This window comes from Telopea speciosissima, chromosome 8 (assembly GCF_018873765.1).
Source record: "Telopea speciosissima isolate NSW1024214 ecotype Mountain lineage chromosome 8, Tspe_v1, whole genome shotgun sequence".
In the NCBI taxonomy this organism is placed as follows: domain Eukaryota; kingdom Viridiplantae; phylum Streptophyta; class Magnoliopsida; order Proteales; family Proteaceae; genus Telopea; species Telopea speciosissima.
Window position 1 is genome coordinate 24,002,344 of NC_057923.1, and position 72,089 is coordinate 24,074,432.

At 42.3% G+C, this 72,089-nt stretch overlaps 1 protein-coding gene across 1 annotated transcript; it reads right to left on the reverse strand.

Annotated features, from left to right (window-relative positions):
• Positions 1–20,818: 20,818 nt before the first annotated feature.
• On the reverse strand, positions 20,819–36,466 carry LOC122672629 (N-terminal acetyltransferase A complex auxiliary subunit NAA15-like). Its single transcript, XM_043870087.1, has 4 exons — positions 36,335–36,466; positions 29,733–29,811; positions 21,228–21,310; positions 20,819–21,121 (listed from the first exon to the last, which is right to left on the reverse strand). The coding sequence occupies exons 1-4, from the start codon at positions 36,383–36,385 to the stop codon at positions 20,843–20,845; spliced, it is 492 nt and encodes a 163-aa protein (XP_043726022.1). The 5' UTR covers positions 36,386–36,466; the 3' UTR covers positions 20,819–20,842.
• Between the last annotated feature and the right edge of the window lie 35,623 nt (positions 36,467–72,089).

The following is a 72,089-nucleotide window of genomic DNA, read 5'->3' on the forward strand; positions in this document are numbered from 1 at the left end:
CCTTCCTTACACCTTCCTTTCCTCTGGCCTTCTCTGAACCAGTCTCACCTCTCCTCCTTGGGGGGATGTTGTCGGCCTGCGGCTTGCTGAGAAAGGGGGAGGGAAGCCTTGGTGGGGCCAGTGAAGGCCCCAGGGAGCTTCTCAGCTTCAGTCTTCAGGCTTTGCTGATGCAGATTGGTCAGAGGCTCAACTACTAGCCGGCACGTGAAAATTAGCACCAGATAGCGAGCGGGCCGGACAGCACCTTTGTTTTCAAAATCCCAAGCTCAGCCCAAGCTCGATATTGTTGGGGTTGGGTTTCGTCTTGTTTTTAATGATAAAATATATTTTTTATTAGGCCCGACGTTCTCTATGGGGGAGCATGGCACTGCACATACATGCGTAGTGGGCAATGAGAGCCCGCAAGTTGGTATATTTAGGATGGGCTTTTCGCCTTTCATGAGGGTGGGATAGTCATTTCGATCTCTTTGTATCTAGGTGTGGGCAGTACACTCCCCCTCTAGAGAACTTTTCTCCTTTTATTATAATAAAAATAGTTTTTATCCTATGTATATATTTAATTTATGGGAGAATGTTTTATGCGCGGGACGCAGGGGCCACACCCACGCACAACAGGAGCCGAAATGATCGTCATGCCCCCCATGTATGGCAGAAATTATGCCCAATTTTGCACCACTGAATGCACTCTCATTGGCTGGCGCACGCAGCATGGCCCCTATGTCCCACCCAGAAAACAGCGCTCCTTAATTTATTAAGGGTGAGTCTGTTTGTAACTAGACTATACATGCCCTTTAACATAATGGATTTTGATTTTAATTGAAGGACAATTGATGTAATTTCACATAAAAAAATATCAAGTGGCTACATTATCTATGATTTATTTCGTTAAAGGATAAAAATGGAATTTCACAACCAACCCTTAATAGTGATAGGGCATTATCATTCAAACAAAAGTGCCCCAAATGTGTGAACATCGGAGGTTTTGGATACAACTATGATGCTCTGCCCCCTTTTCTGGCTTAAATCCCTCTTCCCACGACTTGTTCTTCAAACCTAGCCTCCCCTTCCTTCCTTATCTCAAAGTAGGAAAACCATTCTCTCTGATGTGTCACTAAAATTCCATTCCACAAACGGATAACACATGGCATGTTAGAGTCGGTTTATAAAGGAACAAGGCTTGGAATTGATTCTTGGAAGCCTTTGGAACCGGGGGTGGCTAGCCCGCTATTCCATAGGATGTAAAGCCCATGTCTAACATAGGCACCAGGACGGCGTAGGCAGTATCTAATCGTCCTAGGGAAATGGGAAATGGGGAACCGGCCTCTATCGTCCATATCCCCTTTACATCCCGTCTCAATGTATCAAGTCATGCTACACTTCGACAACATTTATTGAAGGTGTGTTTAAGGTGATCTAATATCCATCGAAAGGGTTGATTATCTTCTAACAAGCCCTTCCGCATTTAAGTCATGTTTGCGTAAGCCAACCAATCTTGGGTCGCGTAAGGGTTCGATGTCCCATCATGTCATATCACGACATATCCTCTTGATCGTCTATAAAGGTCAAATGAAGACACTTGGTAAGGCAGATGAAACTCGAACCCTCATCTTAGAACCAGTTTTGGACGTAATTCAACTACGTTGAAGAACTTTGATTTGGTTCTAAGTTTCTTCTGATCATGTCACTCCCTTTTAACCGGTTGCCTTGAGAACTAACTTAGGCATTGGAGGATTACACCAGGGCCATCCCTAGTTCACCTCTGGTGTTCTCTCTCTTTTGTACTGGTTGGAGCATCTGACGGCCTGTGCCACTCGTTCAGTTTTTTGCTGCATCAATTTGGAGCCCACCATGGGTCCTCTGTCCTCATAACCACCACCTTCAAACCCTTGAGAGACCACTGTGAGAGAAGAAACATGGTTCAAAGTAGGGGCAACAAGCCACCTCTAGACAAATAATCAACAGCCAAACCAGGGGAGAACCCAACCATGTTCCTCAAACTCTCCTGATATCCAAGCAAATATTCATGCCACAGAAACTTTTCCTACCAATGATGCTCATGATACTTCGGTAACCCAAGTAGAGTTTAATCATCTTGACCAGCGACTTCACCATGTGGTCGGAACTCTGCAGGATTTGGCTCAAGCCATTGCTCAACAAAGGAATCCACATCTCCATGTTGAACACAACAAAACTGCTTCGACACCATAAACGCAGGTTCGTGGAAGCCAAGCGAATGCTGCACTAACCCTCTTAGAAGATACAGATGAGAGCGGAGTTGGTCTCGACAATTATTCAGGATTGGAGAAAGACCTTCCTCCCCATACCCAGGAGGGACGATTGAGAAAAGCAGCAAGCAAACAAAGAAGGCAGCGAACTTAGTAAGAGTGCTTCACTAATAAGACGGCTTTCACTGACGCGATTATTGTTGTTCCTCAACCAACACATTTCACTATGCCTGTTATTAAGCCATACACTGGCTTGTTAGATCCACAGGAGTTTTTGCACAGGTTTGAAGCTATGATGGTCTTGATAGGTGTGGGAGACATCATTTTAGCACAAGCGTTCAATACAATCTTGGAAGGCTTGGATTTAGTTTGGTTTACTCACCTTCCCAAGAAAACCATAAACAACTTTTGCGAGTTAGGTGAAGCTTTTACCCATTATTTTATGAGCAGCAAGACTCGCTGTCGATCTTCAGTTAGCTTAATGATGATCCGATAATGATCTGGCAAATCGCTTAGGGATTACCTTAGACACTTCACTCAGGAAAGCGTGTTGGTAAGAGACTTGGATTCCCACATCTCCGTCACTGCTCTTCTTGTAGGGATCCAAGATATCTAACTAGCTAAGTCAGTAGTAATGATAAAATCAAAACCTTACAACGTTGTTGTCTCGTTTTGAGCAATTCACCAACTTGGCGGAAATTTTGGAAGCCAGAAAAGGTCATGAAGGAGCTACCCTAGAGAAAAGAAAGCCTCGAGAAGAACAAAAACTAAAAATCAATCGACAAGGTAAAAGGCCGCACCAAGACTAGATCTATGGTCAGCCTATAAGCCCCCTCAAGCCTAAAGCCAAGTACACTCCCCTGACCCATTCTCGTACGAATATTTTAATACAAAAAAAATTAGGACCAGGGCATCTTAAAATGGCCTCCAAGGATGCCACCTATCAAGATGAGCAGATACCATCCTAAATACTATCATTTCCATCACGAATAGTCATATAACGTACAAGTGTAAGATGTTAAAAAAGGAGATCGAGGAGCTCATTCAGAGGGGATATTTGCAACAGTACATAAAACAAGATGAGGGCCAACCTAAAACCTATTTTGAATGACAGAATCAGTCAAGAACAGATCAAAGGGGTTTAGAACCTAAGAAGAGAAATCAAAGACTCCCGAATCCTCCATCCACAGGTGTTGCCATTCCCGAAGCCTCTAACAAAGGTCCCTTGGCTGGTACCATCACAGTCATTAGCGGTGTTCCAGCTGCAAGGGGCATCTCCAACTCAAGGAATATGCCAGAGAAGTACTTAGTATAGACTGAATCGATCAAAAGTTAAAACCCAATCGAGTCATTTTTTTCTCAGATCAAGATCTGAAAGACATTCACTTACCACATGATGATGTGGTTGTGATTACCGCAACGATTGTTAATTTCAGAGTTCAGCGCATCTTGATTGATAACGGAAGTTCTGACAATATCATTTTCTATGAGGCTTACCAAAAGATGAAGCTTGATGATTATCGGCTACTACCAACCAACGGACCCATATACGGCTTTTTGGGAGCATCTATGTTGTGTAAGGGGTCTATAATATTGCATGTGATAATTGGGATCAAGCCTCAATAATCTATAGTCCAGGCGATGTTCATGGTTGTCTCTATTGCTACATCCTACAATAGAATTGTCAGACAGACCATTTTCAACACTCTGAAGGTGGTGATCTCCACGCATCACCTCAGAATGAAGTTTCCAACCCAAAAATGATGTCGAAATTTGTGTTAGAGACCAGAAGATGGCTTGAAATTGTTACATCCACAACATAAAAGGAAAAGTGGTGGCTAATCAGTCTCCGTCCATCTTCATTGAAGACCCAAGAGACGACACCAAAGAACAAAGAGGAGAACCAACAGAAGAACTAATCTCTATGGAAATCAAACAAGGGAACCCGTCTTGGGTGATCCAAATTGGAGCAAATCTGCAGAGCGACCAACAAAAGGAACTCATATAGTTCCTCAACTATAATGCTAAAGTGTTTACATGGTCAGCAACTGACTTTCCAAGAATGGCTCAAGAAGTTATTAAACACAGGCTCAGTGTTAACCCCTCCCTAAGCCAATCAAGCAAAAGAAAAGGGCATTTGCACCCGACAAGTAGAAGCACATTAAAGAAGAAGTCGATAAGCTGAAGAGTAAGGGCTTCATTAGGATAATCTACTATCTTGAGCGGCTATCCAATGTGGTCATGGTCCCAAAGGTCAATGGAAAATGGCACATTTGTGTCAACTATTCTGACTTGAATAAGCATGCTCTAAGGGCTATAATTGTCACACCCCTATCCCGACAAGGGATAGAATACAATATCAGGGTATGATTGGGGTGACACGCGTCATCCCACCTCACCGCCAGGATCTCGATGCAATGGCCAACTCACGTCATAAACCAATATTAAAATACAATAATATCGAGTACGAAAGACAAAGGAATATTACATTCCAAGACAGTCGAGTTTGCAAAGCGTAAATGAAATGATTATAAGATGTTCATTGGCTAATGATAATAAGTAACATAGTTACAAAATTCCTATGACCATCAAGTAGCTACCAAAAAGGTAAAACATAAAAGTTTATACAAAGCACAATGCTCTAAAATAATAATAAAACGGAACGATCCCAAGTAACAGACAACCCGTAGGCACAATCATCATGGGCAACCATCGCCATGATCCTCGCCACGGTCTCGGCTCCACAAGAATCATCCGCATCCAAATCTAAAAAGAATGTGTACACGGGGTTAGCTCCACCGAGCTAGTGAGAGAGAAAAGGGGATGCACAACCACACAATCACAAATAGTCCATGGTGCATGCTATTATTAATTCATTTACCACCTAACACACAATGCTAAGTCAATGGGTATATGCTACGCAATAACTCGGGAAGACATTGTGGATCCTTCCATTCTCACCACAATGCAACCTCAATTATTACTATGGAGCCCGCGCCGGTCGTAGTCATCACCACCTAGAGGCAGACCCGATAACCATTACTACCCCGGCCCGGCCTCTCTAACTCTCCACAGCAGTGCTCGCTACCCAACACCTAAACCCCTCGTTGGTAAGGGTCGTAGCATAGGAATCGAGCCTAACCACGGATATACTACATGAATCCTATCGTGTTGAGAGGTACATTCGGGTGTGTCAACGTCCCATTCCATCTAACCCCGGTACCAAAGACAACACGGCGATACAGTAAGAATGAGATGCAATATACAATTCCACGTAATCCGGGGTTCCGGTGCGATTTAGACCGTAACCCAACATAAATCCATATCATCCAAATCATCATCATCGAATAAGAATAAATGCAAATATGCAATCATGCTTGAATGATAATGTCACAATATAATTCATAAATGCATGAATAAGCAATAGTAAACAAGCTCAAACAATCACCCAAACCCACTCACCAATTACTTCAAATAGAATTTGTATAAGCGCAACGATTCCGCTCAAAATCACTCCATTGCACATATGTTGGCGCCTATAGAAGTGAATAAGAGTGTGAGAGAGTGTAGGGAGGCCTCATAGAGAAACCCCACAGTTTACATAAGTTATAAGCCTTAAAACGCATCGGAGGCAATGTCGGACTCGCAGGCTTGCCTCCGACCTTGCCTCCGACCTTCTTGCAGCTCGGCCACATCGGAGGCAAACATCGGACTCACGCAATCTTGCCTCCGACCTTGCCTCCGACCTTCCCCGCAGCTCAGGACACATCGGAGGCAAACATCGGACTCACGCAGCCTTGCCTCCGACCTTCCCCGCAGCTCGGACACATCGGAGGTAAACATCGGACTCACGCAGCCTTGCCTCCGATGCAACCCAAGTGTGATTTCAAGGTCTTTAAAAGCCCAGGGTTGTCCCATTTGGTTCTCTAAGCCTCAAGGGACAAGGGAGGAGTGTCTTGGAGTCTATTTGGGTCTTAGAAACACCCAACATTCAAAGATTTAAGGGGTTTAAAGGATCAAAAGCTCAAAAATCCAGATTTGGGGTTTTCTTTGGTGGTTGAAGCTTTAGAATCAAATAGATTCACAAGAGGTCAAAATAGAGGTCTTTATAGGATTGTAATGAAAATAGGAAAGCATCCTACAAGGGGAAACTACACATGACTCGAGCTAACCCTTTGGGTTTCAAAAAGAAATCCCCATCTTGGGGCGCAACCAAAGAACCACCCAAGCTCAAACGAGCAAGGGGAAAGAGAGAAAAAGGGGGAAAAGGGGCACTTGGCTTACCCGGTCCGAGATACCCAAGATGTGCCCTCTTTAAAGCTCCAAACCCAAAGCAGCCATTTCCTTCTTCTTCTTCCCTTCCTTCTCCTTCTTCTCCTCCTTGCCGCCTCCTCTCTTCAAAGCTCTCCTCCTTTTCACGATTAGGTTAGGAAAGAAAAGAAAAAGAAAGACTAAGGAATAGTCTTACCCCTCTCTCTCATATAGAAAATCACTTTTAATGGCCTGTTTGGATAAGGCCTCATAAGTGTAACCTAGGGTCTATTTGGGTAGGGTCAAACATGGCAGACACCCATAGCACCTTAGCCATAGGGTCTCACCCACAAGAGTCCTTGTCGCAGCATTGGATGCGGGTCGGAGGCAGCAAGAACCTTGCATCCGATGCGAGTAGGAAGGTGGTTCCCACCATAAGAGGTCGGGGCCTTTGGACCACACTTCGAGGGCTTTGAGAGGGCAGTAAGCACACAATAAAATTTGGTCAACTACTTACCCCTGACACGTCAAGGGGCAACCTCCATGGTCCCGACTAGTTTCCACAGGCAACCTCGTACTATGGTCAATATAGCTGGGTTTGACCACCAGTGAGAACAACTCACCGGCATACGTGGTAGTGATAACTACACGTCACGGGGAAGAATTAATAATTAATTATACTCCCGGGGTGCGGGTATAACAATTATCCTTTGCCTTGTGTTAACATACTCATTGACGCTACAACTGATCATAAGATGTTAAGTTTTGTGGATGCTTATTCTAGCTATAATCAGGTCATGATGCACAAACCCGACGTCCCCAAAACTGCGTTTTATACGGATGAGGGCAATATTGTTACCAGGTAATGCCCTTTGACCTCAAAACGGGGGCAACCTATCAAAGGCTAGTATATAACCTGTCTAGGTCATAAATTGGCCGCATTATGGAGGTGTATGTAGATGGCATGCTTGTTAAAAGCATAAAAGCTGCAGACCATGTCACTCACCTCAAAGAATGCTTTGGAGTATTGAAACAGAATCAGATAAAGCTCAACCCGGTTAAATGCACCTTTGGTGTAGCCTCAGAAAAATTCCTCGTCTATATGGTAAGTAAATGGGGGTATCGAGACAAATCTATAAAAATTTCAAGCCATCCAAGATATGATGGCTCCCCAATGCATCAAAGAAGTCTAGGAGTTGAACGATCGAGTAGCTACCCTGGGAAGATTTATCTCCAGCTTAGGAATCAATGTCTTCCTTTCTTTAAATGCTTGAAAGAGAGTAAATGGCTTTCATGGACATCAGAGTGCCAGGCCAATTTGAAAAATTGAAAGTTTATCTTTTCTCTCCTCCTCTTCTCGTCTGTCCTGAAGCAGGGGATACATTACAACTCTATTTGGTTGTCTCAATGGTACCCATTAGTGTGGTGCTTATCAAAGAAACGGAAAAAAATTTAGAAACCCATATACTATACCAGCAAGATCCTCCTCAACACGCTGACAAGATACAAGAAGATCGAGAAGGTGGCTTACGCTCAGGCTGTATTTCCAAGCTTACACCACATTGGTCTTAACTGACCAGCCGTAAAAGAAGATTTTACAAAGACCCGAAACCTCAAGGAGAATGATTAGGTGGTCAATTGAACTCATCGACTTTGACATATAGGTCAAGCTGCGTACAACCATAAAAGCCCAAGCGCTCACAAATTTTTTTGGTAGATGCACTCTATGGGATGATGAAGTCCTAGAAGAAGAAGACAAGGGAGGAAACCTAAAGGTATGGACTTTGTTTATAGATGGATCCTCCTACACCTCAGGAAGTGGATGGACTGATACTATCAAGCGTGGAGTGTTTCTAAAGATCCCCAAACATTAGGTAGTATCCCTGGTCTGGGAATCATCCATCAGTCACCCAATGATATCAAACCTTAGTTGCGAACAGGAGCCTGTCAGTCCCCGAATGCGTCATGGGTCTCCCAGCAAGCCCCAACACCCTTTCTTGGCGTTCGGTCCCGGAATCATCCATTGGTCACCTGAACTCGATCCGCCTCCAACAATAATCACATCGTACTGCAAAAATGGCATCTCAGAAAATCTCATCAAGCCTACCATAGTGGGTTGTCCAACACCTATCCCCCTGTTCGCAAGGGGTCATAGTACTGGGTTGTTCCATCCTAACCAGTATACATCTATATGACATGTATCACATGCATATATATATATATATATATATATATATAGGGGCTGAGATCATGGTACCGGAATCATCCATCGGCCACACCATCCTCCCGTGTTCCCTAACATAGACTTACCCATACTAAGAGTACGACAATTGCGACAATGGAATCATCTATTGGCCACACCACAACCAGTTTTCAAGCTTATTATAGAATGCAATGTATCTAGCTACCACATTGCAATCATGGGTCTAGTATTTACCCTTGGCTCCCGGATCCCATTTCTCATACATAATGTATTTTCAATCAAAGCATAATTAAATTAAGCATACATACATCTAAGTTAGACTATCATTCATGTTAGGCAAGAAATGATAGAGATATGACAACAATAATATTCAAGCATGTATAGTAACTATCATGGTTGGTACTATCTAAACATATATAGTGATAGTAAGGCAGTCATCATACAAGAATGCATGAGGTGTAACACACAAGACTTGGAATATGTAGAAACACTCCTTAAATTAAGCCAATCTAACCCACTCACCGAGTCTCTTAGACTTGGCGGATCAATCCCGTAATTCGTGGCCTGATCGTACCCATACATCCTCACCAAGTGCTTGTGTTTGCCCTAAATAACAGGTTGTACAAGTGTAAATTAGTTATAAACATCCCATGAAAAACATCCCCAAATTGCCCCTCACTTAACTGCCGGTTTGCACCAAGCAATTGATGATGAGTGAGCGCTCACTGGGCATGCGGATGATGCAGCCAAGCCCTCAATAGCATGAGCAGCAGATCAAGCGACTGATGGTGATCTGCCCCATGGAATCAATCACTCATGCCCACTTTTGTTATTTTTCAACTTGGACTTGAGTGAAGGCCATCCCATCATCAAGGCATTTCGAGCCTCACCTTCCACACACTCAATTGAGTATATTGCACTCAAGGAACACCTCCAATTAATGGGGAGGAATTAAGCCATGGTTCTAATGCTTGGAAATGCAAATTTGGTAAAAAAAAACCCTCAATGGTTGTTGGGGGTTTTGTATACCTTGAGATGGAGAAGGTGGATTGGAGTCTAGAACTCCAAATAGATAATCAATTAGGTTAACCACAAATATATACTAGGTTTCTCAATTAAAATTACAAATAAAATTCCCAACCATGCTAATTAAAGAAAGAATTGAGAGAAAGGGGAAGAAATAGGTAAACCTTAGTGAACTAGGGCAAGGGTGAGGGGTCTAGCTATACCTTTCTTCTTCTCCTCTTTTTCACAAATTTGGTATGGAGAGAGAGAGAGAGAAAGAAGTGTGGTTTTAGAAGCCCAAGTCTATTTATAGACAAGTGCTACTAAGGCTTGTTTGGTTGATTAATGAAACCCCCAGCCCAAAACTGCATTTTTCCCATGTTTGGGCTATGTAGACCCATCACCATGACCCCCACAAGGTGTGTGAAGATATGGGTGTGTCCCACACCATCTATGGATACCTTAGGTCAAGTGTACCTCAAAGCCAAGTGGGTCTCACCTCAAAATAAAACATAATTTGAAGTACAGCAAGACATGCGGCTGATCACTGGATCTCTCACATGGTTAGCCAGTGGCTTGATTTTTAAGCCCTAATGGGTCTTGGGTCTCACCCTAGGTTATGTCCTCTCTACTGGATACATGGGAAAAGTCAAGGTAGGTCAAGGCCATCATGTTGCCACCCCCATAAGGTTGGAACCACAGGATTTGGGTCACTCATCACTTGGTCCAAGTTAGGTCTAGTTAGGGTATGGGTGTAATAATGGGCCCTATCTTATTACAAGCTAACAAGTAGTGTTTGCTCTCTGTTTTTGCCATCTCATTATATTTTTGTTGGATGTGACAAAATAATGTCATTTTTCGCCAGTAACATTTAAACTCAACTCTGTTAGTTAGAGCCAGTACTAAATGGGTTATTTAAGCTCATTCCCATGCATTTTGTTCACCCAATTTCCCAGATTCAGTCTGATGTTGTGTGTGGCTAGATACTTACCATAGAATATCAGAAGAGACGTCATGTCTAGTCATCTGTAATGGAAATCATATGATGTCAGCCAAAGCTACAGGATGGGCTTCAATTTTATAATTTCAGTCTTAGTTTTTTATAGCCTATATGAACAATAGTTTTATAGGGAATTCACACGAGTTAGAACTACGAGGAGTATATCAGTGCTCAGTTTTTCTTAGGGGGGGGGGGAAGTAGCTAAGAAGAGAGGCCACCTAATTGCTTGGAGGAATACTTGTCTTCGAAGTGGTGGATTGGGCCTAATGAGTTCAGAGATTCATAATATTGCACTTTTGATCAGATTGTCCTGGAGATTATTAACATGTGACAACAACCTTTGGTCTCTGGTTTTGAAGGCTAAGTATTTTAAGACTAAATCCTTGTTAGGTTGTATAGTCTAACACAATGAAGGATCGTGGGTGTAAAATAACACAGTTTGTGTTTTGCCTATTCTAAGGAAGATAGTATATATTTATATTGGAAATGGGTAGACGACTAATATTTGGACAGATCCGTGGATCCCTTCAATAGATGTTTTTGTTTACCTTATGTGAGTCATATTTAGACTTGACGGTCAAGGTGAGTGGTTTTGTAACTAATGGTTCATGGAATCTTTCTCTTCTATGTGGTGTTATTTAAAATTTGTGATGGTCATTTGCAAAGTTAATGTGCCTTTGAATGAGGTTAATTTTGATGGACATACGTTTTGTCAAAATTTGGAACTCTCAAAACTAAGTTGGCGGCTACCTTTCTTATAAGATTGCCCTCAATAGGACCTAGGATGGGGTCTCATTTTCAAACAACAAAATGGTAGAAGTTCTTTTGGAAATTGAAGGTCCATACGAAACTTAAGCTATTTTTTAATCGCATTTATATCGCAATAGGTGTAAACATAAAGATAGAGATGAGAAACATTCAAAAACTTTCACTAATATGATCATGTCAAATATGCGACCAATGCATCAAACTCTAGTAAGACCCATGTCTAATACAAGATCTATAAAGAGTTTAGGCGCTAATGCCTTGGTCAATGGATCTGCAATCATTAGACTTATCTTTATATGTGATACAAACACTTCTTGTTTCTGAATGGCTTCCTTTACAAAATTGTACTTCACTAGAATATGCTTAGCTCTGCTAGAATGTTTGTCATTCTTGGAGTAATACACAACAACGACATTATCACAATAAAGTCTCAGTGGTTTCATGATGGAGTCAATTACCTGAAGTTCTAAGATAAAATTCCGTAACCAAATTGCCATCGATGTGGCTTTAAAGCATGCCACGAACTCAGCTTCCATGGTGGAAGTAGAGACGCAAGTCTATTTCTTAGACTTCCAAGAAATTGCCCCCACCAACTAGTATAACCGGATGTAGACTTCCTATTGTCGAGGCAAGCAGATAAATCAATCCGAATAACGGATCACTTCTTAGCAGTTACCCAATGATCAGTTGTTCTGTACATAAACATGTGATCTTTTGTGCCCTATAGATAATGCATCACCTTCTTAGCAGCTACCCAGTGATCCATACTAGGATTACTGACGTATCTACCTAACATCCCAACTGCATAGCTAATATCTGGACGAGTACAAGTCATAACATACATCAGACTTTCTACATCTGAATAATAGTAGGGGTATCAATAATACCCGGATGGTCCAAACCCGTCCTGAGCTCGGCCTGGATCCAACTCTTATTTGTCAGCCCGAAGGGTGGATTAGAATATGACAAAAGAGGAAGCAGTCAATAGAACCAGATCACCATAGTCCCTCAGTCTTCTTCGAATAGAATTGAAAGTTGCCCAAGTGGCTTGAAAAAGAGGGGAAGGGGCAGGGCCCGTGTGCTAATTCCCATCGTCCTAATCAAAGAGACTAAGACCATCCAATCTACTCTGACATTATATCGAATGTGGTCACCGTACCTATCTAGGAGAACCCCATGCATATGCCAAGGATCGAGCTAGAGGTAAGTAGCTACTCCATCATCAATACTTGAAACAATAACCCCTCTAATTAGGCATTTGAGCCTCACCATTTGCTTCCATGTCGGTGAAGTGCTTTGGGAGCACTACAATGTCCAGAAAGAATCTCTTCTAAGGTATTGGTCGTAGATCTACTCGCTCCAATTACTTAAAACTCTTGCTGCCACCTTCCAAATGAACTTAAGAACTCCCAACCTGCACACTTCCTTCACGCACCTGATGCCAAGACCATCCTTCGATTTTGGCTTGCACACTGAATCCCAGCTCATTATGTGACAAAACTTGCTATTATATTTACCTTTCCACAGGATCACACTCATTAAGGACTCAATCTGATGAGCAATGGAGGATGGAAGCCCGAACACCCCAAACCAATATATATAAGTAGCTTGCATCATCGATCAGCTCAACACTGTTCTTCCTGCATAAGAAAGGAGCCTGGCTTTCCATAACTAAAGCTTCTTCCTAAGAGAGTCGAGCATAGGGAAACAGTGGTGGGCTCTCAACCTAGAGGGAGCGAGAGAAATTCCCAAGTAGTTGAAGGGGAGTTTGCCTAAGGATACTCCCGTAATTTGACATAAACTAATCTTCACCTCCTCTTTTACTCCTGTCAAGAACAACGAAGACTTCCTTCTATTAATCACAAGCCCAGATAATGACTAGAAGTGTCAAACCACCGTCATAATGAGAGAGAGAGAGAGAGAGAGAGAGAGAGAGGGGATGCGTTAGCCTTTAGAAAGATGACAAGATCATCCACAAAAGCTAGATGGGAGAGCTTGGTTACTTTGCACTTTGGGAAGGTCTCAATCATATTTTTGTCAACCAGAAACTGGAGCCTGTGGGACAAGGGCTCTATAACAAGAGTGAATAAGAAGGGAGACATGCGGCACCCTTAACAGATACCAATGGAGCTCGAGAAGAATCCCTTGGGGCTGCCATTGATTAGGACGAAAAACTTGGCCATAGAAATGCATTTGAGCACCCAAGTAACAAATACCGAGGGGAATCTCATCTGCAGCAAGGACTCTCTAATAAACTCCCACCATACTGTATCTTAGGCCTTATGGACATCCAATTTGAGAATGGCCTCAAGGGTGGGATCTCCTCTCAAAGCCTCTGACAACCTCTGAGCATAACAAAATGTTATTAGTGATGCATCTGCGTTCGATAAACACAACTGGTTGGGACTTACAAAGGTAGGCACTACCTCTTGGCCACAAACTTGTATAGAAAGTTACATGAGGTGATCGGTCTAAAATTTGAAACTAAGCATGCACACTACCTTGGGTATGAGCCGAATGAAAGTTTGGTTCACCTTTGAAATTTGATTAGGATTGACAAAGAGACTACGAATGGTGCCAACCAGATCCTCCCTTATGATATCACAAGTAGCTAGGAAAAAACCCATACTACCCATCAAGACCAACCACCTTGATAGCCTTGTGAGCTTTGATAGCAGATTGAATCTCCTCTTTCGAAGGAGGGGAGGCAAGTAGGGAAGTCAACTCATCATCATGGAATTTGTTGAGGAGATCTGATGGAAAAGGGGGGAGGGGGGCTGACTGGGAGGTAGACAAGTCCAAACCCCTCTTTGAAGTAGGCCACCACTTCACTGATAATAACATCCTTGTCTTCAATGACTTGACCACACCGCCGCTTGAGATGAGGTGAGAATGAGCATTACAATGGTACTATCAATGTTTTGGAACCTAATCCAACTGTAAAAGATCAGAACAACTTGAAGTTGTAGTTTATGAAACAAAGGGGGTGGGGCAGATTGTGCAAAGTGGGGTGTGATGGGAACAAATGTGGGAAGGGGCTGTGGAGGGGGATTGGAGGGGAGATGTTCTCTGCCCGGGAGCGCAGGCTGTGCCCAACCGCATGGGGCAGGATGTGGCAATCATTTTGACCATTCAGGGGGACGGGACGGTCATTTCATCCACCCCTATGTGTTTAGGCGCATCCTACGCCACTAGTATAAAGAACATTTCCCCTTTTATGTATGCCACCGATAAATAGGGATGTAAACGGATCGAATTCGGTCGGATAGTGGCATTATCATATTCGTATCCGATTATATTCGGACGGATTCGGATAATTTTCGGATAGTATTTTACAGGTTCTTCTAAATGGATATGAATACGGATCGAATACGATTTCTTGACTATCCGTTGACATATTTACTATTTTTATGATGAGGGTTAGGGTTGCGACCTGAGAGTTCAGTAACTATCATTTCTTCTACTCTTCTTAGTCTTTTATTCTCTTACGTTTTTTACTTTTGATTTTTTAATAGATATGTAATTCCATGTATCACATTGTATAAAACAATATATATAAACCAATAGCAAATATAGAAAAAAAATCACATTATCTTAACTTATACATTTATAAAAATAAGATAATAAAATCCAATAAGGTAACTTAAAACGATAGACAAACACAGAGTTATATTTTAGATATTTTATTACCGTCGGACTGCTAAACGAATCGGATAATAATCAGGTGGATAGAGGGATTATCATATTCGTATCCGATTAGTTTCGGACGGAATCGGATTCTCCTAAACGGATACGAACATGGACCGAATACGAATTTACTAATATCCATTTACATCCCTATCGATAAACAAAAGATGTATTTATGACTAAGGGTGTCAAAACAAAACCGAAACCATTTACCGAAACCGAATCGAACCATTTAAACCGGAACCGGCAGACCTTTTAAATAAATGGTCTGGTTATGGTTTAAAAAATGCCACCGTTTAGCTAAACGGTTCGATCCGGTTTTAACCTATTAATCCAACAGTTTCAGGCCGTTTAATCCAATTACAACCGATTATAACCGTTTAAACCAAACATCAAAATATTCAAAACCTAGCAATAGCAACTACTAAGTACTAACCACTAAGTCACTAACTCACTAAGTCATGTTACTTCAATAAATGATTTCCCTTTTTTCAAAAAATAAACTAATAACTTCATAATTAATAACTAATTACTAATAACTAATTTGTATTAGTAAATAGAAGGTAAACCGTTTTCTACCCGGAAAAAAAAAAAGAAAAAATGGGTAAACAGTGATTGAAGGTACAACATTTTCATGGGATCCATCGTCCATTAAAGGTATTTACTAATTAAAAGAGATGCACTACAGGCTACAACCCATTTTCTATTAAAAATGCAGGAGGTTTGGTTTGAAAACTATTAAACTATTTAGTAAATCAGGGATGTTATTCATAACCGGCTAACCCAAATCGTGTATAACCATTTAATCGAAATCGTTTAAAAACCGTATAATCAAAACCGTTTACTAAACGGTTACGGTTTTGGATATGCAATCGTTTAGCTAAACGGTCTGGTTATGGTTTCTACCCTCAAGCAGTCAAAACCGAATTGAACCGAACCGTTTAACCAAAATCGGGCTGTTTAACACCCATATTTTTTACTCTGAAATTCTCAACCAGCCAAGCCCACTATTTGGAAAAAGCCCAACCCATCCTAAGTAAAATGAGTTGGGCCTCAGTGGCCAAGGTCAATCAAGCCCAAGTTACCCAACCACCTTCCTTTAAAAAGACAAACCGCGGGAATGTGGTTACACATGTCAGATTGACAGATCAAGGAAATATTTTTTTCTTTTGTTTATTTCCCTCTAAATCTTTAGTCTCAACCATGTGCTTATCTCTTAATATAAAAAGAAGAATTTATCTCTTAATATAAAAAGAAGAATTTTCCATTAAAAAAAAAAAAAGAAGAAGAATCTTTTTAGAAGTTTTGAAAGTCAATAAAGGAAGGTAAACAAAATGGGGCGGTGATCCTTCACATGTTGCGAGGTGATCCTTCATCGTGTGGGGAAGGAAAACTTCTTAAAAAGATGGAAAGTACAAAAAAAGACTTCCTAGATCTATTAGATAAGAATCGAAATTAGAAGATAAATAGATTTCAAATATGTTTTATATTCATTAATTTTCATTTTGAAAAGATTTACTTAATCTCTAAAGTTGGTTCATACTCATGTCACGTAAAAATAATATAAAAGCAAACTTTCAAAATTGGCTCATAAATCTATTTTAAATCACGATGGGGAAAAGTGGAAAATAGAAAAGAAAGGACGCTCAACTTTCTTTACTTGTTTTTTTGGAAAATTTACACATACCATCCTTGAGGTTTAACGAAAGGATATTTTCATCCCCCAGTTTTGAAAAATTCTATGTACCCCCTGAGATTTGCAAATGATAACGAATAAACCCATTCCGTTAGTTTATGACTAACACTGATAAAATCAAAAGATAAAATGACAAAAATGCCCCTTCAAGAAAAAAAAACCCTACAACTCATCTTCCCCAAATCGATTGGGGAAGATGAATTGCAGGTATCCTTGTAGGGAATAAAAACTTAGATTTTTGTTACTCATCTCTCAAGTCTCATCACTGATCATCAATATCCAATCCCATCATCATCTTCTTCTTCCTTGATCTCTCTTCCTCTCTGTTTCTGTGTCCACCCAAAGTCCCTCACCCAACCCAATGCAGAGAATAGGGTTTAAAACGTGACTTCTTGTTGGAGGGAGGGATGGAAGATCAGCAGTGGGAATCTCTTCTACCTCTGGTAACGGGAGACCAGCGCAGGAATCCAGGATACCAGCGGCGGAAATTTAGAAGATCAGTGGAGAACCAGGGATACGAATTTGACTTCGACAAGGACGCCAACTCCAGATGTATCGTTGGGGTACAGTGATTCGATTCGATGATTGAAATCAGGTATGCCGACTCTCTTGGCAGAACCCTAGAAAGGGTGAATCAAAGTCACCACGGGGGAGGGAAAGGGGGTTGAGCATGAGGTGTTGTTGCGGGAATCGGAGGGAAGGGCTTGCTGTAGGAATAAAAAAACGCGGTTGCCTGTGGTATTTGCAGGGATGGGTTGGGGTTCTGTTGATGTCGTAGGGTTGGGGCGACACACTGGTTTGGCGAAGAAAGGAAGGGCGGTGGAGGGTTGTCTCTAGGATTTGATGTCACGCAGGAAGGGAGCACTGATTAGGTGGAAAAGCGAGATGAAGGAGCAGTGAAGAGTTGTTGCAGCGCTAGAGATGGGAGGGCTTTACTTCGGGAATCAAAGGAAGAGGTTGGGGTTTCAGATGTTGCAGTAGGTTGGGAAGTGATAGCACATGGAGAGAGGCGAACAGAATTAGGGAAGATGATTCTCTGCAACTAAAATATTCTCTTGTTTCTAGCTGGACAGGGCAAGGCGGTGGTCGTGAGAGAGAGAGAGATACGAGGTGTGTTTTTTTTTTGGCTGTTTAGGATCTCAGCTCTCGACAGAGTAGTCTCAGCAGGGAGGAAAGAAGGGGAACTTCGGCTCTGATATCAAAATTGGTGGGCGGCCGGTTAGGGAAGAGGAGAATCTGAGATGGGAGTCTCAGAGCTGCAAGGGTAGGAGAGGCGGGACACACAAGCACACAATCACTCTCATTGCAGGTTTTTTCTTTTTTTTGGGAAGATGAGTTAAGGATTTATTTTTTTGTTTTTTTCCTTAAAGGGACATTTTTGTCACTTTATCTTTTGATTTTAACAGTGTTAGTCATAAACTAACGGAATGAGTTTATTTGTTACCATTTGCAAACCTCAGGGGGTACACAGAATTTTCCAAAACTAAGGGGTGAAAATATCCTTTCGTCAGACCTCAGGGATGGTATGTGTAAATTTCCCTTTTTTTTTTGATCGATTTTCCTTTCACCTATAGTGAATGAAATCCCATTCACTGCAGGCGGGAGAGGACAGAAATAGATATTGGGAGGGTATTTTGGAACATACAAAAACCCTAAGAGGGATTCGATCTTATTCTATCTTGCTGATTTTTTTAGGGGAGTCTTATACATACCAAAGAAACACTCGACCCTAATATCAGCAACATTCTTGGAGTTTTTTGAAAAAATTCAGGTTTCTTCGTTATGGTAGATTTCTCCAACTATCAACCTATATTTTTCTAGTTCCTCTGTGCCTGGTTGCATCAATTTCTGCTGGATCTACTGAGTTATTTGTCTTCTAATTGCTGGTTCCATTGAGCTTTTATTCAACCCTTGCTGGTTCTGTTGATTGGCTTCTGTAAACATGACTGGTTAAGATATTACTGTTGCCTTCATGAGGACTACTGTTGCCCTGGTTTTGAGACTAAGTCTGTCTGCCATTGGAGATCGAAGTTCTCTCACCTTGTTGAAGAGTCGAATCTACTACTCTGGAGATCAGTTTCTATTTGGGATTACAACAGTTTGTTCCATGGTCACTGGTCGCGACTTCAAATCTATTTAGTTGTGTGAAGCTTTTCTTCAGGTTTATATCCAGCTTACTCTGGGAGTTTGATCCAAGCATAATTCTCTAATTCAGGTTTGATCCAAGTTTTATAGAAGGTTATTACATCGATTTTGCCCAGATATTTTCATCAATTCTATCCAGCATCTGGGAGATTATAGATTGGAGTTTTTTAGCACACTGGTTCTTCCTTGATTAGAAGATCGATCAAGTCTTGAAGATTAGAGCCTTTCCATTGTTCCAAATCACATCTGTATTTTATTATTTAAATCAGATCTGATCATTGGAGTTTGCTATTCGATTCTGCTCTGTAGGAGTTTCCATCTCAGCAATTTGTTTGATCGATTGAAGAAGGTTGACGATTGATATGTTGCATTGCTTTTCTCCGTGACTTGCTTTTTCCCGTTGCTTCTTCAATTACCCATATCCCATTGGTATTAACCCATAACAACTTTGGAAATGTCTGGTAAATCATAGTTTTGCCATTCTTTCCTTTTTAATTACCCATAGCACCTTTGGAAAATTCTGGAAAAATAAAATTTTGCCATTATCCATTACATCATCTCTGTCATTTGTCCACGTGTACTACCACACATGAGGGGGAGACTGTGTACAATTCCATTGCAAACATTGCAAAACTTGCAAACATTGCCGAAAATGCAGAAACTTGCAGACATTGCAGAACTAGCAGGAACACTTGTGCAAAACATTGAAGATCAGCTTTTTCCACCATTGCTATTGGGTATCTCAAGTTATTGGGTTGACATTGCAGAAAGGGGGAGATTGAAGTATTGAAGAGTATTGAAGATATTTGGTTGTTGCCTATTTGAGGATTTACAGTTTGGTTGATTCAGGTTTTTCCGTTGCTTACTACCCTAGTTATTAATCTTCAAGATTTTATGTCACTGTGACGATCCGAGATTCATCACTGGACAGCTATTGAAGATCGATGAAAGCTGCCTTTTTTGGAAGATTGTGTCTGCCCTTTTTCTGCCCTTTTTAAGATCGGTGATTCTCTCTATTTTGAAGATCGATCCTACCCAGGCTTTGCAGAACAATCCTGTCCCAGTTTGCTGATCAAGTCTGTCCAGGTTTTGAAGATCAATTATCTTCAGTTCTTGAAGATTTATTATGTCCAAGATTATTTGGGAGCTTCATCCATCTGCCAGTATGTCAAGCTGGACTCTGCTGCAACTCCGTTGCTTCCTATTTTGTTTAAGTTGGGCATTAGTGCTTTATATGCGCCAACTTGAGGGGAAGCATTAGACTGTCGGAGTGCATTTATTTTTTTCTTATTAGTTCAAGCTGGAGTTTCCTTTTGATATATGTATACTCCAACTTGAGGGGGAGTGTTGGAATATGTACACCTCCTTTTGGGGTAGTTTAATTATTATTTCATTAGGTATAGTCTTGTCTCTTATAGAGTCGGCTAGTGTAGGGGTATTTATGTCCCCTTTGTAATTTTCCCTTTATTATAAATAAAGGGCTTGTCTGATCAATCAGATCATTCAAGTCATTCACTCACATCGTGTTTTGCTAACAAGAAGATTGCGCGCCCCTTCCCTCCTATTTTTCCCATTATGGTTTAAAAGTTTAAAACAGATTTTTGGGGCAACTTTGGAAGTTTACTTTTATTTTATTCTTGTGTGGCATGAGTATTAACTAACTTTGGGGATTGAGTAAATCTTTTCAAAATGGAAAATAGTGGATGCAAAACGAATTTGAAACCTACTTATTTTGTAATTTCCGTTCTTATCTAGTAGATCTAAAAAATTGTGCCTTTATAATAACATCCTCTTAATCAAAAGACCTCATATCTTTTTTGAGCTTCATAGCTCTCTTTTATGGAATTATTTGCTTTACCACTCTAATTACCTCTGTGATTTAGATAATTGCTTACAGTTTGTAAGTACAGCAAACAAGGACAAGAATTTTGTAGTTTGTAGATTGTACGAGACCACTTCAAGAAATAAAGTCCTGTATATAGAGTTTCAACCTGTAATAGAGAGAGATCTCTAAGTATTTCAACGTTGTCTGGATCAATCTTTAGAGCATTTCGGTAGCATTTGATGGCCTCTCGGTACTCCCTATCTGATCGATATAGGAGGCCATAAACGTGCCAGCAAACATGACTTTTAAGGTCGCTCTGCAGTAAATAAGAAAATAGAAGATATTATATAAGGATATGGCATTATCAATGTTGACAAAAGGCATATGTTTCATCTACAAAAATACTGAAAGATTATCCCAACCTTTAGTCCACGCCTGACAAGTTCAAATGCCTCAGCTTTGCGGTCCATGCAGTTCAATGTTAACCCCTTCATAGACAATGTTTCTAGTAATGGAACAGTAAAAGTATACCAGATCATTAAAAATCAAAAGATTTTCACCTATAACAAATAAATTAATAATAACAACAACAACAACAATATCTATGCTTACAGAAAATATTTTCAAAATCAGCAATTCTTTAAATCACATTCTGAAAGTTTATGATGCTATAGGTGAAAAAGGTACACTCAAAAGTAAAATTTTCTGTGAAAGCTACTATTTTGGGGAAATGTGAGCATTGTGGAAACTCAACTCACCTTCTACTTTAAACAATGTACAATGGCATAGTTTATTACAAGCTGTAAAAGACTAGCAGTAAGAGTATATTAAGTACTTGACCGATTCGCAAAAAGCTCCAAATCTGATGGAACAAATTAAATCAAGCCCTTTAACCTATCTCATACTAGGCTGACCCAATCTAGCGCCCATACAATAGATCAGTGGATGCTATCAGCCAATCACCAGTAGCTCAGCAACTCACAAATATAACAAAACTTTTCATTCAAAATTTGTATATCTGATTGGGGGTGAGTACATATTTGAAAGCTCCTCACAAACCAACTTCAACTCACACATGGATTCCCAATCATAACCTGAAACCCAATAAAACATTCAAAACCAAACTGACTGAAGCTAAAACTCCAACTCTCAACCCCTATCGACAGCTAAACTCCTAAATGATTTAATTCTCAAATTAGTGAATTACAATAATCTCCCCAAAAGGTACCTAATACCCAAACTGCCCATGCTGGAATCGATGACCTGGTTTAGGCCTGAACTTCCAAACTAGATACTGCTTACACAACCAGGCTACCGAAACCGCATCAAGTTGCAATAACCCCAGTCATGTGCCCTTATCCATAACCAAGAGTTTTTACACCCATAGACCTGAATCTGAATGTGTTTAGTTTTCCAATAGTTAATGCACAGAAAATGCTGACATGAAAAAGTAGTATCAAAAACCTACAAATTTCTTGGAGCTCCTTACCTCCTAGATTTCTGTTGTGTCCGCGTGTCATGTCAAAGACCTGTGTGGACACAGCTAGACGCAATGCTCTTACGGACACTGCTGTACATCTTATACTTTTAATCTAGCTCAAGGTCCAACACTGATGTTTTCTTTCTATCCTAAACTTCTTGTTGATTGTTTCTGTTAATATTATATCATGAGGGGGAGGGTTTGGAGTTTAGTCCCACATCAGCTACTAATTAGCCTACAGCCCCCTTTATAGACCTGGGAGTCCCTCCACCTACCAGTTTGAACTTTTGGGATAGAACTTTACATGGTATCTGTAAACAGCAGTGAAAATAATGCTTGAATGATCTAAACCGATCACCAAGGCCCTTTATTTATATAGAATTGAAGTACAATTAATCAAAGTACAAATAGGAATGTTGCCCCAGTCCTAATCCTATTAGGAATTCCTAATACAACTAGGAATGCTAGAATAGGACTCGGCTGAAGGAAAAACAATAAAACAAAGGAAAAAAATAAAAGAAGAGAATCATAATCTGACTAGTACTACTCCTAACTTGACTAGGACTAATCCTAATCAGCTAGGACTAGTAGGACTAATCCTAATCTAACTAGGACTACTTACCCCAATCGGGTAAGCAGCCTATTTCAACACTCCCCCTCAAGTTGGAGCAAAGATGTCGATCATGCCCAACTTGAGTAGATTGGGATGAAACAATTTTCCAGACAATCCCTTGGTGAAGATATCAGCAAGTTGATCCGCAAATGTCACAAAGAGAATACAAATCAGCCTATCTTCTAACTTCTCTTTGATGAAATGCCTATCCACCTCAACATGCTTGGTACGATCATGTTGTACAGGATTGTGTGCTATGCTAATTGCAGTCTTGTTGTCGCAATACAACATCATAGGAAGACGAATAGGAACACCAAGATCTTGTAGCAAACCTTTAAGCCAGAGTAACTCACAAATACCTTGTACCATAGCTCGAAACTCAGCTTCGGCACTAGAACGAGCAACTACATTTTGCTTCTTGCTATGCCATGTGACAAGATTTCCACCTACAAAGGAGCAATACCGAGAAATAGACTTGCGATCTGCAGAACCAGCCCAATCAGCATCAGTGTATGCTTCTATCCGTAGATGACCATACATAGACAGAAGAATTCCTTTTCCAGGAGCTGACTTCAAATAGTGCAAGATACGAAGAACAGCCTCCATATGAGAAGAGTAGGGATCATGCATAAACTGGCTCACAGTACTCACGGCGACAGCAATGTCAGGACGAGTGTGTGAGAGATAAATCAGCTTCCCTACAAGTCTTTAGTACCGGCCTTTATCAACAGGCTCACCCTCTTTTTCCTTTAGTCGAACAGTAGGGTCCATAGGAGTATCTGAAGGATGGCAACTTAACAACCCGGTTTCAGCCAATAAGTCTAAGACATACTTCCTCTGGGAGAGAAAAATGCCTTTAGAAGATCTGGCCACTTCAATCCCAAGAAAGTATCGTAGCTTTTCTAGATCTTTAATCTCAAATTCTTGTCCAAGGAAGGTCTTCAACCGTCTGATCTCATCACCATCATTGCCGGTAACCACTATATCATCAACGTAGACTATAAGAACAGTGAGTTTTTCACCAGCCCTCTTTATAAAGAGTGTGTGATCAGCATTACTCTGCTTATAGCCCACAGAAATCATGGCCTTGTGGAACCGGCCAAACCATGCTCGAGGTGACTGCTTCAGCCCATAAAGTGCACGCTTCAGCCTACACACTTTTCCTTGGTTTCTGTCACAAGAGAACCCTGGTGAAATGTCCATATACACCTCCTCCTCCAGTGCTCCATTTAGGAAGGCATTTTTAACATCTAGCTGCTACAAATCCCAACCAAGGTTGATTGCACATGATAACAACACACGAACGGTATTCAACTTTGCAACAGGTGCAAAGGTCTCCTGGTAATCAATGCCGTATGTCTGAGTAAAACCCTTGGCTACGAGCCGTGCTTTATACCTATCCAGAGTGCCATCCACCTTCTGTTTCACCACAAACACCCATCTACATCCAACGGTTTTCTTCCCAGGTGGAAGAACCACAAGCTCCCATGTGTTATTTTTCTTCAAAGCCTCCATTTCTTCCATCATGATTGCCTTCCACTTTCCATCTGATAGAGCTTCCTGCCAATTGTTAGGAACACGAACAGAAGAAAGAGAAGAAATAAAAGCACGAAATGATGGGGAAAGGGAGTCATAGGAAACAACATGAGATATGGGATGCTGAGTGCAAGTCCTGACACCTTTGCGAAGAGCAATAGGTAACTCAGGAGAAGGACCATTACCAGGTGGAGAGGCAGGTTCTGGATCCAGGTTCGGCAATTGGATGGGTATGGGAGCAACAGTTGATTGAACCTGTTTATGTTTCCTCGCATAGGTCTTCATGTTACTAGCATCAATCCTCCTCTGAAATTCACTAATGGTCCTCTGGACAGGAGTCTGGGCTGGGGTGGTTTGCTCCCCCTGAAGGGAGGAGGTAATCTCCCCCTGTACAAGAACCTCTCCCCTAGACACAGAGGGAGGACTAGAAGCAGGCTGAACAGGTTCAGACTCATTATAGACGAACTGGAGTGGAGGTGGAGAGTCTATAATCAACACATCTTCGCTAACACTCTCCCCCTGAAGAGGTGGGGACACATAGTAGGAGACAGTCTCATGAAACACAACATCCATGCTAACAAATGTCCGGCGGGATGGAGGGTGATAGCATTTGTACCCCTTCTGTGTAGCAGAGTACCCTAAGAAAATGCACCGGAGACTACGTGGGTCAAGTTTGCCCGGGGACCTAGTGTCCCTGGCATAGCAAACGCAACCAAATACCTTAGGGGGAACAATAAATGAGGAAGAGCCAAGTAACAGCTCAACAGGGGGTCTAGAGTTAAGGACCCGACTGGGCAGCCTATTAATGAGATAGGCCGCAGTGAGGACAGCATCCGCCCAATAAACGTTAGGGACATTGCGGGCAAACTGAAGGGCACGAGCCACCTCCAAGAGGTGGCGATTTTTCCTCTCAGCCACACCATTTTGGGTTGGAGTATCAACACAGCTGGTCTGATGGAGGATTCCATGGGCAGCCAGGTATTTTTGGAATTGACCTTCCATACACTCTCTCCCATTATTACTCCTCAAAATCTGAATAGGGGTATTAAACTGAGTTTTAATCAGCTGGTGAAAGTGCTGGAAGCATGAAAAAACCTCACTTTTATTGTGCATAAGGTAGACCCAAGTGAACCTAGAATAGCAGTCAATAAAAGTTACATACCACCGATGACCCGAAAGGGAAACTTTTCTACTAGGACCCTATACATCAGTATGAACAACATGAAATAAAGAAGATGACCTTTTATTAGAAATTGGATAGTTGGAACGTGTCTATTTAGCCAAGACACAAGGTTCACAAAAAAAATCTTCTTTATTACATGTATTATTTAATGCTGGAAATAAAGTAGATAAAGTACCTAAAGGTGGGTGTCCTAGTCTAGAGTGCCATATGTGTAGTTCAGAAGAGAACGATGCTGGGGAACAAAGCCTAGAAGGTAAAGCCTGGGTAGATGCAGGATCTCCATCAAGCAGGTACAATCCGCCATGCACTTTACCCGATCCAATCGTCTTCCCCGAGTCCAATTCCTGAAAAACACAATGAGTAGGAAAGGTCACTTTACAGTTTAGAGATTGGTGATACTGCTAATAGAAAGAAGGTTAGTGGTAAACTTGGGAATATGCAACACAGAAAATGATGTAAGAGAAGGGGAACAGCCAATGGATCCTTTCCCAGATATGGAAGAGAGGGACCCATCAACAATTTTAACTTTGTCCTTACCAGAAGCAGGAAAATAGGTGTTAAAAAGACTGGAGGAACCTGACATGTGATCAGTAGCCCCGGAATCTATAATCCAAGGAGTGGAGACTACTGATGCACAATGACCAGCAAAGGAAATACCTGTACGGGCAAAGAAGGAACCTGAATTAGCAGCAGATGTAGTAGGGGCAGCAGATGTGTTCAACAGACGCCGGAGAGCTTGAAGTTCTTCCTAGGAGAAACCAATGTCAGTAGTGGGAGTTGAAGCTACACTTTCAGTGTGATTGGCTTTGTTTTTAGACTTGGCACGACCACGTTTAGCCTCAAAATCAGCAAGCTTCCCATGAAGTTTCCAACACTGAGCCTTAGTATGATATGGTTTGTGGCAATGATCACACTTCACAGGCTCTTTAGTAGTAGCATTAGCAGCAACACTGTCAGAAGAATTATCAGTGGTGGAGCTAACAGTCTGCAAGGCTGATCTTTCAACTTTAGGAGTAATCATCATAGCAGCCCTCCTTGTCTCTTCACTGTGCACATAAGAAAAGGTTTCCTCCAAAGTGGGGAAAGGAACCCGACCAAGAACCTGCACCCGAATAGGATCATACTCATCATTGAGGCCAGCCAGAAAATCATAGACCCGAAACTGATCTACATAGGTGTGGTAGGCAGCAACATCAGTAGTGGTAGTAGGCTGAAATCGAGCATAGTGATTCAATTGCTGCCATAAACACTTGAGGGCAGCATAATACTTAGTAACAGTCATCTCCTTCTGAGTGGTATTTTGAAGTGTTTTCCTGATCTCATAAACCTGAGCACCACTCCCTGAGCGACCATAAGTACTCTTGACAGCAGTCCGTATCTGAGTAGCAATGTCAAGGAGAAGATACTGACTAGAGAGGTCAGTGGTCATGGAGTTCAGAACAAAGGACATCACCATTGCATCATTGGCAGCCCATTTAGTACGAGAAGCCCCTTCTTCAGTAGGTTGTTTGGTGGTGCCAGTAAGATGGCCAATGAGTCCCCTACCAGCCACAGTCAGGGATAATGATCTAGCCCAAATTAAATAGTTCGTGCCATCAAGCTTAATGGCAGCAGCATAGGGAAGAAAATCAGTCCTATTCTGATCTCCTCCCGAAGTAGCTGAAGTAATCTTTGAGTCACCCATAGTGCAGCCACGCAGAAATCGATCCTTGAATTTGGAAAAAAATTCAGATCATCAAAAACAGCAGCAGTTGAGGCTGAAAGAGAGGTCGAGTGCAGCAGTATAACCAGGGAATTAACCCTCAAAAAATCTTCTCAAACAACAGCCCAGAAAGCCAAAATCGATAAGGTGTCAGGGCTTTTCAAAACCCTGACAGTTGAGATCGATAAAGGGAAAAGAGGGGCTGGAACTTGAGTGCTTCAGTGTATGATAATTCAGATATAATAGATGCTGTCCAGAGGCCTGCAGGTGGTGCTCCACAGTGAAGAATCAACCTTCCATGTCAATAGTGTCGATCTCCAAAAAAATAGAAGCAGTCCAAATATCGCAGAGAGAGGTAACAGCAGCTATCGTAATTCTGTATTTAGGGCATGAAAAAAATTGAGGTGTGATGGAGGGCAGCACTTAGACCATAATAGGATCACCTCATCAGTGCTGCCCTTGAAAGATGGAAAGATCCAAGGGAAAGAGGAAAGAGAGAAAGAGAAGAAATCGATGGAGAAGATGGAAGAGAAGAAGAACAATGTGGAAAAGTTTTTAAAAAACCCTAGATCAGAGAAGACTGCTATGATACTATGTAAACAGCAGTGAAAATAATGCTTGAATGATCTAAACCGATCACCAAGGCCCTTTATTTATATAGAATTGAAGTACAATTAATCAAAGTACAAATAGGAATATTGCCCCAGTCCTAATCCTATTAGGAATTCCTAATACAACTAGGAATGCCAGAATAGGACTCGGCTGAGGGAAAAACAATAAAACAAAGGGAAAAAATAAAAGAAGAGAATCATAATCTGACTAGTACTACTCCTAACTTGACTAGGACTAATCCTAATCAGCTAGGACTAGTAGGACTAATCCTAATCTAACTAGGACTACTTACCCCAATCGGGTAAGCAGCCTATTTCAACAGTATCAAAGCGGGTTTTCGCCATATCCACGTGTCCGCAGTATGTACTGCCACACGTGCTGGGAAGTATTGGGAGTTTAGTCCCACATTGGGTACTAATTAGCCTACAGACCCCCTTATAAACCTGGGAGTCCCTCCACTTACCAGTTCGAACTTTTGGGATGGAAACCGTAAATTGACTGCTTTACTAAAATACACCTAAATAAATAAATTTGTATATGCTGCCCATAGTTTCTCTTTACTAACAAGGATCAACTAATTTACACCAACATTATATGGTATGGTCAATGCACAAAGTCAGTTTACAAAGGCGTGTTCCTGTTTCTGGATCTGTGTCAGACGAGGAAGAAACACATGTGACGAGTCGCTGTCCGTAAATCATAGTAGTGAAAACTAACCATGCAACAAATAAGATACTGAAGAATCACAGTTTTAAATGGGAAGAACAACTCCTCTAAGAGACAAAGAGAGATTATGCCTTTCCAAAACCGAAGTTTTCTCAGCCTTTTCAGACCATAATAAAATGCCAACCTACAAATGCAGAATAAGTCCTATGTATGAATACAATGATAACTACATGGTGAGGATTTTATGTTTAAATAAAATTTCTGATACTTTTCCTTCTATAGTCAAGCGAATTTCTAAAACAAATAAATAATAGAGAGGAAAGGTTTCTCAGAAGAGCAGCAAGAACCCAGAGCAAGCTACTTAAAACCCAAGGGACAAACCTAGGACTATCACCATTCACCAATGACCAAACAGACCCAAATCACCACAGCTACAACTGCCAACAGAATAACAAAAAAGTCCCAAAGGGGCTCCAAAACAAACTCAAGGAATAAAGCCCATCAAAACAGCAGATAGAAAAGAAGAAGAGGGAAGCAAATCAACAGAAAATTTAAGTAATAAATCAGGAATTGTCACTGCCAGTTTATAACCCAATTACCCAAAGGACCTCCCTCATTCTTATATATACTGATGATCCTTCCAATGGATCACATTTATTCTCCCTTAGCTCCAGTATTCCAGTATACCGACGCAAGGAGAAACATGGGTATCCCTCTAAACAAGTAACCAACTTCACACTAAACATTGCCAAATTGCATTCCATCCAAGATTAGTAGTTTAGTACTCAACCAATGGTAACACAACAAACCCTGGATGACACTGAAACAGATTAATTTTATACTAAGACAAGACACAGCATGGGATGGCAGAAGTTATAGTGAATCACAAAAATAATGGATTTTATACTGAACCCCAAGAAGTCCAGAAAAATATTTTTTTTTGAATGTAATAAAATAAAAGGAATCCCAGATTTTCCGATTTCATGCATCTTTACATATGGATGATTTTTGTAATTTCAATACATAAATATTAATTGATAAATAAAGATTTTATATGGCAAAAGCTTTAATTTTTAACATGAACATACAGACGAAGCGTTATCTGATTTCAGGATTTCAGTGAATCTAATCTTACCTCCATGATCTGGAAACTTTTTCAAGATAGCATCTGCAGCCTTCAATCCCTTTTTATACTGCTTAGTCTCATATGATTTCTGCAAATGAGAACATGTAACAATAATGTACCAATTTGAAGAAGATGAGTGGGCTCACTGTATGAAAAAAAAAAAAATTTTTTTTTTTTGGGAGTGGGGGTGGGGGGGCATGAATCCATGAAGCAATAGCTAAAATTTGGTAAGTTGTTTGTTTAAATAAACTAGCAAATAATAGTAGAAGAAACAAAGAGAGGAGGATAACCACCACAGTTTTGGAGAATAATACAAATAGAAAGAGCTAGGAACAAACTTCTTAATTTTTTACTATCTGGACATAGATAAAACGAGAGTTAAGGCATTCATTTGACTTTTCTATTAGCATGTATTGTGGCCATGTCACACCCATGACATATTTAGAGAAGATATGATTTATAAGAAACATGAGGGTGAACCTTGGTGCAACGGTAAGGTTGTTCCATTGTGACCACGTGGTCATGGGTTCGAGTTTCAGGAAACAGCCTCTCCGCGAAGCAGGGGTAAGGCTGCGTACATTATGACCCTCCCCAGACCCCGTGATGCAGATCTATCACCAAACTAGGCTTCTTTTATTAGGAATAAGTCTAAGGTTGGGTTATATACATGTTGGGCCTTCGATCCCATGAGTTTTCACTATAATAAGGTCACTTTTATGGACCTAAAGTAGGGGTACATAGGTTGCATACGGGATTAGCTCTATACTTAAATTATTTTCATGTTTTAGTGTTTTAAATTGAACCAATTGAACCATTGGTCTAATTTAAGTGATTTTAGAATAGAATCTTTTCAACCTAAGTTATTTTTTAAGGTCCACACCTCTCCACGAATTTTAGAGAGGGAGTGTTTTGTATTTAGACACAGCCTAGGATTCCTATTCTTAGACTGCATAAGAATTTAGGCCTTTGGCCAATATAAATTAAGCTAACTGTGGGGCTCCTCTTTACCTCACTGTTTATGAAAATCTACTCTTGCAAGCTGCTGCTATCTTTCTTCTCTTGAAGAACTGCTTTGTGTGTGAACAAAGCTGGTGGGATTGGTGTGTGATCCAATTGATACCTTGCGGTGTGAAGCCTGGGTGGTTCGTATTCAAGCTACTGCAATTATATGCTGCTGCCAATCATCCTCTGCCACTGCAAGTAAGTTTGAAAATATCCCCAACCCCATAATTCTTCTTCTAATCCTCTACAGCCCAACCCTAAGTTTACCCCCTTCTTGTTTTCAATTTCCCACAACCCTAAGTCACTCACAGAAGAAACCAGCCATCACCTCTGCCCCAAATTTGGATCAAATCTTCCCCTCAGTTGGGAAACTCAATCTGAGTTTGAGCCTCAAACTCCCTCACAAACCCTAGATTCCATCACTTCCATTAAAACCCCATAAACCCTAATTTCTGCCCAGCCTGTCCCAACGATTAGAACCTCACCCAAAACTGACCAAGTGTCCCTCTGCACACTTGAAAAACTCGATCCGAAGCCCACTCCCAAGTTCCCCCATTAGACCCTAGAATCCCTCACTTTACACTTTCCAAAAACCCAAAACCCGTAAATCTAGCATGCTGCATTCTAGTTTACAAAATTCTGCACATCAAAACATCTCAGGACCTTCACTGATAGACTCCCCTACACCTGCCTAGCATAACCAACACCTCAAACCCTAATCCTAATTTTGACCTAATCAGATCAGCAGTTAATATCAGATCCTGATTTACTAGCTCCTAGTTGGTCTATACCAATCTAGGACTACATTAAGTGGTATCAGAGACATGGATGAACATGGTAGAGTATTACCAGCAGCACCCGATCCTATGGCTGCAATGTTTGAGATGTTCCAAAAGTTCTCTGTTGAACAGAGGACTATATCTAAAGAGATAAGAGCTATTTCTGTTGAACAGAAGACTATGAATGATAGATTACAACAAATTGAGCAACGACAAGTTACTCCTTTTAGAGACAGCAATCTGCCCATGGAAGAGGACATATATCAGGTGCACTCCCAAGTTCATCGCCCAAATAGAAGCAACAAAGAATATAGAGACTACAGGGAACAGACTAGACCTCCAAAGGCATTCGAATTGAGGGGCTACGATGGCAGACCAGATCCACAGGTATTTTGTGATTGGTTAGCTGCTTTAGATGATTATTTTTTATTGGTATGGTTTATTTGAGCCTAGGAAGATGAGATTAGCTCGTACTAATCTAGTGGGGCCAGCCCTTGAGTGGTGGAGAACTACAAAGAGAAATCTTCAGTATGAAGGCAAAGCACCTATTAATTGGGGACAGATGACGGAAAACCTGAGCAAGAAATATTTACCACAGGCATTCAGAGCTCGACGGCAAGGTCAAATAAATTCCCTTAGACAACATTACCACTGAAAGGCCTTCAAAGCTGAAGACAACTTGAAGCCTCCATCGATGAAATTCAGTTTGCAAGTTGAAGAGTGCTGGAAATCTGGTACCAACAATGTTAAATCAAAGGCTGAACGCAAATTTACATCAGGTAATATCTCTCCTATTTCTGATAATGTACCTCATCCTTCTAACCCTATGCATGATGACTGTCCCATTGCTCTTAGAAAGGGCGTTCGTTCTTGCACTCAACATCCTATTTCCCACTTTGTATCTTATAAATCCTTATCACCCTCCTATTAGGCCTTTGTTTCCTCTTTGTCTTCTATATCTATTCCACAGGATTGGAAAGAAGCCATCAAAGATCCAAAGTGGATGGCTGCCATGATAGAAGAAATGCAGGCCTTGGATAAAAATGGCACCTAGGCACTTGTTCCTCGCCTTGAAGGGGAAAAATTCATTGGATGCAAATGAATGTTTACAGTCAAGCAGGGGGTAGATGGCACCATTGAAAGATAAAAGGCACGTCTGGTTGTCAAGGGCTTCACCCAAACCTATGAGATAGATTATCAAGAAACCTTTGTACCTATGGCAAAGATGAATTCGGTTAGGACCTTATTGTTGCGTGCTACCAATCTAGGATGGAATCTTCAACAATTAGATGTCAAGAATGCCTTTTTGAATGGAGATCTTGAAGAAGAAGTCTACATGGACTTGCCTCCAGATTTCACCTTCCCATCTACTACTGGCCATGTTTGCAGATTGCAAAAGTCCCTTTATGGACTCAAACAATCTCCTAGACGTGGTTTGGTCGCTTCCTAAAAACCATGTAGAAATTTGGATATCAACAAAACCAAGCTGATCATACCTTGTTTGTAAAAAGAAGTGGTACCCAAATTACTGCCTTCATCGTGTATGTAGCTAATATAGTGATAATGTAGAAAAGGTTCAACTAAGAACCACTCTACAGTAGGATCATTCCAAATAATGTAAGACTCCAAGACTAGTCCCAAAAAACCACAGAAAAATTGAAAAAAGAACAAACTCAGAATTTGAAAGTTAGGGTTTATAACCAAACCAGCCATGTGATGATGATCAAACTTGGGTAGAGTGTAGGGTTGCTAAAAGGATCCTTGGCTCAAAATTTGGTTCAGTTCTGATGGCCAGATGCTGAATTATCAGCGAAACACCAAATTAGAAAGTTAAGTGAAAACCTTCAAACAGAGCTGATTTTGGGCTCCAATTGCAACCGAGTGTAGACCTTAATGGTAGAAGCCCTGTTTGTAAGTTTGGGTCAATCTTGATGGCCAGAAGTGGAAATGGAGGAGGAAGAATGAAAATAGAAGGTAGGACTCAAATTAGAAGGTCTGTGCTGTAGAACAATCCAGCCAACAGGAAGCTCTGCAACTGGGGTCAAGTGGACCTCTTGCAGGTCTGAATCAACCTTCCAAATACCACCCTCGATGGAGCAGATGATGTTGGACTCAGGTCCTTCAATTGCAGCAACAGGGGAATGCAAAGGGTGTAGCCAGCAGGTATGCAGAAGAAGGTTTCTTGTCTCTGATCAGCAACAACAACTCCAGCAGTGATTTAGGGTTGATCTCTGGTCCTTCACAGATGCAGCAGCAGTGGAATAATATTGACACAAGTATAGCAGCAGAGCAGTTGAAAACTCAGCAGCCTTCGATTGATGTCTCCAGAAGCAGCAATCAACCACAAGCAGTAGCAGTCACCAACACGGAATCGAGCAGGGTAGGGAGTGAAGGAAGAAAACAAGAAAAAAGGGGAATAAAGATGCTTTGGCTCTCTCAGCTAGGTTTCTCAACCCTTCATGTCATGTTTAACACTTGAGAAAGGAAACAAATTTGCCAAAGCAATCTTCATTCATTCAATAAATCGTGGGGGAGGCTTGAGCAGCCTTTACATTATAACGAATGCAGTACTTGCACCTCAAGCAAGAAAAAAAAATAGAAACTTACATAATTAGAAACTAATATTTAGAAACTAACTTGCAACATAAAATAGAAACTAGACTTTATAGTTCCGCCAACATGCAAGGAAAAAAATTAGAAACTAAAAACTAAGCCTAATTAAAAATAGAAACTTAAGCCTACTTTCTAAATCTAAAATTAGAAACTAACTAAACTTCTAAATCCCCACACATAGACCAAATTGACCCTTCTAAAAAGTCTTCACATGATCTGGTCTTGGGCCCCATAGGATCTTCTAATAATATTCCACCAAGGCAAAATAAGGGGTTCTGGCACTGTTCATGTGAACAGTGTTTGACCTCTTTTTCTTCATGTTTTGTCCTACATCAAGTGATCACTGCTAACAATGATGCTAAAATTTTCCATCTGAAATCTCTATTGGCAAAGGAGTTTGAAACAAAGGATCTAGGACCCCTTCGATACTTTCTTGGGATTGAAGTTGCAAGACCAAACAAGGGCATTTTCATTTCCCAATGGAATTACGTCTTGGACCTTCTCAAAGAAATAGGAATGCTTGGATGTAGGCCTACAGATTCCCCTATTGAGGTTAATCACCAATTGTGTAGTATCATGGGTGATCCGGTTGACAGAGAAAAGCACCAGAGACTCATTGGCCTGTTGATTTACTTGTCTCATACTACACCTGATATTGCCTATGTTGTGGGCATTGTTAGTCGGTTTCTCCATGATCCCATGACGTCTCACATTGATGCAGGGCACCATATATTGAGGTACCTGAAGTCTGCCCTTGGGAAAGGTATTTTCTTCTCTAACAATGGGAACCTCATACTCGAAGCGTTTACTTATGCCGATTGGGTCGGGTATGTTGATTATCGGCGATCTACTTCTGGATATTGTTCCTTCCTTGGAGGTAACCTTATCACGTAGCGAAGCAAGAAACAATTTGTTGTTTCACGGTCAAGTGCTGAAGCAGAGTATCCTGCCATGGCCCAAGGAATTTGTGAACTTATGTGGCTTAAGGGATTATTGAGTGATCTGGGAGTTACTTTTGAAGATCTAATGCGCCTCTACTATGACAACAAGCCGACCATCAGTATTGCTCATAATCCAGTTCAATATAACAGGACTAAACACATTGAGATTGACAGACACTTCATCAAAGGGAAGCTTGAGCAAGGGATTATTTGCATACTTTTGTTAGTTCTGATAATCAGCTTGCTAATTTTTTACAAAGGGTATAAATTGTAAAGTGTTTCATCCACTGGTCTCCAAGTTGGTCATGTATGATATATTTGCACCAACTTGAGGGGGAGTGTTGAAAACCGTGGGATTAGAGCATTAGCACTTTACATCAGGGTTACTTTATCTTTCCAGAGACATGATCAAAAGTCTTGTGCCATTGTCATTGATCTCGTAGAGGGGAAGAACTATTGCAGTCTGTGTCCCGACTGTCTAGTAGGAAGTACGGGATTCTATCAAACAGAAAGACTTCTTACACCTTATTAGCAAGAGTTTTGACTGGCAGTAGTACCTCCACTAGAGGAGTGCTTTAACAGGACTTCAGCCTACTCAAAAACCAAAGCACTGAGAACTCTTTCAGACCCTTACTCCCCTATTTCATCTTACCTTAACACAACCAAACACTTCTCGGGGTCTAGTCCAGACTAAAAAAAAACACAGCGTTGGTTGCATGTCACACCATTGCTTTCATCAGCACACCAGGTTCAGGGAAACCACATGCTGAGCCTCAAATGCTAGTGGATATTAACTGGAGCCAAATTACAAAAGAGTAGAGGGGTGAATCGAAGCCTAGTGGAAAAAAACTCATATAATTCTATTTACTCCTGCCAAAAACCAGAGTTACAGATATAGACGGTCAAAGGTAGGAACAAGTGAAACAGAAAGCTATGTACTATCCAGTAACCACTTGGACGAAAGTCAATAACTCAAAGGCCAAGCTCAACTGAAATCAAAATTTAGAAATAACAGCAAACTATAGTCAATCACACTAATACTGTACTGAAGCTCCAGGAACTCATTAGCAAACAATTAAGAAGCAATAATCAGATATTCAATGAATCAAAGCACACCAAGCGAGCAAAAGAGAAGCATGAAATCTAAGTTTTCGATGAAAAAAAAGGAGCTAGGATGGATTGCTGAAATAGAAAGAAAATTGTAAACAGTAAATATAAGTATGATCACGGTGATTCTAGTGAAGCGTATAACAAAACGAATAAGAATGAAACTTACAACAATGAGCTTGAAGAGATTGGCCTCCTTGGGTGGAAGCGAACCCCCCATTATTTACCGGAAATTTGCAGACGAAGAGAGAGAAGGGACAGGTGCGTAGGATAATATTATAAGTGCGCAGGTTTAGGACTGCGCGAACGGAAGACGAAATGGCGTTTTATGATTTTATCAGCTGCAACCCTACCCCGGACAAGAAAGTAGAATGACTTAAAATAAAGATGGGTCCCCTTTCTTTTTTTTTCATTTAAAAAATTTTTCCCTTTGTTTTACGATCGTTTGTTGTGGGCGGGGGGATTCTTTGTACTACATCGTGATGTTTACGCGAATGGACGTTTATGCTTTTTATTTTTTAATACAAAATGAAAAATTAATTAAAATCTAGTGTTTGTTTAATTGAATCCATGGCCTTAGTTATTTTTGTTTTGGGGAGTGTTGCTGTTCTTTTCCGTCCGAGCTGAGGTGGAGGACCTGCAAGACAAAAGGAGGATATTCCAATTGGTCGGGGGTTAATCCAAGGTAGCTCCGAAGGTTAAGCTAGAATCAGGTAACTATCAATATGAGTGAGGAATGGTAAAAAGTAATAAATGTCAATACCTACCTCTGTTAACACTGTTTGTTATACAAGGCAAAGACTGTAAGACTAATCCGATATATAGACATAGAAAAATACCTGTAATCGCACAACAGTTACAGAGAGAAATGAACCAGAAAAGAACAAGCACGAACAACCCGAGTTGAGTTGTATCTGAAAGATACTTTCCTTAAGGATTTAGATGCCCCCACTTCTGCAACGGGGTTGACTTTGCACCTTACCCTCCAAGATGAAACAACTCCTAAACGTATAGGTTGCAAAACCAGATATGAGTACTAAGGATACCAAATGGCTATACTAGCCTTCTCTTAAATAAAAGAAAATACAATAAAAACTGGTCTCTGGAACGGACTGTTGCAAAGACAATTCGTTTCTGTTGTGTATATCAAATGGCAGGCAAGACTTTGTATATATAATGTTGGAGTACCCTTTCATGAAGGGATATATTCATACAAATACAAGTGACCTACATACAGGGTGCAACTCTTGCAAAGGAGGTATGACAGTACGTATTTCTTTCACGTACAGGGAGGGGGTGTATCTATCCATATACATGTACGAATAGGCATGTACGGTTCAACCATATAGATGAACCATGGGTGAACCAATACCGAGTTTTAACATAAAAATTAAAACTCAAAAGTGCAAAACTTATACTATCTAAAAATAAGGTTTTGCCCACACCCACCCCCCAACCCCGACCTCGGCCACGGCCCGGCTCGGTGCACGCGCGCACGATTTAAAAGCACCCCAAGGACCCCCACACACTAGAGAGTAGGGTGACCACCTCTCCAAAGGGCTCACACCTTAAGGAACCAACCATATGCACGATTCAAAAGCACCCCAAGAACCCCCCCACACACTAGAGAGTAGGGTGACCACCTCTCCAAAGGGCTCACACCTTAAGGAACCAACCATATGCACGATTCAAAAGCACCCCAAGAACCCCCCCCCACACACTAGAGAGTAGGGTGACCACCTCTCCAAAGGGCTCACACCTTAAGGAACCAACCATATATATATACCCCTCAAGCTACTCTCCCACAACCAATGTGGGACGATTCCAGAGCTCAATATTGCTTCTTGCACACAAGAGTGCACAACAAATTCAAACCAAAAAATGGAGGGAATGAACCAAAGACACATTTTTGAAACTTTGACTCACATTGAAAAAGTGCTTTTTGAAATAGTACATTTACCCAAAAAATGTCTTTTGAAATAATAATACAACAATTCCCCTACAAGTTTCAAAATAGTGATACATAACGAGTGATAAGTATATTAGACATAGGAGGACACATCGTTGCAGGTGTCTTCAGGACTTGAACCTACACTAGGTCTGATGAACTACGCTACAGAGTACTGGTGAAGTCAGACTTCTTGAACCTTTCCTCATCGGTGTAGCTGACTAATTCACCAGCCACATCTTACTAGTCGACCGTTTGTGATATCCCTTTTATAAAGATGGACATTTTTAACTGGCCTTGTCCCCTATCTTGGTCTCATAGATGTTTAGAGAATTCGCCTGTAAAACTCTCATCGGTAGGCGGCCTTACCTCCTACATCTATTTAGGTCAGTCCATAGTGTGCATCACAGTTAACACACCCCCACATTACATGAGATCCAACTTGATTAAGAGTCTATAAAACTCATCCTCCTTTATTTGTGGTGGTACTACTTTTCCTATCTACCTAGAATGAGCTAATATATAGTAGTACTAACCAAATCATCTAGTGACTTCGTTTGTACCTTTTAAACCTAATTCATGAATGTACCTCTTCACATAGGTTGGGTGTCCATCACATGACCTATGTCACAGGCCTCAAGCTCATTCCCTTAGATGAATCATGAATTATTTATGTAGGCAACGATTTTGTAAAAACATCAGCTAAATTACTTTCAGATTTCACAAAATCAATAGCTATTGTTCCTTCATTAATATACTGCCTTACAAAATTATGTCTTAGGCGGATGTGGCGCTTCTTTCTATTGTACATTTTATTCTTAGCTTTAGCTATTGCCGCTTGATTATCACAGTGAAGTGATATTGAAGGCAACGGTTTTGGCCACAATGGAATATCTATCATCAAAGTTCTGAGCCACTCTGCTTCAGTTTTTGCCTTTTCCAAAGCTATAAACTCAGCTTCCATGGTGGATCTTGTTCCACAAGATTGCTTTATCAATTTTCACAAAATCGCTCCACCTCCTAGTGTGAAAACATATCCACTAGTTGCTAACATTTCTTTGATATCTGAAATCCAGTTAGCATCACAATAGCCCTCTAACACGGTTGGTTTTTCACTATAGTGAAGACCATAGTTTATCATTCCCTTTAAATATCGCAATAGTCTTGTCATGGCATGCCAATGCTCTATAATTGAACTGTGAGTATATTGACTCAATTTTCCAACTGGTAAAGCAATATCTGGTCTGGTGCAGTTCATTAGATATGTAACTGAACCAATAATTTGTGAATATTTTTTTTGGGAGACAAGCTCTCCCAAATTCTTTTGTAAAAAATAATTAATGTCCAAAGGTGTTTTAACCGGTGATAAATCATAATCATCATGCTTCTTTAGTATGTTTTCGACATAATGGGATTGGGATAATATAATCTCCTTTTCTTTTCTGATGATCTTAATTCCAAGAATTACATCAGCCTCCCCCATGTCCTTTGTATCAAACATAGACATTAAGAAACCTTTAGTTTGCTTTACAATGTCTAAACTTGTTCCCATTATCAACATGTCATCTACATAAAGTACGATGAACACACCTTTACCTTTATAGAACTTGCTATACAAGCACCTATCAGCATCATTTATGACATTTATGAGAAAACCATTCGATACAAGTACCGAATCAAGTTTTTCATGCCACTGTTTTGAAGCTTGTTTTAGTCCATAAAGTGATCTAACCAACTTACACACTTTGTGTTCTTGTCCAGGCACAACATAACCTCCCGGTTGCTTGATGTATATTTCTTCTACCAAGTCGTCATTTAGAAACGTTGTTTTCACGTCCATTTGGTGTATAATTAAATTATACATAGACGCAACAGCCATCATTACTTGTATAGTAGTTATTCTTGCTGCTGGAGCAAATGTATCAAAGTAATCTATATTTTTCTTTTGTCTAAAGCCTTTTACTACTGAACGGGCTTTAAACTTATCTAGTGATCCATCTGGTTTCAATTTCTTTCAAAATATCCACTTAGTGTCCAATACTTTGGACCCTTTAGGTAAGTCAACTAATATCCATGTGTGATTGGCTAGAATGGAATCTAGTTTACTTTTGATGGCCTCTTTCCAAAACACGGCATCTAAAGATGTAACCGCTTCTTTATACGATAAAGGATCCTTGTCTAAAAGGTAGACAACCCAATCACCGCCCGAAAAGTAGTTTTTCTTTGCCTCTTACTTTTCCATAGTTGACTTGAATCACTAGGTATAGGCTCAATTTCCTTTGACACTTCTTATCCAAAAGACAATACACTACTATCAACCTTACTTTCTAGTAAATTAGACTTAAGAGGAAATACATTCTCAAAGAATTCTGCATCCCTTGACTCAATGATGTCATTTTCTTCAAACACATCATCTATGGTTTTAATAACCATAAATCGAAATGCCATATTATGCGTTGCATATCCAACAAAAACACAATCACATGTCCTTGGTCCTAGTTTTCTTTTCTTTGGTTCTGGTATAGCCACTTTGGCTAGACAACCCCATATCCTTAAATGCTTTATAGTAGGTTTTCTTCCATACCATAATTCAAAAGGTAGCAGTCCCATTTTCTTGTGTGAAACTCTATTTAAAATGTAACATGCCGATAAAATGGCATCCCCCCACATGTCTAGGGGTAACCCTGAGCTTATGAGCATTGAATTCATTATTTCCTTCAATGTTCGATTTTTCCTTTCTGTCACCCCATTAGACTCAGGTTGATAAGGGGTGGTGGTCTCATGAATAATACCATGTTCCTCACAAACTGAGCAAGATTAGAGTATTCAGTACCTCTATCAGTTCTAAGCCTTTTCACTTTCCTCCCTAATTGGTTTTTCACATCTGCCTTATAGGATATAAAAGCATTACTCGTCTCATCCTTGGACTTAAGAAGGTAAATCATGGTGAATCTAGAGTGGTCATCTATGAATGTAACAACATATTTTTTGCCTCCTCTAGATTCAAGTGACTTATAATCACAAAGATCACTATGCACCAAATCAAGAAGGCCACTTTGCCGTTCTATTGATCTATGTGGTCTTTTAGTGAATTTTGCCTCCACACATGTGGGATACTTTGTCAATGGTTGCTTAATATGATTGTCTATTAGGCCTTTCTTATACATATAAGAAATGTAAGATGCATTGCAGTGACCTAATCTACCATGCCATAAATCATAATAATCAATAAGATAAGCAGAAGAAGCACTTGGCTTATCTTTTATTACTTCAGAAAGACTCAGTACAAATAAACCATCACTAAGATACCCCTTGCCCACAAATACATCATTTTTCAGAACAACAAGCTTGTCAGACTCAAAAAGTAACTTCATTCCCGCTTTGTTGAGAAGTGACCCTGAAATAAGATTGCGTCTAATGTCTGGCACATGCAGCACATTATCCAAGACAAGTGTCTTTCCTGAGGAGAGCTTCAATGTAATCTTTCCTTTGCCGATAACCTTGGATGACTGGGAGTTGCCCATATAGACCTTATCATCTAAAATAGAATAACTTAGAAAAGAGTTTCGGTCCCCACAGATGTGCCTTGTAGCACCTGTGTCAATTATCCCGTCATTTGGTTTTTCAACCAAAAACACTTTTGTTATCATTGCTGCAAAGACTTCCTCTTCAACAAGATTGACTTTTGCCTTATCTGGCAAAGCCGCCTTCTTATTTCTGCAGTCTTTCTTGAAGTGACTCGGCTTGCCGCATATGAAGCAATTTAATTTCTTCCTCTTTGAGTTTGTATTCTTTTGAACATGATTGCCTTTCCTCTTGAGATTTGGTTTCTTCTCTGTTTCCACCAGATTAGCATTGGATCTAATGTATCCAATAGGCTTTTCACCTCTGTCTTTGATACCGTTACGTTCCTCTATTTTGATTCGAACTACCACCTAATCAAAAGACCAATCTTTCCCCTTGTGTTTCATAGTAGTTTTGAAATCCTTCCAAGAGTCAGGTAGTTTATCAATCAAAGAACTTGTGACAAAAAGATCTGGTAAAATCATGTTCTCTTTAGCCAAATTCCCAACCATGACTTGGAATTTGTCTACTTGAGCAGAAATGGTTTCACTTTCAGTCATCTGGAAGTTCAGGAAATTGGGCACCACATACTTCTTCAAACATCCTCAAGAGTATATTTGTTGACAAGAGCAGTCCAAATCATGTAGGCATGGTCAAAGGAATTGTAAACATTGTACAGTTCATTTGACAGAGCATTCAGAATCCTGTTTTTGCATTGAAAGTCTCCTTCTATCCAAGCAATCCTCTTCATATCAAGAGCAATGTCCTCACTGGCCAGAGGCTGGGGATCAGTCAATGCAAACGCCACCCCTATTTGCTTCAAGGCAAATTGCATCATCTGCTTCCACCGTTTAAAATTTTGCCCGGTGAACTGTGCTATTTTATCAAACTTTGAGACTATTCTCAATTTTTCCATACTCGATTGTATGGCAACAACAGTATTTTGGGCAGCAGTAGCAGTAGGTGGAGGGTCCACAGTAGCAGGAGGGTCCATAGTATTATTCTCAGGCATAGTCTTACACAAGAAAAAAGCCAAATAAATTCTAAATCCTTAAGATTGTTATACAAGGCAAAGACTGTAAGACTAATCAGATATACAGAGATAGAAAAATACCTGTAATCGCACAACAGTTGCAGAGAGAAACGAACCAGAAAGGAACAAGCACGAACAACCCGAGTTGAAACGTATCTGAAAGATACTTTCCTTAAGGATTTAGATGCCCCCACTTCTGCAACGGGGTTGACCTTGCACCTTACCCTCCAAGATGAAACAACTCCTAAACGTATAGGTTGCAGAACCAGATACGAGTACTAAGGATACCGAACGGCTATACTAGCCCTCTCTTAAATAAAAGAAACTACAATAAAAACTGGTCTCTAGAATGGACTATTGCAGTGACAATTCATTTATGTGGTGTTTATCAAATGGCAGGCAAGACTTTGTATATATAGTGCTGGAGTACCCTTTCATGAAGGGATATATCCATACAAATACAGGTGACCTACGTACAGGGTGTAACTCTTACAAAGGAGGTATGACAGTATGTATTTCCTTCACGTACAGGGAGGGGGTGTATCTATCCATATACATGTATGAATAGGCATGTACGGTTCAACCATATAGATGAACCATGGGTGAACCAATACCGAGTTTTAATATAAAAATTAAAACTCAAAAGTGTAAAACTTATACTATCTAAAAATAAGGTTTTGCCCACACCCACACCCCAACCCCGACCTCAACCACGGTCACGGCTTGGCCCGGCTCGACTCGGCTCGATGCGCACCAGCACACGATTCAAAAGCACCCCAAGGACCCCCCACACACTAGAGAGTAGGGTGACCACCTCTCCAAAGGGCTCACACCTTAAGAAACCAACCATATATATATATACCCCTCAAGCTACTCTCCCACAACCAATGTGGGACTATTCTAGAGCTCAATATTGCCTCTTGCACACAAGAGTGCACAACAAATTCAAACCAAAAAATGGAGGGAAGTAAAAAGGAGGGAATGAACAAAAGATACATTTTTGAAACTTTGACTCACATTGAAAAAGTGTTTTTTGAAATAGTACATTGACTCAAAAAATGCCTTTTGAAATAATAATACAACATTGTTCCTTATATAGTCTGGGTTAGCTCGTATCCGGCTGGATGGATAGTTAGCTGTCATAGCTAACTTTGGATAAGGTCGATCGTGCTGAGTTGTCATAAGAAGAGATTAGAAGATGTAATATCATGGATGCATTAATGATGGGTGGCCCACACTGTCGTGTATTGTTAGAAGAGCCTTACAGATGTGTTGACACCTGTATAAGTGTATTTTCGTATGTATCAGATGCCCCCCACTCCCTAGACTTATTAAATAAGGGTAAGGGAGTATGGAGTAGAAAAAATATATAAAATATGATAGAAGGGAGGATAATTTATGTAGGAAAAAATAGAGGGATTTTTTTTTTTAAATGGGGTAAGGCAGTCGAGCATTTGGGTGTCTGACATGTAATGCTTGGCTTTGATGTCGTAGCATTACCGAGCGAAATGAGCCAAGCATTTGGGTACCCGGTAGGTAATGCTCGGCTTCGCTGCCATAGCGCTATTGAGCGAAATGAGCCAAGCATTTGGGTGTCCGGAAGGTAATGCTTGGCTTCGATGCTATAGCATTACCGAGCAAAATAAGTCGAGCATTTGGGTGCCCGATAGGTAATGCTCGGCTTCGATGTTGTAGCATTACTGAGCAAAATGAGCCGAGCAATTGGGTGCCCGACAGGTAATGCTCGCCTTCGATGCCGTAGCATTACCAAGCAAAATTAGCAGAGCATTTGGGGCCCGGTAGGTAATGCTCGGCTTCGATGACATAGCACTATCGAGCAAAATTAGCCGAGCATTTGGGTGCTCGGTAGGTAATGCTCGGCTTCGATGCCGTAGCATTACTGAGCAAAATGAGGCGAGCATTTGGGTGCCCGACAGGTAATGCTCGCCTTCGATGCTGTAGCATTACCAAGCAAAATTAGCCGAGCATTTGGGGCCCGGTAGGTAATGCTCGGCTTCGATGACGTAGCACTACCGAGCAAAATTAGCCGAGCATTTGGGTGCCCGGTAGGCAATGCTCAGCTTCGATGCCGTAGCATTACCGAGTGAAATACGCCGAGCATTTGGGTGCTTGGCAGGTAATGCTCGACTTCGATGCCGTAGCATTACTGAGCGAAATGAGCCGAGCATTTGGGTGCCCGACAGGTAATGCTTGGCTTCGATGCCATAGCATTATCGAGCGAAATCCTATGAGCCGACCGGTGCTACTAGTTCCCAGGTGCTAGAGTCCTATGATGGCACAATTTCAGGGTCTGCGCACCCAGCTTACACAGATGTCAACACGGATGGATCAGGGCTTCACTTCCCTGGAGGGGAGAGTAGGTTCTATGGAGCAGCGCTTAGACTTCTGGGACTCCTACTATCGCGTTGACTCCCGACAGACTCACCCTCCGCTGAGCGACATACCTCCCCAAGAGTAGCCTTCCAGCACGAGTTTATCTTTTTTTGGGATTTTAGTCCACTAATCTTTCAGCCTGACATGATGTAGTTCTCTCTTTTCTTTTTCTTTTTTTTTATCATGGTTTATGTTTTTTTTTTTTTTTGTTCCAGCAGATGTAATTCGAAGTAGTACTTCCATTGAACTTATGTAGTGGCTACTGCCAGTTAACTTTATTAATATTTAATGTGTATGCTTGTCCTTTATTTACATTTACTCCCCTGTAGCTTTTAAAATTATTGTATGTTTTATTTTCTTATAATTTATTATTCCTATTCCACTGTCTGTGAATGTAGAAAGAGCTTCTCGCTCTGATACCAAGCTCTGTCACACCCCAAACCACCCCCTGGGAGGATTAGGTAGGTGACCCAAATTGCATGACAGCAATCCGCCAAATCCTATGGATCTAGAAGCAGTTAATCCATTCACAGACATACACATCCACTATAATATATCATATGATACTCAGAGTGCTGCGGAAACTATAATTTCATTAAAACATTTTAAAAGTAAAGTAGTACAGGAAATGATAATATGTACAATACTGTCTTTGATCATTCCCTCGCTTACACCTACAGATAAAACAGTAAAACCTATATCTACCATATACAAAAGAAATATATACAGGGCAAGGTAACCCGAGCCTCAAAAAGAAGAAAGCTAAAAGTAGAAACGGGAAAAAACTCCTGTCAAAAACAAAAAGGAGTCCCCAAGATAAAAAGGCATCAACAACACCCTTCATGGGTCATCTTTAGTAGTTACCGAGAACACTCACACCATCGGTATGACCTCCGTCTGGGTCCACACCAATATAGTCATAACCACCATGGCTCTCCTCCGGGTAATAAGTCTCCTTGCCACAGTGACATCCACCTGCAGAATCATCTAACAGAAAACATGTATAACAGAGTGTGAGCTCCACCGAGCTCGTGAATGAAACACATCATCATGCATGCATATGCAATCACAACCATATGAATCCTACATGAGGTACTATTCATTTTATTTATTAGCCACCTAACATCAGAACTAAGGCAGGTTACTACTACAATCCCTAATACATGTATCCCTGGTGCGGGCTTTTAACCCCTTCCCGCGATATACCCATTGAGTTATCGGAGAGGACCAGTCAGCTCCAGCATCAGTCACCAAGGTTAGCCCAACCAGCCCTCTATGATTAACCTGTGAGGCATCCCTCCTTTTTCATCACTTTTCTTTTCTCTGGCTTATAGCCCATAATTCACCTTTTCGGTGCAATAATATTTCTTTTCTTTTTCTTTTCTTTTCTCATATATATGGTCACTCCCACAGGCATCGAACACCTTAACCCCTGTTGGCAAGGGTGCGTAGCACGGGTGATGAAACTCTAGCCCAATATGTCTATATGGCATCGTATGAGTCGGGTGGTGTCAACCGCATCCCATTCTACGGGCTACCACATGCCTCATTTCCAAGCCGGCTACGACATCTAGTCTAACAATCACATACAACATACATTATCCATTCATAGATTCCAGCAGTCAATCACAATGTTGTTTCCAGATTTCAAGATTCATGAATTAAATGTTTAACACAGTATCATTATGTTAAGATTTATTTCAGCATATTAATTATGTTACATTTACATACACGATGACATTTCACTCACCTTGGTCTGGTCCTACAGGTTCAGTTGTTGGTTCAGTTCCGGCCGGTGTCTGGCTGTGCACCTCGAGCGCGGGATCAAATCCTAATGTAATAAATCAAAAAAGTGTTATTTTAATTATTAAAATTGTTTTGGATAACCTAGTGTTGGTCTAGACTCACTGGTCTGACTCGGTGTTCAGTCTGGTGTCACTTAGAATTCTCTGGGTCTTGCACTGGGCCTTCGGGTCCATGTCCCGGTGCATCATTCGGAGATGTGGATCAGGGTCAGATCTGATATTTACCTATGTAATTAGTTGTACATGGTCCTAATAGTTTTATAAATCAGTCCTCAGGTCAGCAGTTCAGCTGGACCATCACAGGCAGGGTTACTAGGCCCTGTGGGGCCCACTTGGGTACCCAAGGTATGGATGACATTGAACAGATGTGAAGAGGGGTATTTTGGTCATTTACCACCTCTTCACACTGTAATATCAATGGGCCCACTAGTGAAGGCCCACAGAGACAGGACAGTTGCACAGTCCATTTTTATTCTTTGGGCGATTCACTGGGTGATAGGGCAATCGCCCAGTGCATTGCCCAGAACCTGTTTGAGGTGTGAACAGGCTCAAATTCTTGGATTTTCCTGCATGGGCAGTGCCAAGGTCGATCCTTCTTACATGTGGGGTTGTTGTGGGCCCCATTTGGAGTGGAATCCAATGGTCCCTATGGATCATGGCATGGTTCTGCCATTGGGAGCCAGGAGCTGTCCATACAGCTCAGAGAACAGCAACCTAGCTGTGTTCCAACTTCACAGCCATGGTTTGGGCTGCATGCAAGGATGATCCCACATGTAATATCATGGTGAGAAGTTGTTCCAATACAGGGCTAGGCAAGGAGCAGTCTGTGTGCAAAAATCCAGGTCCAGACTGCCTGTTCTGGGTGCAATTAGGCAGTGCAGTCTGGCACAGAGACTGATCTCAGTCTCAGATGTAAAATAGTAGCTATATATCATATAAAATGCTTAGATCTTACATGCAACAGGTTTACATGTTAGATCTGAGGCAGCACAAGGCAGCCCCCAAGTGGTCTGGGCTTTCCTTGGCCAGTTTCACCTCACAGAGCAGAGATCCATTGAGATATTCAAAGAACAGCAGCTCAAGGTGGTAGCACCTATTACCTGAGAATGATTAGGCTGCAACACAATGGCTAGATGCTAGGCAGTGCTGTGTCCTCCTTCCCCTCCTCTTCTTCTCCTTCTCTTCTCCTTGCTTTCTCTCTCTTTTCCTTCTCTTCTTCTCCTTCTCTCTCTTCTCCAAGGTTTGAACAGTGTAGGGGCACTAAATTTGGGTTGGGACTGCCTATTTATAGGCTAGCCCTATTTAAGGCCTGTTTGGCAGCCAGCCCCCTCCTCTAGAATGCATTTTTCAAACTAATTATGGGCCATTCTGGCAACTCAGGTGGGGTCTACAGGGGTCCAAGGGTAGGTAATGGTTCCTAAAATTCCCATCTACCCCTAGAGGGTGTCCATGGTCTGTATGGGTGGTCCCCACATGTCTGGAGTCCAAAAAATGCAATTCAGCCACTTTGGGCGATTCATTGGGTGATTGGGCCAATCGCCCAGTGCATCACCCAAAGAATACAGCAAAGCTATAATTGCTCTGTGGTTGCACAGGGCTTGGGCCTTGCACCCACACCACACCCAGGGCTCAATACACATCTTTCCAGGTGTGGGCCCCACATTTATGGATAGGAGAGAGAATACCTGGGAGTTATGCTGTACATTATGCTGTGTGCAGTACAACTACACGGGGCTATAATCCACCTTCTGGAAGGTATGTAGGAGGTCATTCTCAGAGGTTTAGCTATTGGTGTGATGCTCCACAGGGTATTTGGATGATTGGCCAGAGGTCCCTGTCCTTCATTCAAAATTTCCAGCCAGTCAGGGGCAGGCTTGATAGGATTCCCAAGGTTAGGTTAAGTAAGCTGCCCATCCCTCAAGGATCATCCTCAAGGGCTACCCTGATCACCCGCACCAGAGGGATATCCTCCGTCGGGGTCCATACAGTCAAAATCAACATCGCCCTCCTGCTCGTTATGATTCTCCCAGCCATCGAGACATCCATATGCAGCAGTATCATCTAAAAGAGAATATACAAGAGTGTGAGCTCCACCGAACCCATGAATGAAATATAACCATGCATACACATGCAAGCACAACCATGAGACTATATGCATGATGTTCATTCTTATTATTATTAAGCCACCTAACAATTTGACTAAGGCAGGTATAGTGCTACTACAATCCCCAATACATGTATCCCTGGTGTGGACCTTTAACCCCTTCCTGTGATACACCTATTGAGTTGTCGAAGAAAACCATTCGGCTCCAGCATCCTATCCATGGTCAGCCCGACCAGCCCTCTATTATTGGTCTATGATACCATCTTTCTTGAATACGGGTACCCAACCGAAAAATACCTGTAGTATTAGTTCTCTCACAGTCATCCAACACCTTAACCCCTGTTGGCAAGGGTTCGTAGTATGGTGATGATACCCTAACCATATGCATTCTATATGACATAATACGAGTCGGGTGGTACACCGCATCCCATTCTATGGGCCACCACCAGCTCCGTTTCCAAGCTAGCTACGGCAACTAAACTAACAGATTATAAGTATGAAGTTGCATCAACAATTCTCAATACAAATCCAATAAAACAAGAGAATGTAAATTAAGATAGTAGAATAAAATTTAGAGTAAATTACTCCCCCCTCCCCTCGATTATGCTCTAATGACAAACCCCTCCCCTGGGTTTTGAGTAATGACTCTCCCCTCCCCTGCATTCCCAAGATTCTAACAACTGTACCCATTCCGTTAAAAAGGGCTGTTAAGTGATGACATCACCCTAATTATATTCGTTTAAATCCCAAACTGCCCTTATATTTGTACTATTCCCATAATACCCCCACCTAATAAAATAGGAAAAATCTGTGGGAAAAGAAAAGTAATTCAAAAAAAAAAAAAGAAGAACGAAACGGAGAGGAGATGGAGGTGTTTAGATGGAACTCTGAAAATGTTGATTTTAGGATCCAAAGAGTACCTTTATTAATTGAATGCAGAGGAGCTCCAGGATCTGAAAAATCAAGGTTTTTCGCTTTTGATGATTCTCGTACTAGACAACTTGGGATCGATCTGCGTCAAAGACGTGGAATTTGGAAGGACTACCTCAGATTTACGTCTTTGCTGCGACTGATCGATCTACAGAGAAGAAGGAAGAGGAAGAGTAGCAGAGTGAAAAAAAAAAGAAAAGAGGAACGAAGAATTTAGAGATCTTTCACTTTATTATCTTATTTATAGGGCAGTAAAATCGAATGAGAAAGCTTTGTGTTGAGTTAAATTCTGATTTTTAAGAGTTTTGAGAGTAATTAGGGAAATGGGGAGCTATAAGATGCTTTTCTGCTTTACGAGGAAGTTCAGGAATAGCGAGGCAGGGCCACAGGCGGATGTGAGAAATGCCTTCAAGAAATACTCTGAAAGGGGGAATTACATGACAGTTGAGCTGCTTCGTCGTTTCTTGGTTGAGGTTCAAGATGATGTTAGTGCGACAATCACTGATGCAGAGAATATCATTCATCAAGTTGTTCAGCGATGACATAACCGAGATGGGAGTTGGTTGCAGATCCAAACTGTGAGATGGGAGTTGGTTGCAGGTCCAAGCCGTGAGAGAATAACCGAGATGGGAGTTGGTTGCAGGTCCAAGCGGAGATGGAAGATGCACGTCCAAGCAGTTGTAGAGAGAGATGCGTTGCAGGTTTTGTTGCGGCAATGGCTGTTGTAGCAGGTGGAAGATGCACTCTCCATCTTCCCTTTCTCGTTTCCACGGGTGGGAGACGATAGAGCAAGGAGAGAGAAGTTAGAAGAGGGTTTTTAGACAAACTGTAAAAGGGTACTATAGTCTTCTCCCATCACTTAACAACCCTTTTTAATGGAATGGGTACGGTTGTTAGAATCTTCGGAATGTAGGGGAGGGGAGAGTCATTACTCAAAATCCAGGGGAGGGGTTTGTCATTAGAGCAAAATTGAGGGGAGGGGGGAGTAATTTACTCTAAAATTTATTATCATTGTCATGACTCATCAGTCATATTACACTTACACATATGGTGTACTTCTACTCACCTTGTTCAAGCCCTACTTGCCCTTCGGTTTGCTTGGTCCCGGTTGGACTCTGACACATCACTTCGTACCCCGGGCTATAACTTATGTTAATGGGGCCATTAGAACAAGTTAAATACTGTTTAGAAAAGGTTAGAGTCCTAGGGTTGGCCTAGGGTAGGTTGGGTTCAGATTTGGATGCCAAACAGTTAACTTAGCAATCTCTGGGACTTGCACTGGGCCTTAGGGTGAAACGCCCAGTGCATCATCCAGAGATGCAAAATACAACAATTTTATGGATTTTTCCACAGGGTTCACTTACTCTTAGTCCCAGCAGTCTTGGGAAGTGATGGCAAGATCCCTTCCCCCCCCGGTTGGTCTATGACATAGTGTTGGTTCCCACCCTCTTTCGGTCCATTGGTGCACCCAGGGTATGGATATCAATAGGGGTGGATGCGGTAGGGATTTAAGATCATTTTCATGTGCCCCATGCTGTTCTAGGGCTGTGGGTGAGGATCTAAAAGGCTAGGATCTAGTCTGACCACAAACAGCAACACTAGGCGTTTGGGTCTAATTACATGTTCCTCCCCTTGGTTTTCCCACCTTACATACCCCTCCCCTCTATTTTGAACATAACTACTATTACACCCCTGTCGTTACTGTCCGTCTGTTAAGTGCTGATGTGGCATAGTAAAAATTTCTATAATCCCCAAACTAACCCTAGGTCCTTGTGAGATGACCCATTTACCCTTTTGATTTAATCCCCACACTAACCTTGGATCCATGTAAATAGACCCTTTTACCCTTCTTCCTCCTCCTCCTCCTCCTCCAATCCCGACCTTCTCCTGCAAACTCTGGCGAGAACAAAAATGGAGTACCTCCATCTCTTCCTCTCCACTTCACTAAACCCTAACTATAGGTAACCTAGCTGAACCTTCTCCTCCACTGTTGATCTTCTTTTTCTTTTCTTCTCCATCATCGTCTTCTTCCTTCCACCAACCGATATATCCTTCGAGCTTGTGGTGTTATAAACCAGAAACCCTACTGAGGCTCCCATGGATAGTTAGAATCGTTGTTTCGTAGGTTTCGAATCGTATGATCCATCAGGGAACATCGTTTCGTCATCGCGATAGCTGGTTCTTCTGGTTTCTTATTCTACGATTCCAGCTAACAAAGCCCTAATTTTTCTACTGTTCCCCCCCTCCCCCTCTCTTCTTCTTCACATATCTTTTGGAAATTTTCTCCTTGATAGCGTTATCCATTTTAACACTCCACTATGGAATTAGGTTTTCAGTTCTCCATCCGGTTTACCTTCGTTTGCTTCTTCTTCTCTTTTTTATATAGTTTGAAGGGGCCAAATGATGAACTTTATGACTCGAATACTCAATTTCTTGATTGGGTATGATGATTTTTAGTTGAATAGGAAGAGCTAATTGCCTCTCTAGATATCATAAGATGATATTTGACCTTTCTTGAGCATAAATGTTTCAACAGCCCCTTTCTTTTTAAATTTTCTTACTTTATTTTCTGTAATTTCCTACAGCATTATGGATGACGGGAACTTTGGTAAGAAGAATCGATTCTGATTGATGGTAAACCGGATGGAGAACTAATGTCAAAGGCACAGAAAATCTAAAGAAAAATAGGGTACTTCTCGGATCACTGAATCTCATACCATTGGGTTTCTTGTTGAGATAGAAATACGTAGCACCGGCGCTGATGGTGACAAATGCGACAGCAATGCCCACAATCTCTGGTGTGGGTGGATCTAAGAATGTCATTTTTTTAATCAAACTAGAAACACCAAATCTTCAGAATCGTTAATGGAGGATTCAAAGGGAGAATGGGTTGGTTCTCTTTGTTACCCTCCCTCGTCCTCTGTTTTTATCAGTCTACTACAATGATACCAGAGGAGAACGGCGGACGAGAAAAATCACCTATATTTAAGAAATTAAAAGGCGGTGGAGGTGGCGGTCTTCCAAAGCCATATGCAAATCAGGCAGAACAACTTGCTTGTGCCCTCTATTTTTCCCCTTTAGACCACATTCTGCAACCAATTTGAAACAATGGAATGAGTTTGATCTATAGAATTGGTGTTTCCGGTTTCTGGTGCAAGCTCTCATGAAACCATCTTTTGGGATCCTTAAATATGAGCTTTTTGTTTGGCTATTAATTGGTTAATATCAAATTTGAGTTTCATTGGCAGGTGGTTACACCCTCATATATCACCATTCATGGTGACGGTGCTGGCGGTGGAGGAGGAAGAGGAGGCAGCGGCAATAGTGGTGGTGGTGCTGGCGGTGGAGGAGGAAAGAAAGAGGTGTTTTAGGTTGAAGATGATGAAAAGGGTAGAATAGGAAATGCAGTTTTAATTTGTTAGTAAAGGGTAATATTGTCTTTTCAAACCATTAATTAACAACACCCTAACACCGTCAACCATAAGGGGTCAAAATGTAAGGTGAGAAAACCAAGGGGAGGAACGTGTAATTAGGTCAAAGTACAGGGGAGGGGGATGTAATTTTCCCTTTTTTTTATATTTTTATATGACATATATATCTTCTTTGACTGCATGGTTTTAGGTATCGAGATATTGGTTTGGTGTTGACAATGACGATATCGGAAGTCATTAATATGTTGTACACACAGTGCATGTGTTGTTATCATTGTTGTCACTATGGTGCAGTCAGCTAAGTCAACAATGCAGTGCTAGTGAGTGATAGAACAAATGACATGGCAGCCAAGGATGTTAATCAGTACGGTATCGAGAATTTAGCAGTACAGAAGATAGAAAGTAGATATTGAAATCGTATTGTATCGACGTTATTGGGAATTTAGCATAGTATAGAAGATAGAAAGCAGATATTGAAATCGTATTGTATCGAATACAACTGTATTTCCAAAATCGATATAGTACTGAATTGATACAGTTTGTATTCGGTATTAAAAACGATTTTTATTCAGTAACGAAAACATAATATCGGCACGACTCAATCAAAACAAACAATCCATTATTTCTCGGGAGCTTCAATTTGATTGAGCCATTCCAACATCACCCTTTCACCCACAACCAATGATGAATAAGACAATACAATTGAAAAATGGAAGATGAAAGAGCATGACTGCTTGCCTCCTATAGTTTTGATTTATGTTTTTTTTTGTAGCTAAAATGCCAAATTGTATTAAAAAAAGACAAAAAAATTACAAAGGAAGAAAGGAGGGCATACCTTGCCTGATACAAAGAAAAAGGAAAAAGGGACCTACCTTTGGCTTGGCCATCAACCAAATTCCCTTTTTAGCTAAAAGGGACTCTCTTGTTGTTCTAATTTGTACCTAGTCAGAGTTGTAGATGCCATAGATTCAGGAGTTTGAACCAAGCTCTTCTTAAAGGATATCAATAGCGAGAAGAAGGGTCACTGATTGAAAGAATTGTAGATTGTGAATTGGGAAAAGAGAAGGAGATTAGCAAGAATTTCAATGTAAATTTAAAAAATATATATTTTATGCTTCAAAACAAAATTAGGAATAAAAACTTAGGGTTTTGATTTTGTGGGTTTGATACTTTGGTTATACACTTTAGCCTTGGTTCAGTACAAATTCGGTACGGTATTGGTACATACCGAAGATTTTGTCTTAGAAACTAATATCCTACCGTACGAAGAGTGAAATCTTTTTTCCCGTACTGAAACCATACCAAATTTGTACCAGTACGGTTCAATACAATTTTATATGGCTGGTTTCAGTTTCGGTTCCAAATTGACACTCTTAATGGCAACATCACAATGGCTAGTAGTATCAACAAACAGGATGTAGTGGGAGGTGCACTGAGTTGGCAATACATATGTGTACGTGTGTATAGTGATTTGGTAGATGGCAGTGTATCATACAGTATGACAATGGTCATGATGGTGGCATGGTAATGATAGCACAGTGCATGGGCATGGCTTGATGATATGGTATAGGTGGCAGGCTTATGTAGCATGTAGTAGTTGGGCAGTGGTGAAAATGGTGCACAAGTGACATGACAATGTACAAAAGTATTTACCTATTTGGCAATGACTTCTGGTGATATATAAAGTGTACATGTATTTTGGCAGTGATTGCAGATGTTAGATGATGACTGAGTAGGTCAGATAATGAAAACTGAACCTGTGTCAGTTTGGCATAGATATCAAGGTATCCAGGTACATATGATAACATTTGGCAGTGTATTACGATGTATTTCAATGAATGGCAGCATGTGGAAACATCAGGTGAAGGGTTCATGGCCTTTGAATGGAAAATTCATAGGTTAGCATTGATGTGTCTACTTTGCAGTCAGTTTGTAGTCAGTTTGGGTAGGTCAAAAGGAAGCAACTAGTACATGGAACTTGTAGTTTAACGAGTCTTTTTTCCAATGCAACTGGAAGTGTATCGTTTTAATGCCATATGATGGAGTTACAACAATTTTTGTATCGTTGTGTAGAAAAGAAGCAAAGTGGGAGAGTTTGGAGTTTCAAAGCATGCTCTCTTCCCATTTTCCTGCAATTCATGTTTGTCGTGATGCACCAATCCTTTACAAGAATTTTGGTCCAAGCTTCATTAAAATAAAGAAGTTATCTGAGGAAAACTACATGCTTATGTTTTAGCATTAACTTTGTGAATTATTTAAATTGTCCTACATTGAGAATTTGGAGGAGCTCAAAACATATTAAACGAAGATATGCGAGCTATTTTTCTCAAAAAAATTTGAATGAGATCAATCCAATATTAGAGTAGAGAGTTATGGTAGAATTTTCAGGCATGGGGCGTAAGCTAAAGATAACAGTTCTTGTATATCAGTCAGGTTCAAGGCCATTTTTGAGAATCGTGCACTGCACTTAGGTTGATGCTGTCTCCATAAAATTTGTAAATCCCTTTGAATTTTATTTCATACAAAAAAATTGGGTCATTCTAAGTTTAGACGAGGAAGATATGGTCATTTCCGTGGACGAGGCTCATTTTTCCCTATTTTTGATACGGACAGACATCTGTGAAGGGAGATCTTTTTTCGTGGTTATTAACACATAACGTTTGCGGTTCACCTGATTTTGGATCAATTTTTGACCATATTATAGGCAGAATTAGAGTAAGACTATTTCTTTGAAAGTTGTTGAACTTTTAGTCTTCTTTCAGATGCACCAAAAAAAAAAAAAAAAAAAAAAAAGGGCCAATCAAGGTTATAGAGAGAGAAAGAGAGTTATGCCTGCCGGAGTTAGCAAAGGTCAGTTTGCCAGATTGGTTTTCTGTTCAAAATAAATGGTTGGACCAAGCTCGGGTTTGACTCAATTGTTGAGATTCTTAGTGAGTTTTAGGACTCATTTCCATTATCTTCAACAACAAAACGAAAAAAGAAAATCCCTAGAAGAGAAAAGGAAGAGAACAGAGAGAAAAAGAGGGAAGAAAATGGCTGAAATGCTAATATTTGAGGAGGTTATGGTGGAAGCCTACATTGATGATTGGAAAGCATTCTTGGTGATTTGTTGGCTCCATTGAAGATCTCGAGCAACGTGTGTATGCATAGAAGTTCATATGGTGAGGGTTTTACCCTAGAAAGGAAGAAGGTTTCCCATCTATTGAACTCCATTGAACTATCATTCTAGCTAATGGTTTGCCTCCGTTGAAGCTATGAGCATGGTGTATGAGCATTAAACCATCCTAAGAGGACAAAAACAGGAAAAGGAAGGGAAATAAAGAAGAGAGGATTGCAAGGTTGTGTTCGAGACATCTATCATCGGAAATTCCGAAGATTCAAGGATCACACCAATTAAGGTAATTCACTTTCGTATCTTTCTATTTTTTTTGTATTTCACATGTAGGCTAGGTAATTATAAAAATGCCCATATGAATGGTTGTAGTGTAATCGGGGTATTTGCATTACCAATTGTGCTTCATTGTAGGGCAAAAATATAAGCTTATTATTGTTTGTATTTGGAGGTGTTTATTTGTAACTGCACACAGAGGCGTTGCAGTGACTTCACTATTGAGGTGGTGTAAACCTTGGGGTTGAAGCTCTTGCTCTGGTACTATAAGAGTTGAAGAAGGAGTTGTAGCTCCTGGATCGTTGCTGCGATTAATATTGTGTAGCGTATTAGGTATACTACGAAACCCGAATTAGAATATTACTCCATGGATATAGGCATATTGCCGAACCACGTATATCTGGTGTCCTGTACATGTGACTACTTATTGTTGTGGATGTTGTAGTGTATTTATTGTGGGATGGGTGTGCACACTAGGTAGACCTTGTCACAGGGGTAGTTGATATTTAGGCATGTGGTTGAGAGGCAAGGTGTGTCACACGACTGTGTGATTATTTCTATGACTTCGTATGTGCCAGGATTGATAGTGTGGTAGATTGGAAAGCTTGGGTTTGCCCCAACAAGTCAGGTTTGAGCTTGAGATAGTGGTGTGCAATGCCAGTGCTGGGAGCATAGTAATTATTTTGTGTTGGGAGTGTTAGTAAGACAATGCCTTTGTGTATGTGGCTATCAATGTTGCTAGGATCAGTGCCAGGAGAGTAATGATTGTTAGAATCAGTTTGGAGAGACAGTGTAATCAGCAAATAGTGGTGTGACTAGTTAGAGCCTGAGAAGAAATATTTTTAATTACACTGATTCACCCCCTCTCAATGTCAGCCTGGGAATAACATATCAGACGATTTCACCCTTAGATATTGATACCACACCATTTGGACTTATTTATGGGATTCCATACCTGTGTCAGTGATCAGTATCGGCATCAATGTCGGCCAAAACAACCGATACCAAACCGATATTTGCTATCATATTTGTTCTCTCTCTCTCTCTCTCTCTATATATATATATATATATATATAAATATAATATTATGTTTTTGGTATTGAAAATGTGTTACATGCATAAAAAATTGTATGGTTGTTTGACATGTCATTGTTAGTTGAGGGGTAGGGAATGTAATTTTTAAGTAGCCATTATAGTGTATTAAGTACTTATATCTAAGTGGGAAGTAGAGAGAGAAGCGACGAGTTATGAGACAGGTGGGTATAGGTGGTTTCGATAACTAACCTTTATTTTATAATATTTATAATTGATTTTATGAAATGGAAGATAGACTTTGAAATCTTAAATTATTCTTGACTTCATCTTGAGAAGAGGATTGGCGACCTCCCAATTATGCCAGGACACCTAGCTTCATCGATAAAGCCAAAATTACTATCCTATTTGTTCTCTCTCCTTCTATCCCTATTATATCTATTCCGCCCCTGTTTTCTCTCATTTCTTCTCTTATTTTTTTTTTCATGTTCTATTTTATTCCCACCCATATCTATGCATGTATTAAAATGGCGGTGGATTTAGGAGTTCAATATGGTCTGATGCTAGTGCTTGTGATGAACCCAAATTCACTCCAACCAATCAGAGGTCGCCACGTGTCCCGGACCAAGAAAGGAAACCAAAACAGGGCCAGTGAAGGACCAACCGCAGGCACCATCCACCAACACCCACTGGCGCGGCCACCCTTGGGCGCCAACCCCCTTGGGGGCGTGGACCACCCTAGGTGCCAACCCCCTTGGGGCGCGGACCTGGGCGCCAACCCCTTGGACAAAGACCCCGGGCACGGCTTCCCCGAACACATCATCCCCGGGCACAGTCTCCCTCAAACACGGCAGTCATCACTGCCATCAACAAGACACAGATCGCATCACCAAGGACTCTAGGCCACCGCCTATCGAGTCACATACTCTGAACAGACTTATATACTGAGAACCTCATCTACCACATAGATTAGGTCTATCCACCAAGGATACCAAGTCTACCATGACACTACTTCTTATGGGAAGACAACTACCAAGTCTATCAAGGACACTACGTCTCACGGGAACACAACCTATCAAGGAGGAGCCCTGCTTCTCAGGGACTCTATCACCTATGGCAAATACTCTACATCAACTGGGACTCTCCACACCACCATACACTATTATAAAAGGCAAGGTACACAGCCCCATCAGGGAGGGTTGAAGACATCTGAACTAATCTTGAATATTACTATTCATCTATTTGCTCAGAGAGATCTAACTTAGGCATCGGAGAGTCCTAGGCCAGAACCACACCGGTTCTCCTTTGTCACCCAGGGTCTTTTGCAGGTTACGGCACTCAAAGGACCGTTGAGTGATTTCTTGACGCAACAGATTGGCACCGTCTGTGGGAATGATGCTAGCCATCACCTCTACTAGCTTGTTTCCATATCTGATCAACCATGGCACGCAAGAAGACCACTCCCTCCACCAACAATGCCCCAAGGGAGGGGAATGGATCACCTCCTCCAGAGAGCTCACGTCGCAGAGCCAATGACCAGGACTATGTCTCTCTAGAGAGGGAGATCCCAGACGATGATCAAGTTGCGGTGGTCGAACCCAACAAAGAAGTAGTGGTGGAGGTGGTACCTGACCCCAATGCCCCAGCAACTATGGGTCAGATCAATGACCTACAATGTCAGATCCTCGACGACCAACAACTCTTTCGCGAGTACCTAAGGCAGAGAGCAGTGAACCACCGTCATAGGCAGGAGCAGAGCCCCAGGAGGACACCTCCCAAGGGTGACAGGTCAGAGAGGCACACCAGGCAGCGCGGAGAGCCTTCCCAACCTAGGGGAAGAACGGTAGACCTTCCAGCACCGTTGGACCGAGGGAGAACACCATCACACCTATCCATGGTACCTAACCCTGAAGGGTCCATTCAGAGGTCGGTGTTTGATGGTCGACTAGGAGGAAGCCATACACCAGAACGAAACTGGACTTACCGTGAAGGAACCCCCTCGCGTTCAAGATAGGATTCATCACGATGTGACCCCTCACCATCCCGCCAACAGTCAAGGCGGGAGGGGACTTCTAGGAGAGGACGTGAACGAGCTCGCAGCGAACGACTAGCAAGGCGTGGGGAACAAGCACGAGGTGAAAAGCTAGACAAGAGACTCCGAGAGTTGGACAAAAAGCTAGAAGGATTGAAGAAGCAGACCAAGGGTGAAACACACTCCATCCCTGGACAACACCCCTTCTCAGAAGAGATCATGTCAGCCTCACTCCCATCCAGGTTCAGGCTACCCACCTTTAAACTCTACAGTGGTACCACCAACCCTAATGACCACATCAACTATTTCAATGGCATGATGACACTATATGGTGGATCAGACGTGGTATCCTGTCGAGCATTCCCTGCATCCCTCAAGGGTGCGGCGACCTCATGGTTCTCTAGACTACGACCAAGGTCGATTGGATCGTTTGCAGAGCTATACGAGCAGTTCGTGACCCACTTCCAGAGTAGCGTCAAGCAGAAGAAGACCACGGTCAATCTGCTGAACGTGATCCAAAACCCTGGGGAGTCCCTAAGGGAGTATGTTAGCAGGTTTACCAAGGAGTCCTTAGAAGTCAGAGACCTGGATGACCAGACCTAGCATGCTGCTTTAGCTGGGGGCATCCGTGACATGGAACTAATCAAGGACCTGGCACGTCATGAGACCAGAACCATGAAAGAGCTCCTGGAGCGATGCAATGAGTTCGCCAACATGGCCGAGATAGTACAGTCACGGACGAAGGTAATCGAAGGCAAGACCCAAGACAACAAGAGGTCAGCACCAGATGACCGCAAGGAGAATAAAAGATTAAGGACTGAGCGATGATAGGCGAAAGGTGATCGCCCATTGGGAAGAAGTGATCGTCGATTAGAGAGAAGTAAGAGGGCAAGCAGCCCAGAGTTCACACCCCTCAACACCACCAGGTCACAGATCCTCATGCAGATATAAGACCGTGACCTAATCAAATGGCCATGACCCATGCTGGCAGGACTTGAGAAGCGTAACCCTCACAAGTACTGCCTCTTCCACAAGGACTATGGGCATGACACAGAGGAATGCTACCAACTGAAGAGGGAGATAGAAGGCCTTGTGAAAGCAGGGAGTTTAAAAAATACGTGAAGGGGAGACGTGATGGCCATTCGGGCTAAGGAGATTGAGGACGTGACCGAGAAAGAGAACCAAGGAGGGAAGAAAGGAGAGCGGACCAAGATAGGGAGAGAGACAGCACTGATGAAAGAAGAGAGGTAGCGGAACCCATCAGCACCAAGGGAGCCCCCATCCTCACCATACTTGGAGGATCGGGGCAAGAATTGACCAGAAAAGCCAAGGCCCACGCCAGGTTCGTGGGAGTAGCAGAGAAGCCAAACAAAATAGCAAGGACCGAGATGGTGATCTCCTTCTCTGATGCCGACTTGGAAGGCGTAAGCTTTCCCCATGAGGATGCCTTGGTAGTGCTGGTGGAGATAGCCAACCGACCAGTGCACAGGGTGTTGATTGATACAGGGGCGTCCATGGACGTACTCTCACTGGAAGCCTGCTGCCAATTTGGGTTTGGAGATGATCAACTTAAGCCAGAGCCCACCTACCTCCATGGATTCTCGAGCGCCATAGTTTCCATCAGAGGCACCATAGAGCTACCCATCACCTTTGGAGAACACCCTCGATTGGTGACCATCATGGTAAACTTCATGGTCGTCAGGTCCGTGGTGTCATTCAACGGCCTCCTAGGGCGACCTTCTTTGACGACCCTTAGAGGCATCGTATCTCTAATCCACCTGAAGGTGAAGTTCCCCACTGACAATTGAGTGGGTGAAGTACAAGGTGATCAGAAGAAGGCCAGAGAATGCTACGCCACCTTCGTGAAGAAGAACAACGGCAGCACCCAAGGAATGACACTGCGCATAGAGAACCTGGTCAGTGACCAAAGAGATGAACTAATAGAGAAGAGAGGAAGACCGGTCGAGGACTTAGTTCCATGGCCACTCAGCAAGGATGACCCTTCCAAGGTAGTACAGATTGGCACATTGTTGAGCAATGAACAGAAAGAAGAGCTGGGGAACCTCCTCTAGACAAACATGGATGTCTTCGGATGGCCGACTGCAGACATGCCAGGCATACCCAGATCCATAGCAGAGTACAAACTACATGTAGACCCAACCAGGAAACCCATCCAGCAGAAGCAAAGGAATTTTGCCCTCGACTGACAGGCAGTCATTAAAGAAGAGGTCAAGAAGTTAAGCCGAGTAGGGTTCATCAGAGAAGAAAAGTTCCCTACCTGGCTCACAAATGTGGTCATGGTACCCAAGCCTAACGGGAAGTGGAGGCTGTGCGTCGATTACACGACTTGAACAAGGTATATCCCAAGGATGAGTACCCACTACCCAGGATCGATCTGTTGATCGATGCAACTGCAGGACATGAGATGTTGAGTTTCATGGATGCTTACACCGGCTACAACTAGATCCTCATGCATGAGGATGACGAGTCTTACACTACCTTCCGAATGGACAAGGAGAATTACTGCTACCGTGTCATGCCGTTCGGACTGAAGAATGCAGGGGCCACCTACCAGAGGATGGTCAACAAGATGTTCAAGGAACAGATTGGGCGCAACATGGAGGTATACGTGGATGACATGCTCGTGAAAAGCGTCCAAGCTCATCAACACCTGGCTGACCTGGAAGACGGATTCGCTGTACTGAGAAGAAACCAGATGAAACTCAACCCTGCGAAGTGTGCTTTTGGAGTAACGTTCGGAAAATTCCTAGGGTTCATGGTCTCAGTACGAGGAATAGAAGCCAACCCCTCTAAGATCAAGGCCATCCAGGAGATGGCACCCTCGAGGACAGTCAGGGAAGTACAGAGGCTGAATGGAAGGATCGTCGCCCTATCAAGGTTCGTGTCACGGTCCGGGGACAAGTGTCTGCCATTCTTCAAGACGCTGAAGAACCTCCAAAGTCCTAAAGACTTTGCATGGACGGAGGAGTGCCAGAAAGCGTTTGAAGAATTGAAGGTATACCTTGAGAACCCACCATTGCTTGGGCGCCCAGAGCCCAATGAAGAATTACAGATCTACTTGGTAGCGACCCCTGTCGCAGTGAGTGCAGTGCTGCTAAAAGAAGAGGGCAAAATACAGAGGCCCATCTACTATGCGAGTCATGTCTTAATCGATGCATAGACCAGGTATACAAGAATGGAGAAGGTAGCATACGCACTGGTAATCGCAACAAGGAAGCTCAGACCATACTTTCAAGCCCATACCATCACAGTCCTCACTAACTTGCCACTGAAGAAGGTATTGCACAAGCCCAACGTCTCTGGACGGTTGATCACCTGGGCGGTTGAGTTGAGTGACCATGACATCAGGTTCTAACCCAGGACGGCCATCAAAGGCCAAGCTCTGGCAGACTTTGTAGCTGAGTGCACCCTGCCTGAGAACGAGACAAAGCCCAGGAACCAGAGGAGCAGGATCGAGGATCATGGGAGATGTTCGTGGATGGTTCGAGTAATGCCACAGGAAGTGGAGCTAGTTTCATACTTACCAACCTCGAAGGATTCTGAATACAATATGCTCTCCGGTTCGCCTTCCCAGCATCTGACAATGAGGCAGAGTATGAAGCACTGTTGGCTAGACTCCGGGTGGCCAAAGCCATCCAAGTCACACATCTATCCATCCAGAGTGACTCCCAGCTTGTAGTGAACCAAGTGAACGGAGAGTATGAGGCGAAGGACGAGCGAATGGCATCATACCTAGCACGTGCTCTGGAATTGATCGGACAGTTCATGAAATTTGAGATGGTTCGAGTACCCAGGATCGGGAATGTTACTACAGATGCACTGTCTAGGCTAGCCAACGATGAACTCAGGAACCTAGCTAGTGCAGTATACGTGAAAATATTGCATGAACTGGCATACCAGGAGAAGCTGGTTAATGAGATCGAGGAAGGGCCTAGTTGGATGGACCCTATACTCGACTACTTGCAGAACGATGTCTTACCAGAAGACAAGGTCGAGGCAATGAAGATAAGGATGAGAGCTGCAAAGTACATCATTCTGGATAGAGTACTGTACAAGAGGGGGGCCACAGCACCACTGCTTCGGTGCCTAGGACCCAAGGGAGCCCAATATGCCCTGGCAGAAGTACATGAGGGGATCTGTGGAAGCCACATGGGAGGAAGACATCTAGCTTACAAATCCTTCAATAAGGACTCTACTAGCCAATAATGTAAGAGAAAGCGGTGCAATACGTCGAGGCTTGCGAGCAATGTCAATTGTTCGCCCTAGTACCCCATCTACATGCCACCAAGCTGACATCGATCCTCATCCCCATTCCCTTTGCCATGTGGGGGGTGGACATCTTGGGCGACTTCACAGCAGCATTAGGCAACCGTAAATACTTGGTGGTAGCCATCGACTACTACACCAGTGGGTGGAAGCCAAGCCACTAGCAAAAATTACAGAGAATGAAATGGAGAAGTTCGTCCGTGACGACATCATCTATAGGTTCGGCGTACCAAAGATCATAGTCTCCGACAGTGGGAAGCAATTCAACAGCCCCAAGTTCAACACCTTCTATCAGAGCTACAACATTGACTATCAGCCTATTTCGGTAGCCTACCCACAGGCCAATGGTCAGGTGGAGGTCACCAATAGAACCCTGCTGGATAGAATAAAGAAAAGACTGGAAGGAGCCAAAGGGAAGTGGGTCGAAGAATTACTGAGTGTTCTGTGGGCATACCGCACCATAGTAAGGACACCGACAGGAGAAAGCCCATTCCGCCTGGCATATGGAACAGAAGCATTGGCACCGGTAGAGGTCCTCGCCATGTCCCACAGAGTACTACACTTCAATGAAAGAACTTACACAGATGGACTGCAAGCAAACCTAGACTTCCTGGATGGGGTGCGTGAGAAGGCACTGCTGAGGAACGCAGCCTACCAACAGCGAACAACCAAGTACTACAATGTCAGGGTACGTGAACGGTTATTCCATCAGGGGGACCTAGTCCTAAGGAGGGCGAGTGAATCATAACCAAGGAAAGAAGGGAAGCTATCAGCAAATTGGGAAGGACCCTATATAGTTTCCAAGCAGATACGCCCAGGGACATACCACTTGAAAACTCCGGGGGGCAAAAAGGTAGACCATACCTGAAACTCAGAACACCTGAAGAAGTATTACCAGTAGAAGCAATAGCAGTAAAAGCAATAATAGTAGAAGCGACAGCACCATCGGCAGTAGCAGTCAAGTAGAAGTAGTAGCAGTAGTAGTAGATGGCATCACTGTTTCAAGGGCAATTTGAAAGATTTTCATTCAAAATAAAGAGTTGTTTCAAGAATACTTGTCTTCTTCTACCACTCAATCGAATCACCGCCACTACACCAAGGCGTTATGCCAGGTGGTATGCCACCAAGGCGTTATGCCACCAGGGGCCCGTTGGCCACCAAGGTCCGTAGACCACCAAGATAAGACATCCCTAAAGGACTACCAACCACATGGGGTTGCACAGATACGAGAACCATCAAAGCAACCTGGATCAAATGCAGGTCATATCAACATCACCAAAAGAAAAAGTCAAGTACATATAATCCCAGGAAGACAACAAGCGTCACAATCCAAAAGTTCTCATCCAAAAAGTTCCTATAAAAAAATTCAACATCCAAAAAGAATATCTATAAAATCATGGGGCGTCTGATGGAGGAGCAGCCTCTGATCCAGCAGGAGACATCATGTCAGCCTCAGCAGGAGGAGCAGCACTCTCCTCTGGTGCGGCCGCGCCCTCCTTTATTGTCACAGTGCCATCCTCAGGGGGGACACGAGCCACTGCAGCAGTCTCGGGTAGTAGCATGGTAACCTCTGGGAACCCTGAGAAATCATAATCAGGGGTCCTCTCTAGAATGCGAACAGCCAAGTCCCTGATACCTCCATCATAGATCTCCTAGTTGTACTGATGAAAGTACGCAGTGATCTCAAAAGACTGCCGATACTCTGCCACTGCCCGCTCCCCAGCCTCAGACAACTCTACCTCGTGCCTTTGCCTCAAAGCGTAAAGCTCATCCTCCAAGGCTTGAACTCTAGATGAACTCTGAGCCGCTGCGGCGGTAGCTACCCTGAGCTCCTCCGACACACTCCTCTTATGTGCTACAGCCTCCTCACGGGCAACCCTATGCCCTTGAAGGTCCCTCTCCACATTCTGTAGTGCACGCTTTATCTGAATCTCATGGAAAGCATGACTCTCCAGTCGAAGCACGGCCTCAGTAGCACGGTGTTGGACCTGCAATCAACATGGCAGACAATAAACATCCCAAGTACAAGAGAAGCAATGACATAAAAAGAGTGAGAAGCACAACTCACAGAAGCCATGTCCTGGTAGAGGGTCTGCTCCAAGAAGGTGTCACTGAACCCCTGGAGGACCGAACGCTCTGCGGGAAGCCTTCCTATATCCAACCACTCTCAACTCATACCACGAGTGGCCAATGTCACTCCCTCCAGAAGATCCCACTCCAACACCAAAGGGGAAGAGGTCAACGGGTTAGCGGTAGTGTCAGCGGGAGCAGAAGCTACCCCTTTCCTCTTAGAAGAGGGTAGAACAGCGGACCCAAGGGTGGAATCAGGAGGAGATGTCCGTGGAAGAATAACCCGCGGCCCAGTCCTCACCAAGTTTGGGGGATCAGGATCCCCCTTCCCCTTGGTCCCAGCGACTGCAGGAGGAGAAGTAGAAGCTGGGGGTACCACACCAGGAGAACCACCCCCAGAAGCAGCAGTGTGAGAGCTCCTCTTCTGCAGGTTGGGGCGAAAGATGCCAAGATCCGACCTGATGTCCACTGCTTAGCAACATCCAATCAAAAACACAAAGCAAGTCAAGCCAGGGATACATAGAAGGAAAGTACCTAAGCAAATATCAAAGAAATCAAGTATCTTACCAGGACTCAACTTCCAAAGACACAAGAAGGCCTCAGAATCCAACTGATGGACGTTGAACAGGTCGCATCCCTGGCATTGCTGGAGGGAGTCGCGCTCAAAGTCGCTCAACTCAAGAGGGCGGTTCACCCTCTTGATATCAATAACCTCCCAGGTGCACTGCAAGGCACATTGGGGGACCGTGGCAAAAAAGAAGCTATCCCTCTAGTACTTCACCGAACTGGTGATCCCCACCAAAGGATCGAGCACGGCAAGAGATCCCCTAGGGAGGCGATGGGCGAGGTGGTAACACCCACCTTCCCCCTTCTTCAACACGTAGAAGTAAGAGAACAAGGGAACAGTGGCAGCATGCCCCATCCGGGTGAAGAACACATAGAAACCCAGTATGACCCGCCAAGGGTTGGGCCACACCTGCCCAGGGGTAAGGCACCAATGCTCCAACACTAGCTCCACAAAGCGGGAGATAGGGAAACGAAGACCATGAACAGAGAAAATGCAGTGCAGGCCGCCCTCATCTCCTTGATGAGAGTAAGCACGGTCATTCAGTCCAGGGATATGGAGCACGACCTCAGGGGGTATATGGAACTCCCGACGAAGAGACGCCAAGTCCGAAGAAGTCAAGATGCTAGCAATATGGGCCAACTTACTCCTAGGGTCACCGACAGAAGTGGAAGCTCTAGAGGCCTGACGGCCCCTACTAAGGCCGGAACCTCCAAAGACCTCCTCCTCCTCATCACTAGCTAGGGGAGAAGGCAAAGAAACAGAAGCATTTATGGGGGAAGATGACCCCAAAGAAGACGCCTCCACAGATCCGACCCCCACCTATGTCGGATCAGAGTCGTCAGACTAAGACATGAACAGACAAGGAAGCGAACTGGCTACTTACTCTGAGCGAAGGACTCCCCAAAACCAAGCAACCGAGGAGAGAAAGGAGATAATCTGCAACCACCAATGCAAAACCAATCCAAAAAAAAAAAAAAAAAAAAGGGAAGAAAGAAGAAAAGAAGAGAAGAGCAATACACACCAAACACGGACAGGCGCGGATCGATGGAAGCACACCACCTGGGCGCAGATCAATGGATGCTAACAACCTGGGCGCAGATCGATGGACGCTAACCACCTGGGCACGGATCGATGGTTGCCAACCACAAGGCACGGACTATGGGCACGAATCCCTGGGCACAGACCGCCTGGGTGTAGATCTCCTGGGCGTAGATCGCAACCCAGAAGCCAGCCCCTAGGTGTGGATCTTTGGACGTGGACATAGGTGCGGATCGTCGGGCGTGAACTGCCTGGGCGTGAATCGCTTGGACGTGGATCGCCGCCGGGAAGCCAACCCCTAGGTGCGGACCTCAGGCACGGATCGTAGGGCATGGACAGCTTGGGCACGAATCGCCTGGGCGTGGATCGTCACTAGAAGCCAACCACCTCGGGTGCAGACCGCGGATGGCAAATGAATGTCGAAGCAGCAACAAGTGCAAGCCGATCGAGCAATGGGTAAAAGTCACCAAGGGCAAGGCTAGTGTCTAAGAACTAAGCAAGATGCCCCTCATTATGACCAAAGATCAAACACTTGGGGGGCACAATGAGTGGTCACCAGATCCAAAGCTTAAGTGAAAAGTGGAAGAGAAAAAGCAAAAAGGAGAAAAGAGAAAGAGAGAGAGAAGTAGAAAGCAAAAAGTGAAATGATAGGATGAGGTAAAGGCATATATCTACAAAAAGAAGGAAAAAAGAAAAAAGAGACAAAAAGATGGGGAAGGAGGGGTTTGAACCTATAACCTCTCCCTCACCAAGTTATTCACAAGCACACCCTCAGAGAAGAAATTATTCATAGGGAACCCCATAGTTGATACAATGAGGTGGAGGATACTCTCTTGAGCACTCCGTTCCAAGAGAGTGGGGGTAAAGGATGAACCCAAATTCACTCCAACCAATCAGAGGTCGCCACGTGTCCCAGACCAAGAAAGAAAACCAAAACAGGGCCAGTGAAGGACTAACCGCAGGCACCATCCACCAACACCCACGGGCGCGGCCACCCTTGGGAGCCAACCCCCTTGGGTGCCAACCCCTTGGACGAAGACCCTGAGCACGGCTTCCCAGAATACTTCATCCCCAGGCATAGTCTCTCTCGAACACGGCAGTCATCACCGCCATCAACAAGACACAGATCGCATCACCAAGGACTCTAGGCCACCGCCTATCGAGTCACGTACTCTGAACGGACTCATATACTGAGAACCTCATCTACCACATAGATGAGGTCTATCCACCAAGGATTCCAAGTCTACCATGACACTACTTCTTATGGGAAGACAACTACCAAGTTTATGAAGGACACTACGTCCCACAGGAAGACAACCTATCGAGGAGGAGCCCTGCTACTCAGGGACTCTATCACCTATAGCAAATACTCTACATCAACTGGGACTCTCCACACCGCCATACACTACTATAAAAGGCAAGGTACACATCCCCATCAGGGAGGGCTGAAGACATCTGAACTCATCTTGAATACTACTATTCATCTGTTTGCTCAGAGAGATCTAACTTAGGCATCAGAGAGTTCTAGGCCGGAACCACACCGGTTCTCCTTTGTCACCCAGGGTCTTTTACAGGTTACGGCACTCAAAGGACCGTTGAGCGATTTCTTGACGCAACAGCTTGATTGCAGGAAGAGGAGATTTGGGAGCTTATTTTGGAGAGTTCGGGTTGAGATTCAATTCATTCGCAAGTAGAGGTTCAACTTCCACTATAAACCTTTTAGCTACGCCTTCGATTTTAAAATGGAGATTTTTTTTTTTTTTTTGGTGCTGATGTTCTTTGTGCCGCAGCGCAGCCTGCGCCCAGACACATGGGCCTATCATTCAAGGGGGCAGGGTGGTCCTTTCACCCAACCTCATGTGTCTGGGTGCAGCTTGCGCCCCCGGTACAAAGAACATTTGGCTTTTTTTTTTTTTTTGAAAAATCGAAGCAACAACAACATGAGCATTAGGTTCCTTTTAGCTACGCCCTCAATTCTTCTTCTTCTTTGTCCTCCCCCTCTCCCTCTTTCATGTAGTTAGATGAGTAGAAGAGTCTCATAAACCTTGTTACTGAAAATCTTAAAAAAAATTGCAATACCCACTTCGGTAATGGATAACTAGAGATGGGTTTCAAGCCTTTTCTCATCTTATGCTTTATTTTCGAGTACATGAATGGTATTCTGGGTTTAAACTTTGTTAGACCTAGTAAAGGTTCAACAATAGCGACTCATATCTCTCTGCGTGCATGGCTTTATAGCATATAGAATTCATGAAAGCCCAGAAGGATTATACCCTACATGATAGAAAACATTAGTTGAATAGAAGTTTAGGCCAGAACATATAAAATGATATTGCAAATAGAGCAATAACACAATAATTCAAGATAGCATTAGGCAGTAATTATCATGAAGATAGAAGTTTCAATAGAGGAATAGTTGAATTCTACAACTCATAAACCAAAATAATTTAACAGCTAGAGATTGTTGCATGCTTGTGTAGCCCTTGCACCAGCACGGGATCAATGAGAGTATGCACAAGGGTATTAACACATATGAGGTTTATTTTTTTATTTTTTTTATTTCTGGAGGGTATGGGCATTAATTTTGCATGCCCTAATGTCTGGGTGTAGAAGCCACACGACTAAGCAATGTTCTTTTTCCCATAATTTAAAATTTTAGATTAATCTTTACAAATTAGAGCTAATTTAAGACTAATTCCAATAAAGAACAAATAAATTAGAGCTAATTTTGGAGCATCTCCCATACATGATAAATTAAGAGAAAGTCATTTGAAATGACATTGACATGTCCAATAGAGGCATTTGGATACACTAGTAAGGAAGGAATGACATAATTCAAATATGAAAAAGCTAAAAGAGACCAATAAAGACCTAACATGACTTTAGAGAAAAAGGATCCCTACACGGAGGTAGGCTCCCATTCTCATACATGAACATACGAGAATGGGTTCCAACCATCCAAATAACATCCACTATGTGTGGGTCCCACCATGTGGATGCCATCTGGATGGTTCGAACCCATTCTCATACGTTCACGTAAGAGAATGTGAACCCAACTCCCCTACTGTCACACCCCAAACCACCCCCTAGTAGGATTGAGTGGGTGACCCAGATGTCAAACCACATCTGCTACATCTCTAGGATCTAGAAGCTAACAGCACTCACAAACACACACAACAAAAGATGCATCTATAAGCTTTACAAAAAGAAATGCCATCAGGCTATCCACAAAAAGAATGCTTCAAGAAACATCAAAATAGAACAGCCCTTGATCAGATCTCCACTCCCAGCTCTACTCTATGCACCAGCATCAGAGGGATCACCTCCGTTGAGATCCAGACCAAAAAGGTCACAATCACCATAACCATCCTGTCCGAAATGATTCTCCCATTCAGGGAGATATCCACCTGCAAAATCATCTAATTGAAAATATTTCATGAGGGATGAGCTCCACTGAGCCCAACCAATAAATAATAAATCATGCATGAAGATGTAATACAACATCATGAATCTATATGCTTGGATTCAATTTTATTACTCTAGTCCACCTAACAACATAACTAAGTCACTAGGTTGATGCTACTTGCAATGATTCGGGCAACAACCTCTACGGCTTCACTTTCTCACTTTGGTTGCAGCCTCAATCATTTTGAATGGAACCCGCGCTGGGATTAGGAGCACCAACTCCCTCCCTTGGCACACCCCAAGATAACCATGACAATCTATCTCGGATTATATAACTCCTTAGCTTTTAGGAGGCCATGATCACCAAACACATACTGTCACACCCCCATCCTGACAAAGGATAAAATATAATAAAAGGGTATGACTAAGACAACACGTGTCATCCCAACCACTGCCAGCATCACAGATGCAATGTCCCAATATACAGTCAGAACTAATATTAACAACACAGTAATATTAAAGCGCGGAGGAAGAAATATTACATTTTGAAAGTTCAGAAATACAAGCAGAAGCGTTTACCATAATAGTTATTTCATACCCAAACTACTGAGTGATACATATAGTTTAAAGTTTTCATCCTGAGCTGACCATATAGTACTACGCAAATTATATAGTGTAAACAGACAATATTACTACATAGACACAAGGCCCAAAGGTCAAGATATTAAAGGGGGCTAAGTCCCAGCCATCAGTATGCTCTGTAGGCAAAATCATTTCGAAGACATCGATCGCAGCGCTCCTCCACCAGCTACATCATAATCTAAAAAGTGTGTACACGAGGGGGTTAGCTCCACTGAGCCAGTGAGGGGATGGGGATGCACAAACACATAATTCA

What these genes read in the sequence shown, in the direction of transcription:
- LOC122672629 (XM_043870087.1), bottom strand. Translation starts at nt 36,385, where the DNA reads ATGGGGGGTTCGCTTCCACCCAAGGAGGCCAATCTCTTCAAGCTCATT. An exon ending in ATCTCTTCAAGCTCATTGTT is followed by an intron (nt 29,812 to 36,334) that starts GTAAGTTTCATT and finishes TCTCATTTGCAG; the next exon opens with AAATCATATGAGACTAAGCA. An exon ending in AAAGTTTCCAGATCATGGAG is followed by an intron (nt 21,311 to 29,732) that starts GTAAGATTAGAT and finishes TTCCATTACTAG; the next exon opens with AAACATTGTCTATGAAGGGG.